Raw genomic sequence first — 70,349 nt, 5'->3', positions numbered from 1 at the left:
TTCTTTGCAAGGACACTCAAAAGCCTGCCATCCATGGATTCAGTCAGTGTTTTGATCTGGTCACCATCAACATTGCGTGCAGCAGCAACCACAGCCTCCCAGACACTGTTCAGAGAGGTGTACTGTTTTCCCTCCTTGTAAATCTCACATTTGATGATGGACCACAGGTTCTCAATGGGGTTCAGATCAGGTGAACAAGGAGGCCATGTCATTAGATTTCCTTCTTTTATACCCTTTCTTGCCAGCCACGCTGTGGAGTACTTGGACGCGTGTGATGGAGCATTGTCCTGCATGAAAATCATGTTTTTCTTGAAGGATGCAGACTTCTTCCTGTACCACTGCTTGAAGAAGGTGTCTTCCAGAAACTGGCAGTAGGACTGGGAGTTGAGCTTGACTCCATCCTCAACCCGAAAAGGCCCCATAAGCTCATCTTTGATGATACCAGCCCAAACCAGTACTCCACCTCCACCTTGCTGGCGTCTGAGTCGGACTGGAGCTCTCTGCCCTTTACCAATCCAGCCACGGGCCCATCCATCTGGCCCATCAAGACTCACTCTCATTTCATCAGTCCATAAAACCTTAGAAAAATCAGTCTTGAGATATTTCTTGGCCCAGTCTTGACGTTTCAGCTTGTGTGTCTTGTTCAGTGGTGGTCGTCTTTCAGCCTTTCTTACCTTGGCCATGTCTCTGAGTATTGCACACCTTGTGCTTTTGGGCACTCCAGTGATGTTGCAGCTCTGAAATATGGCCAAACTGGTGGCAAGTGGCATCTTGGCAGCTGCACGCTTGACTTTTCTCAGTTCATGGGCAGTTATTTTGCGCCTTGGTTTCTCCACACGCTTCTTGCGACCCTGTTGACTATTTTGAATGAAACGCTTGATTGTTCGATGATCACGCTTCAGAAGCTTTGCAATTTTAAGAGTGCTGCATCCCTCTGCAAGATATCTCACTATTTTTGACTTTTCTGAGCCTGTCAAGTCCTTCTTTTGACCCATTTTGCCAAAGGAAAGGAAGTTGCCTAATAATTATGCACACCTGATACAGGGTGTTGATGTCATTAGACCACACCCCTTCTCATTACAGAGATGCACATCACCTAATATGCTTAATTGGTAGTAGGCTTTCGAGCCTATACAGCTTGGAATAAGACAACATGCATAAAGAGGATGATGTGGTCAAAATACTCATTTGCCTAATAATTCTGCACTCCCTGTAGAATAGAATAGAATAGAATAGAATAGAGGAATGAAGAATAGAATAGAATAGAATAGAATAGAATAGAATAGAATAGAATAGAATAGAATAGAATAGAATAAATAGAATAGAATAGAATAGAATAGAATAGAATATAGGAATGGAGAATAGAATAGAATAGAATATAGGAATGAAGAATAGAATAGAATAGAATAGAATAGAATAGAATAGAATAGAATAGAATATAGGAATGAAGAATAGAATAGAATAGAATAGAATAGAATAGAATAGAATAGAGGAATGAAAAATAGAATAGAATAGAATATAGGAATGAAGAATAGAATAGAATAGAATAGAATAGAATAGAATAGAATAGAATAGAATAGAATATAGGAATGGAGAATAGAATAGAATAGAATATAGGAATGAAGAATAGAATAGAATAGAATAGAATAGAATAGAATAGAATAGAATAGAATAGAATAGAATAGAATAGAATAGAATAGAATAGAATAGAATATAGGAATGAAGAATAGAATAGAATAGAATAGAATAGAATAGAATAGAATAGAATAGAATAGAATAGAATAGAATAGAATAGAATAGAATAGAATAGAATAGAGGAATGAAAAATAGAATAGAATAGAATAGAGGAATGAAGAATAGAATAGAATAGAATAGAATAGAATAGAAGAGAAGAGAAGAGAAGAGAAGAGAATAGAATAGAATAGAATAGAAGAATAGAATAGAAGAATGAAGATAGAATAGAATAGAATAGAATAGAATAGAAGAATGAAGAATAGAATAGAATAGAATAGAATAGAATAGAATAGAATAGAATAGAATAGAATAGAATAGAATAGAATAGAATAGAATAGAATAGAAGAATAGAAAATAGAATAATAAATGGAATGGAATGGAGTAGAGTAGAATAGAACAGAATGGAGAAATATAGAATTAGAATAGAATAGAATAGAATAGAATAGAATAGAATAGAATAATGAATGGAATGGAACAGAACGGAACGGAACAGAATAGAATAGAATAGAATAGTTATTGGAATATAGGATAGGATATAGAATAGAATTTAGAATACAATAGAATAGAAAATATGGAATAGAACAGAATAGAATATATTGAAATAAAATAGAATAGATACGGAATGGGATAGAATATAAGAGAAGGGAAGAGAAGAACAAAAGAGAAAAGAATATTCTTTATTGGCCAAGTGTGATTGGACACACAAGGAATTTGTCTCCAAAGCATAAGCTGTCAACAAAGGGCGCTTTCCTAACCAGCCTCTTGGACTTTGTCTCTGCAGGTTGTTCGAAGGAGCCCAAAGGCCTGGGTCTGTTTGCGCTCTGCACTTTAGATGGTAAGTCTTGATTTTCTTGGAATGAGCATGGGCATGGGAAGAGAGAGACGGGGCTGTATCTAAGAAGCTTTTCAGACTGTCACCGCAATCGCAGTCAAGTTGCTCCTATAATCAAAACTGTCCCCCTAAGGACGCTTTTCCAAAGCTGAAAGCAAAAACGGGATTATTGCTGAAGGTTCTCAACCCACCGTGGTCAAATCATGCGCGTACCCGAACGGAGCAGATAAGGGCCATTTTTTTTCTCTTCACTTGCCTAAGCTGAACACGCGCATGAGTTCTTCTGTTTTCTGTCCTTCTCTCCCCCCCCCGCCCCCATTCCCATGTTGTAAGGCCAAACTCCCATTGTAGGTTTTGAGACTCCCAAAGAAGCTAAAATGTCCCGAAGAATGAAAAAGGCTTGAATTCACATTCCTTGATATAACATGCCCTTCCCTCAGACTGTCACTTGGCACTGCCATAGCAACAACCTACAAAGTGTTTAAAAATTGTAAGGTCCTGGGGCCAGCCTTGCTTGGACCCACTCCTCCTCTGGAGGAGCCCTCAAGAGAACATCTGGATTGCTACTAAGCCTTCCTTCTTCCCTTTCTTCAAGGGACCTTGAAGCTCATGGAGGGGGCCGACAAACTGCTGTGGTCGGTGCAAGTTGACCACCAACTTTTTGCTCTTGAAAAACTGGATGTCACGGTAAATATCTACGGAGATTCTCAGTCACTCAGGTCATAGCTATCCCAGAGGTGTGGTTTTTTTCAGGAGGCCACTGGACTTCCTTGTTTTTCTCCGGAGACCTTTCGCTCCTCATCCCAGAAGCTTCTTCAGCTCTGACCGGATGGTGAGGAAGTGGAAAGATTTATACTCCTTGCAGAGAGCTGGTCATTTGCATCCTTTTAGAGAGTCGTTGAGGCCACGTGGAAGTTTGTCTGTGTCCTCAGAGTCACCTGAGTGGTGCAAATGGGTGTGGAGCCTTCTTGGAACCACTGAAGGGACTGTGTGGTAGACTGGAGATGGATGATGTCCTATCCCTCCCTCTCTGTTGAGGGAGGGCTGTTCAGTTTTGACCTAGACAGCCTCGTTGACCCCTCTTTCAAACCAGCGGTCCTCTCTGTCCAAAATGTGGACTTTGCTGTCTTTGAAAGAGTGGGCTTTGTCTTTTAAAGGCAGATGGGCTGCTGAATCTTGTCGCTTCTTGGATGGGAAAGGAAAGAAAAGAGGAAGAAGGAAGAGGAGGAGGTCTTTTCAGATGGCCTCGACGACTCTCTAAGAAAAGGCAAATGACCAGCTTTCTGTGAGGAGTATAAATCCTTCCCTTCCCCACCATCCAGTCCGAGCCGAAGAAGCTTCTTGGATGAGAAGCGAAAGGTCTTCAAAAGAAAAACAAGGAAGTCCAGTGGCCTCTTGGGAAAAAAAGTCACCTTTTGGGATGTCACGGTACGTTTCCGCCTAGCTAACTACACTTGGGGCACACAGATGTATCCAGACGCAGAAGGGAGTCTCAAGAGAGGCATCTCTCGGTGAGAGATGGGAAGAAAGGTTGTGGGCAACCTTTTCCTGAGCTACGCCTCTGCAGTCAGTCCTCGACTTTTTAACAGTTCACTTAGTGACTGTGCAAAGCGGCGACGTCACTGAAAGAAAAGGGGAGCTGTGACGACCGTTGCAGCATCCCCAGGGTCGCACGATCAAAATTCAGCCACTTGGCCGCGGACTCCTATTTATGATGGCTGCGGTGCCCCTGGGATCCCCTTTTTTGCCACTACCTGACCAGCCAAGGCAATGGGGAAGGCAGATTCACTTAACCGCCCTATTAGGCTAACAAGCGCCATGATTCGCTTAACGACTCTGGCGAGAAAAGTCGTAAAAGGGGGCCAAATTCAGCCAACAAATGCCTCACTTAGCAACATAAATTCGGGGCGCGGTTGAGGACTGCCTGCATGCCCCTTGAAGAAAGGATGCCGAAGATGATGACCCTCTGATTATATTCATTTCCCACCTGCACCTGGCCTGGCGCCCACTTTTTGGAAATTATAGTCCTGTCCTGCTCTCCTTTAACAGCTCAGACAATCTTAACTTGCCACTGTTGTAGCCTGTTGTATTCTTTCGCTGCTTTTGTTGCACTCTCCGACTCGGGTGCCGTAGGCAGAGAGAGAGAGAGAGCATGGTTGCCATTCCGACAGCCTTCTTTTAAGAGTTTCCCCACCCTTTTCAGGGTAACGGTTACGAGGAGGTGATTGCTTGCGCGTGGGATGGACAGACGTACATCATTGATCACAACCGGACCGTGGCCAGGTTTCAAGTCGACGAAAACGTGAGCGCCTTCTGCGCAGGTGAGCGATTCCCCGGTCCTTTGCTAACTCCTAGGTCCCCCGACCCCTGGCCTGCAGACCGGTCCCGGGTCCCCATCCCTGTGTCTGTTAAGAAGTGGTCCGCGCAGCTGCAGAGGAGCGAGCGAAACTTCCACCTGAGCTTGCACAGGACGTGAGGTTGCGCACACAGCCATTCCCCCCCCCCACCCGCCCCGGTCCGTGGGAAAACGGTCTTTCCGCAACAGCGGCCCCTGGCACGAAAAAATTGGGGCGCCGTTCTTGTACCTCCCAAGTTGAGTCGCTCAGGCCTAGAACAGACCCCCCCCCTGGGGATACCACCCCCTCAGCAGCGTGGCACAAAACCATGGATGATAGTTGTTCAGCTGGCGCTATAATCCACCTACGGGTAGCACAGGTCCCGCGAGAGTTTGGGGATGATGCCTGACTGAAGTCTAAATTATGTCCACCACGTTCTCATAATTAACTAGTCACACGAGAGAGACAGAGAGAGAGAGATCAGGTTGGCTTGGCGTGAATGATTATTGATAACCCTCATTTGCCCCCCCTCTAATGCTTTAATGCGCGCAAATTGAGTGCCACGTGACCCGTTCCAGAGTTTTGTCTTGAGGTGTCAAACCCACCCTGGTTAAGTTACCTGGGCAGTTATCTTCCCCCTTTGCGATAACCAGCACAACACAAGCTCTTCTCCAAACTTTTGGCTTTATATCTGGTTTTGTGGTGTTTCTGGGAGTTCCCCAAGTCATGAAGGGGCCATAGTTTCCCCCCCAAATGCTGGCTCAGGAATTCTGGGAGTTGAAGTCCACAAGTCATGAAGGGGCCATAGTTTCTTTCCCCCCCCCATGCTGGCTCAGGAATTCTGGGAGTTGAAGTCCACGAGTCATAAAGGAGGCACGGTTCCCCAGCCCTGACCTAGACAGTCGTTCCCTCCATGAGTTAGATGTTCTACTCAAGTCCATTTGTCTTTTTTGGAGAAAAGTTTTAAGAGGTGGAACTGAGGTATTCTCTCCTAGCCCTCAGAACAACATGGGTCTGGGTTCTTGAGGATTACATCCGTTTCCCAGTCTTTCTAGCGATCCCCCCCTTGCATTCGTTGCCTGCTGTCCTGTCACACAGATGGATGCAGAGTGGACCTGTCTTCTGCTGTCCAACAGCTGTAGGTGTCATTTTATTGACTTTGATGTAAGCCTGAAAAAACAAGGCTGCTTTAGGATTAAAGGAGAGGTGCCTTGTATGTATGCCTTTGTGTGCATTGCAAAGCACCGTCCCAGCAGGCAGGAGAAGAAGCAACGGATGGGAACTAACCAAGGAGAGAAGCAACCTGGAGTTAAGGAGAAACTTCCTGACAGTGAGGACAATTAACCAGTGGAACCGCTTGCCACCAGAAGTTGTGAGTGCTCCATCACTGGAGGCTTTTAAGAAGAGGCTATCTGAAATGGCACCAGGGTCTCCTGCCTGAGCAAGGGGCTGGACTAGAAGACCTCCAAGGTCCCTCCCAGCTCTACTCGAGCTGACTTGAGGGTTTGTGTAGCACGAATTCCTAGGCAGATTCACCCTCGAAACAAGCCGTTCCCTAAAAAATTCACACCCTCCCTAGAAATTTCTTTCCCAGTAGCGGTGGGGGGGGGGGAATCTTTCCACTCAGATTCTTCCCTAATGCTCTCTGCACCTTTGTTTCGAGGGGCTTCTCTCGAAGGTTAAATTTCACATTTCGGGATTCGAAATGCCGCTTAGGGCTTTCAGCAGGCCCGACCGCCGAACTTTTGGCCTCCTGATTCTTGGCCCTCCTCCGTCCCGCGCACTTTGCTTTTGTTCTTGACCACTCCTGGTGTCGCTTCTCCAGGCTTCTATTCTTGCAAAGGAGACCATAACAGCCCCTGCCTGGTCTACGTCAGCTTCAACCAGAAGATCTACATCTACTGGGACATCCAGTTAGAGAGGATGGAGTCCACCAACTTGCTGAAGATGCTGCAGAATGATCCAGAAGGCAGAGAGCTGTTACTGCGCCTGGATGTCGGTAGGTCCCTGTGTGGCTTCCGCCAGGGTTTCACTCAGCCAACTATCCAGGTTGTAGGATCATTCCACTAGGATCAGGGCTGCCCAAGGATTACAGCATCAGCCATCACAGCTCTAACTGAAGAGTGTGCATCAACGTCGTCCTTGAATGCTGCTTTCTCAGACCCTTAAGGTCTCTGCGGCGTCAGCTCTTCGTTTCTTCCCCTTAAAGCAGTCTGAAATGGTATAGGGTTTCCTGCCTGAGCAGGGGGTTGGACTAGATGACCTCCAAGGTCCCTTCCAACTTTTATTAACTTTTTGAACCTTCCTGAGGCAGGGTTACTTGTGATGGAGAAAGGGACCTTTTAATTTATTTATTTTTTTAATTTTAATTTTTTTTCTTTAGTTTAGTTTGACTGTCACCATCATTATTTAGACGTTACTGTCCCTGACTGTCAAGACACTAGCCCTCTTCGTTCACTTTCGGTGGATTAATAATGCAGTAGGAAGATTCTGTTATTCTTCAATGAGAAACACTTGTGGGCCTCATGGGATGGTGATCCTCAAGATTTCTGAATTGATCCGAGCATGGATTTCTAGATCCTGGAGAAATCCGTGGGAATCTTGTTCACCTGAGGCCACCAGGAGCCTGCAAATGGCAAACTGTCCCACCCTATTCCACCCATTCCAACTTCCCTCTTTATGGAAAGAGATGCTACGATACTCCAGGTAGCTCTCCACTTACGACCACTGTTAGGCCCAACGTTTCTGTTGCTAAGTGAGAAGAGGAGTAAAGTGAGTCTTGTCCCATTTAACAACCTTTCTTGCCACCGTTCTTAAGTGAATCATTAAGGTAAAGGTTCCCCCGCACATGTGTGCTAGTCGTTTCCAACTCTAGGGGCTGGTGCTCATCTCCGTTTCAAAGCCGAAGAGCCAGTGCTTGTCCGAGGACGTCTCCGTGGTCATGTGGCCGGCATGACTAGACGCCAAAGGCGCATGGAACGCTGTTACCTTCCCACCGTAGTGGTCCCTATTTTTCTACTTGCATTTTTACGTGCTTTCGAACTGCTAGGTTGGCAGAAGCTGGGACGAGTAACAGGCGCTCACTCTGCTACGTGGCACTCGGGATTCGACCCGCCAAACTGCCGACCATCTGATCGACAAGCTCAGCGTCCTAACCCACTGAGCCACCGCGTCCCTTAAGTGAATCATTGCTGTTGTTCAATTAGTAACATGGTCGTTAAGTGAATCCGGCTTCCCTTGTCAGGAGGTCGCAAAAGGGGATCACGTGACACCCCAGGCACTGCATCCGTCCTAAGTACACGCCACTTGCCGAGCCTCTGAATTTTGATCACGTGACCCTGGGGACGCTGCAACAGTCGTCAGTGTGAGAAACGGGTCACAAGTCACTATTTTCAGTGCCCTTGTTAATTTCGAACGGTCACTGTTCTAAGCCGAGGACTACCTACTCTTTTCCTAGGTTTTGTGCCCAGGGCGCCTACGAAGTAACAGTATTTTATCTTCCTCTTTTTCGTAGCTAAAGATGACGTTTCCGCTGTCAAAGACCTGATTCACAAGACCTTGTACTTTCCCAAGAAAGCAGTTCAGTAGTCACAGCCTGGCTTCTCACAGCCCGAGAAGCTCCGTCTGCAGCACTCGTGGTATATGCTTCGCCAGGCTCGTTCGGACCGACTTGTTCTGTCCCAGCCTACGTGAGTCCTTGTTTTGCTCACAAGGAGAAACTCCTGTTCCAATCAAGCAGGCAGGAAACTCGATCCTCAACATGAACGGCGGCCTTTGGCAACCAGCACCTCCCACACCTCCCCTTTTATAATTTAGCCCAGGCGTGGCTTTCCTAATGCCTTCTCCTTTGCCTTTGGAGCCGCCCCATTGCATTCCTCTGTCCTACTCGCTTCTCTTGCCGGCGCTTTCGTGCATCCTGGATATTTCCCAGCTGTGCTTCATCACTGTCCAACTCAGGCTCCCAGCGCAGCCGTGTCTCAGCCTGAGCGCGAGGAGAAGGGCCAGGCTCCGCGTCCAATTGTAAGTCTTGGAGCTCCTCAGAGCCTTCCTCTGACTCTCATGTCACTCCGGGCCCCTCCTCTTCCTCATCTGATTCCTCAGACTCAGCTGCCAGATCCAATGGCTGGCGAGGAATCACAACACGACTCTCATTGGCGCCGATGCCCTGTGTTCCAGTCCTGCCAGGGCACAATCAGGAATGAGCAACTTGCGATAGAGGTTTATGGCAAGCAGCCTCAGTGACTAAAAGGTTCAGAAGTGTATGGCCTGCCGCATCAACGGTGAAGTTCAATTGCCCCTCGAAAAGTGCAGGGTTGAATATGCCAATGTGTCCGTGTAGATGTGTAAATGAATGGCTGGGATTAACCTTGTATTGTTATAACTTACATTTTCTTCTCCTTGGGGTTACTGGCTTTTAAGGAAAGCTTCAATAAAGAGAAAACTTGTGACAAGAGCCTTCTCGTTCAATTCGTAACGTTCCCGTTATTCCAAGATATTGCTTCCCGTACCAGAAGGAACAGCAGTCTTCCAATGTTTGACGGGGCTGCCACAGAGAGGAGGGGGAACAAGCTATTTTCCAAAGCTCCCGAAGGCCGGACAAGGAACAGTAGGTGGAGACTGGTCAAGGAGAGAGTCAACCTAGAAAACGAGAAATTTTCTGACGGTGAGAACAATCAATGCCTTCAGATGTTGTGGGTGCTCCATCGCTGGAAGCGTTCAAGAAGAGCCTGGAACAGAGGCTTGACAGAAATGGTAAGAGGGTCTCCTGCTTGAAGAGGGGGTTGGACTAGATGACCTACAAGGTCCCTTCCAACTCTTGTTATTCTGTAAGAGAGCCAGAGACGCTTGGCACCCAAGGAAAAACCAAGGCGGGAGGCGCTTCAGCAGCTGGATGGGACCTCTGACACCCGGGATCTACTTTGGGGGGAAACCTCTGCAGGCCCCTAAACTGGGTTGATGGAGAAGCAGGACTCTTGGGAGAGAGAAAGCGGTCTGAGGATCTGCACACTTTGGGGCCATCCTCGGCCAGTTGGTCTCTGGGTTCCATTTTCCTAAATCGCAATAGTAGCAACAGCCACTCTGATCAGCTCCTTGCAGTTTTTGATACCTTGTGCCCAGAATACGGAATAACAAGAGTTGGAAGGAGCCTTGGAGGTCATCTAGCCCAACGCTCTACTCAAGCAGGAGACCGTCTACCAAGTCTTGTCTAGTGGCTGTCCAGTCTCTTCTCGAAAACCTCCAGTGACAAAGCACCCACAACCTCTGAAGGCAAAGCCGTTCCACTGGTTGATTGTCCTCACGGTTAGGAAGTTTCTCCTTAATTCCAGGTTGCTTCTCGCCTTGGTCGGTTTCCATCCATTGTTCCTTGCCTGGCCTTCCGGTGCTTTGGGAAATAAGCTGACACACGCACCCCTCTTTTTTGTGGAAGCCCCTCAAATATCGGAAGACTGCTATCAGGTCATCCGACATCCTTCGCGCTGGCAACCCAAAAGAAACAAGACGCTGTGCCAACAAGGGAGAGGAAATTGCAGAAACCGTGACGGTGGGAAAGTAGATCCTTCATGGCTGCTGTGGGATCACCCCAGGAAGAGGGTCCCTTCCCCCCCCCCACTTGACGTCTTGAGCACTTGAGGATAACGTGGATAATGTGGTTTGGGGAACTGGGGCAGCACGTGTGACCTTTCAGGCTATGGGTTTCTCCAGAGGGATTGCACGGCGAGCGTTAACCCGAGAGTCTTGTTCCTCAGAAGGAAGAGCTTTTACTCAAAACGGGAGTTTAGTCGCAACCCCTTCAAGCTCCGCAAAGAAAAGAAAAAAGCAGAGTTGACATTTCGGTACTTGTCGCTGATGCAAGGCAAATGTTACTAAACTACGCTCGATTGCCAATGAAGACTCCGTAAAGCCAGCTGCTCTTTCAAAGAGGCGGAGGGCACCCGGGCAAACCCCACACTCCTGTGTCTCGGGGTCACTTCCAGGGCCTTACACGCTGCAACCCGGCGCAACCTCACCTTAAAAAGAGAAGGGAATCCTTCCTCGTTAGTTTTTTCTCTTGGCTGAATTTGGGGAAAGCCGTTTCCAAAGCCATCTTCCCAGCCCAGTAATCACATACACGCAGCAGAGATTTAATAGTTTTAATCTGCATAATGGGCAAAACAGAGCAGTTGTTGGCGTTAATTGCTTTAAAAAGCCAATCGTGAAACGACTCCATCGGTGTCTGCTTTTCTTTCAGAAGTCATCGCCACTTATGCACACAGCCTTCGCTCCATCCGTCCGTCTTAACATCTCCCTCTTGACTGCCTGGGCCTAACAGCTCGCTGCCCTTTCTGAACGCATGGATGGGTGGCAACATATTCCAAGGCCAACAGCCAGAGCTCGGCCCTTGGGCGATCCGCACACATCACCCTTCAGACTTAGTCGGTGAAGCAACAAGACCAGGCAATGACAATTTGGAAGGGGTCCTTCAAATCTGCGAGCAGAGGGCCCCGATTTCTGCGCGCGGCGTCATGCTCCCGAGATTTGACGCACCTCTTCCCAATTACCTCTGAGGCGTGAATGTCCAATTTTCCAAAGAGCCCAACTGAGCTGGAAGTGTAAATTCCGGTCCTGCTGCCCCACCCATCAGCTCCGATCAGATATCTAAAATATTATCTTTCCTCGACCTGCGTTGGGCTTTTATTCCGAGTTGTTTTTTGTTTTTTTTCACCCTTTTTGACTTCTTGAGCAGTTGGACTTGTGATCTGACTTTCTCCCACCTGGCTGAACAAGAGTGAAACCTCGAACTGTTGGTGTGAGCTGTGGGCAGGGAGTTGTGGAACTGGGCCAATGGCCTAATGAGGGGTGATCTATCTTTGTGTGTCTGCGCTAAATGGAGGTTCCCGTAAGAAGCGCATTTCTGACCTGATGCGGGTTTCTGACGGGTGGCGCAAAAGGATGTCCTGTGACCGGCAGATATTTTCAGGCTTATGGCCTGTGGGTGGCCTCCTTCCAAAAAATGGAACATCGGTGCAGCAAGGCTTTGTGTGTGACCTGCAACTGTCTGGGCCAGATGCTGTTTGTCTGCACTTTGATATTTCCTCTTTATCCCAAAGCTCCTGCTGGTTGAGGCCCCAGGCAAAGAGAGAGAGAGAGAGAGTCAATTGATCAAACTTGCCTCTCGCCAAAGGTGACTCTGGCGTTGCTGATTTTTAAAGATCTCTCTTTACAGGCCGAGGGCTACCACCTTACAGACTGTTTGGGCAGTTTCCTGCTCAAGATGTAGGTGGTCTGTTTCTTCCTCTTATGCAGCCGGCAAAAGAGGAGCCCTTAAAAAAAGAAGGGGTGGCCGTCCCTGTCCAGAACAGATGAGAATCCACATCGACAGACTAGAGAAAGAAAGAGAAGGAAGAAAGAAAAGGAAGAGAAGGAAGGAAGAGAAAGAAAAGGAAGGAAGAGAAGGGAGAAAGAAAAGGAAGGAAGGAAAAGAAAGAAAAAGAAAAGGAAAGAAAGGAAGGAAGAGAAAGGAAAGAAAGAGGAAGAAAGAAAGAGAAAGAAAGAAAGAAGAAAGAAAGAAAGAAAGAAAGAAAGAAAGAAAGAAAGAAAGAAAGAAAGAAAGAAAGAAAGAAAGAAAGAAAGAAAGAAAGAAAGGAGAAGAGAAGGAGGGAGAGAGAGGGAGGGAGAGGCCGCAGCAGAAGGGATCTGTTGTGCGTTTAGGCCCCTCATGCAATAGCTGTGTGCATGTGCAGATAAAACTTTCTTTAAAACTTGAAAAGAAAAAAAAAAGTTAAGGAGGTGAGGGGAGTAAAATGTGAAATTTGATTAGGCCAAGCTGGAACCTGAGAAAGATTGCCAGGGAGGAGAGGAAACTCAAAAGAGGAAAAGATCCTAACGAAACTTTCAAGAATCAACAACCACAAGAGTAAGGATGCATGACCGAATAAATAACACATCAAACGTTAACTTGGCCCTGCTCTGCCACCGTTCCCTACGGAGACACTAAACAGCCCCCTCCCCAGCCGCTGCCCCTTACTGAGTAATCAGATAGAAAAATAAAGGTCTAGTTCACTGGAAATTCTTCAGTTTTAGAAAACTAACGGGTCGACGCTCAGGCCTCAAATTTCTATGTCAACTTCTGTTTTCTCCTCCACGCCGTTCTGCTTGCCCTCTTTCAGGTCCGCCGCCTCTCCTTTGCATCCTGGGTCAGCTCCCAGCTGGAGAAAAAGCGTTAGGAGAAAAACCAAAATAAGTCTCTTTTTTTTCCTCATTTGGAACAGGGGTGTGGGTGTGTTCACTAGGCTTCTTATGTCCTGGGATTGCAAAGCTAACAGTGCCAGGCCAGGAAAAGAGGCAGCTTTGTTAAGGAGGTCCCAACAGGTGTGACGGGGTACACACGACTGCTTCAACGCAGCAGGAGTTCATTCCTGGATCGTCTTGTGCACGAAGGTACAGAAAAGACCGCTCTTTTGCCATCGTACCTCCTGTGCAAAGGTGTGGGGTAATGGATTAACCAGCTTATCGATTAACCAACCGGGTAGGTGACCTCTGGAACTTAGGCCGTCAATTGTTTTAACGGCAGGCTGGTCCTTTTGCAAGGAAAGCAGCGGCCAGGGTAAACAACGAGTGCCTCGAGGCTTGGACACAACACAAAACGAAAAGGAAGGTAGCACAGTCAACGCGGAGGGGGGAACTAGCAGGAACACCCAGCTGGCAAAAAAAAACAGACTTCCGCCATTAGGACCAAGGTAACATCAGACCTTAACCTGGGAGTATAGTCCTGGGACTTAACTACTCCTGCAGTTACTTGAGATACAGGATCCACCCACCATGGACTTTCCTCCTTTCGATGGTGGAAGGCACAAAAGGACAGCTGCCACACACACACACACACACAGACGCACACACGATACCGTGTTTCCCCGAAAGTAAGATCCACCCCAAAACTCAACCCTAGCCTGATTTTTTGGGGGTGGGCCTAATATAAGTCCTACCCCAGAAATAAGGAGGCAGCGTGGCCAGGACAAGTGGCAGTGTGCACGGAGGTTGACAGTATCCAGCAGCAGCCACAGCCCGCCGGCCCCTTGGCGCAATACAGGTAAGTCTGAGGGCTGGGAGAGGAGGCAGGTGAGCTGGATGCGCTAAACCCTTTTCGCCCAGGAGGAGACCAGAAGCTTCGTCTGCTTGCAAATGGGGTGCTCGGAAGCCGAGCGATTCACTCTGTCTCCAAGCACCCCCTTTGCAAGTGCAAAGGTTGCCCTTTGGGTTTTCCCTGTGCCAAATTCTCTTGCCGATTACAATGCGACGTGCGAACTGCTGGCAGTGGGCAGAGTCGACCTGCAATGCCGCTTTCTAACCCCCCGGGGCCACCAAGGCTCCTATCCTCACTCCACCCGGAGCGCTAACCTTAGCTTCCTTGTCCGCCAGCCTCTGGAACATGTTGGCGTACATTTTCTTCTCTCTTTCGTGCTGCTCGCGGACCTTTTGCTGGCAGATCATCAGCTGGGCTTTGGCTGCCTTGTTAGTTGGGTAGAGCTGTAGCACCTTCTGGAAATCCGCCTTGGCTAGCTCAAAGTCGTTGATGGCCAGCCGAGCCTCCCCTCGCCGGAAGAGACCCTTCTCGTTGTTGCTGTCCAGTTCCAGGGCCTGCAAACGATTTTAGGATAGCGGGTTGTTTTGCTTTGCCCCCAGACCCTCGAAGGTCTGACCCACAGCAAAACGGGGTGGGAACGCTTCAGAGTTGCTCCAGGAGACCAACTGCGAGGGAGTTAAGTGGACATCCCTGTTCTGTATCAGCCTGCTACCGGCCCTGCATCAAAAGCAGGGACAACCCCTTTACAAACGGCAAGAGGCTGGAATAAAGCCTGCCAAATTTATTCACATAAAACAGAGCAAGACAAGACACCAACCATAAAACATGAGCTAAGAAACAGGAACTATCCAAGCGGTTGCCTTCAGCAAACCAGCCCTCCCACACATTCCCCTTTTAAACAGTTCAGGGCGTGGCTTCTCTCTGCCTCCTTCCGAGGAGCCCCATTGCCTTCCTCTGTTTACTCCTAATTGACTGCGTCGGGCGTCCTTGAACAGGGCCAGCTGTGGGTCATCTTCATCCACGCTGTCAGGTTCACACAGCTGGGTCTCCGTGGTGACCAAGTGGGAGGGGCCTGGCTGAGGGCTCTCATCAGCAAGATCTTCAACCCCCCCCTCCTCCTCCTCTGAGTCGTCCGACCCAACTGCCGAACCCACAGGCTGACCCTGAATCACAACAATCCCGAAGAGCAACATCGTTTACCTTATTGCAGTTCTCCAAGACCTGGGAATACTCTTTCAGCTTTAAGTGGCACATGGCCAAGTTGAGATGGGCAGCCAGCCTCAAGTTCAAGGACTTTGTCTTCTCCATATCCGACAGGCCGGTTTCGTGTTCCAGCCAAGATACGGTTTTCTTGTACTGTAAGGTGGCGCGTTTGTATTTCCCATCCTGGAAAACCAAGGTCGGTGTCAGCTCGGGGCAAGACCAAAAGCGAAACCTCCAGCCAGAAGGTGTCTATGGGGACATGCGGTCATCCAGGTCATCTTAAGTTGTCCCAAAGGCGCTTTTTCAGGAGGCAACTGGATTTTCTTGTTGTTTTTTTCTTTTGAGGACGTTTCGCTTCTCATCCATCCACCATGACGGGATGGTGGGGAAATGATCTGAAGAAGCGTCTTGGATGAGACGTGAAATGTCTTCAAAGAAGACGAGAAAGTCCAGTTGCCTCCTGAAAAAATGCACCTTTGGGACAGCCGTGACCTGGATGACTGAGAATCTCCATGGACATCTAGCTGTGCACTTTGGGATAAACTGCCTTCGAAGGGTGCGGGGAAAATGAACAGATTTCCAGAAAACATTGCAGACCACCTGCGCTTCAGTTTGAGACGCAGACCACACGGACCCGTCCCCAACCGCCTGCGCTTGTCTCCAACAGTGAAGGGACCCGGGACAGAAAAAACATCCTGCAGCCGAGAAGGCTCCACACCCATTTGCACCACTCAGGTGACCCTGAGGATGCAGGTAAGCCTCCAGGTGGCCTCAACGACTCTCTAAAAGAAGGCAAGTGACTAGTTTTCTGCAAGGAATATAAATCCTTCCCTTCCCCACCATCCAGTCAGAGCCGAAGAAGCTTCTGGGATGAGAAGCGAAACATCTTCAAAGAAAATCAGGAAAGTCCATTTGCCTCTTGAAAAAAAAAGCACCTTTGGGACAACTAAGGACACAGATAAGCCTCCAAGTGGCCTCAACGACTCTTAAAAGGAGGCAAATGACCAGCAGTCTGCAAGGAGTATAAATCCTCCTGTTCCCCCACCACCCAGTCAGAGCTGGAGAAGCTTCTGGGATGAGAAGTGAAACGTCTTCAAAAAAAAAAACAAGTCCAATGACCTCGTGGGGAAAAAAAAACACCTTTGGGATTCCACCCCGGAGGTGCACCACATTCACAAACTCATTGTAAATTCAAACCAGATGCTGACTGAGCAGTTGTTAAAACAAGGGCCACCTGCCTTTTGAGCCGTTGCAAATGGGTTCTAGAACAGTTCCTGAAGTGCTTCTTGTCTTAAACCTTCGGAGTCTTGCACTCCACAGATCACGCACCCCTCCTGTCCTTTCTCCACTGCTTACCTCTGAAGCGTAGGCAAAATAAGGGCTACACTCAACACAAACTTGGCTTCCGCGAGTTGCTTTCAGCCGATGCCGTTTCGTAGCTTGTCTACAGACCAGGGGGAGGGGAGAGGGACCTGCGATGCCTGAGAACCAAGGTCATTCAAGATGGGTTCACGAAGAAGACCCTCTGTCATAATAACTGTCTGAAGCTTAACTGGGGAATGTGAGGTTGGGGGGGGGGGAGAAGAGAGTTTCTATACTTTTAATAGACGGATTTGGCACCAGTTAGCCAGAGCTGGTTTTCTATTCATCTGGGCCAAAATGGTGCACTCAATCAAGTTTTCTGACAGAGAGCAGAAAGACTCAGCGGTGCTTACTCCGTTGGGATCCACCAGTCGGGGACCTTGACACTTACTTTGAAATACTGGGTGCCTTTTTCTTTTGCAATGCCGCTTTGTTCCAGCTTCTCCTGCGTGTTCATCTCCCAGGGCTCCTTCGCCTGAGGAAACACCAAAGAGCCAAATCGGCAACCGTCGTGGCTGGAAGACCGCCCGCGGAAGAAGGGCACAGGGCAAGGCGACATCTCGGCGGAAGGCGAGCTGGACAAGGGCTTTCTTTCAAGAGGCAGCCATAGACCAGGGCTTTTCAACCAGTGGCACGGGTACCACCTGTGGTACATTGGCACCTGGCAGGTGGTACGCGGCCACCCTAGAAAAGTGGTAGCGGGGGAAGGGAAGGAGCTGAACCGGGGGCAGCACCGCACAAGCCTGAGCGAGAGACGGCTGGAGCTGCAGGGCTGTCAGGGCTCAGCGGAAGCACCAGGATCAGCACCAGGATCCAGCTGGAGCTCAGCGCCGATCCTGGCGCTTCTGAGCCCAGAAGAAGCGCCGATCAGCTGGAATGTTGCAGCATCTCCAGGGTTCTTGTGATTTACATTCAGATGCTTGGCAACTGATTCATATTTATGACGGTCACAGTGTCCCAGGGTCATGTGACGTGACCAAAACCTGCTGCAACCACCCAGCAGAGAGGGGGGGGCAATAAAAACCAAACACCCCCCACCCCACCCCTGCTGCCAATCCTCAACAGAAATGCTCACAATGAAAACCTCAGACAGGAGGAAGAGCGCCGCCAGGCGGGCAGGCAGGTGTCTTGCTCGGCTGTGGCTTGGGTGGGGGAAAGGGGGCACTTTTTTCAGCACCATTGTAACTTTGAACAGTCACTAAGCGAACTGTTGTAAGTCGAGGACTACCTGTACTTCATCACTTTTCTCCTTTTTTTGGGTCAAGTACCCCCTTTTTCATTTTATCCGTGCGCGTTAAGTTTACATTTACATTCTGTATTTTTATCTTTAACATTTTAAGCCCGCTTCACTATCCAAAGTCACCTAGGGGAGATGGGCAGTCGTACAAATTAAATGAATAATTAAGGACAGTTTGATCACACACCGAGCAGAAGTGATGGGAAAAGAGGAAATCCTACTGCGTGGACACCATTGGATTTCTCCCAAACTTAAAAACTCGATGGGACCAAGGAGAACAAAACAAACGTCTTTCGACAGCAAAGTTGCTGTGTGAAAAAACCTGCATGGTGTATTAAACCTCAATGTGTAAACTGTACACTTTGCAGTTGAATAAAACAAATGAGGTTCGGTAAAAAAAAATGTAGTAAAATTACAAAAAAAAAAAAAGCACCAGCCTGTTGCTTGAGGCCAATTGTCTCCCCATCCCCTCTGCACCTGCAGAAGTGCAGCCTTAGGTACCTTTTCGAAGCTTTTGAGTTTGATTTCGTATTGCAAGTCGGCATCCGGAGGGATCTGAAACTTTGGCTTCCCGACACTTCCAAAGCCGTAGCTGTTGAGAGAGACGCGCGAGATGTTTTAGGAGCAAAGTAGTTCTCCCTTGATAGCGTCTGGCGTGCAGGACCCACCACCCCATCATTTCGTTCCCCAGAGTGGAGCTTGGCCGCCAAAGATTCACTCAGCCAAGACCAGTTCAGGGCAAAAAGGCTTACCTGGGCTTCAGGTAAACCACAGCCTCTTCCAGCTTTTCCATTTTCTGTAGTGTTTTGTCCAAGCCAGGAGGAAGGTCGTAGTTTTCTGCCTCGCCTACTTCAAAGCGCAACTCTCGTTTGTCAAATACTCGATCTCCGTGCCGGCCTTCAATCTCAACTGGCATGAAAAGGAGCGCCTATTTAGATCCGATTACTGACGTTCGTTCTGTGGAGCAGGGCTCGCCCAACCCCCACGGGCTACGGCAGGCACTTGCGCAAATGGAGCTGCATGCGAACGAGCGCACTCGCCTTCTCACATGGAACCATTTGCTCCCCGCCCCACCCCCGGGTCCGTAAAGCAGGGAAGAACTAAAGAACACCTAGAACTAAGGAGAAATTTCCTGACAGAACAATTAACCCGTGGAACAACTGGCCTCCAGCAGTTGTGGGTATTCCAACACTGTAACTTTTTAAGAAGAGACTGGACAGCCATTTGTCTGAAATGGTCTAAGGTTTCCTGCCTGAGCAGGGGGTTGGACTAGATGACCTCCAAGGTCCCTTCCAACTCTATTATTCTATTCTACTATTCTATTCTGTTCCATTCCATTCTTATCTCTATTCTATTCTATCCTCTATTCTATTCTACTTTCTATACCTATTCTTATTCTATTCCATTCTAATTCCATTCTTATTTTTATTGTAGTTTCTATTCCATTCTAATTATATTCTTATTCTATTCTCTATCTTTTCCATTTCAATTCTATCATTATTTCTATTCTACTCGGTTCTATTCTAGTTTCTATTCTAATTATATTCTTCTTATTCTATTGTATTCTATATTCTATTCCATTCCATTCTAATTCTATTCTCTATTCTCAACATCCCTCCATCCTGTGCGCTCCCAGAGAGGGCCTCCTCAGGGTGCCACCGGTCAGAGAATGTCGGCTGGTGACCCCCAGGGGGAGAGCATTCTCGGTGGGTGCGCCAATCCTTTGGAACCGCTTACCAGCTGAAATCCGGATGGCCCCCGACCTTCGCTCCTTCCGGCGTGATCTAAAAACTTATCTATTCCAACAAGCCGGCCTGGCCTGATGGATTTGGGTTTTAAAATTTTCTCACTTTATTGCTTTATTGTATTCTTACTTTATTGCTCTGTACACCGCCCTGAGTCCTCCGGGAGAAGGGCGGTATATAAAACAAATAAATAAATAAATAAATATTCTCTATTCTAATTATATTCCTTATTCTATTCTCTATTCTATTCTATTCTATTCCATTCTATATTCTATTCTATTCTATACCATTCCATTTCTATTCTCTATTCTATTCTAATTTCTATTCTACTCTAATTCTATTCTTCTTATTCTATTCTATGTTCTATCCTATCCTATTCGTAAGGTTGGGGACCACCGCTGCAGTGAGCCACACTCAAAAGGTGCAAGGAGTCACATCAACATTTCCCAGCATGCTGCGAGTGCAGGAAGGAGGCATGGTCCATTGCCTCCTGGGACAGCCCCAAAGACAGATGTGCCCAGAAGAGTGAAAGAACAAACGGCTGAGACATCATCTCAGGTGACGAGCATAATTGAGCGCGTGTGACAGTAAAAGGGAACATCTGCACAACAGGCTCTTCCTTGGGTAAATCTGGCTGAAAGGGTAAAGGTCAAGGACTGCCTGTATTTCAACACAACACTCTACAGATGTAAGCATATGCTGGATTAATCATCTGGATTTCAGGGCCCTGAAATCCGGATTAATAATCCAGCACACGTTTAAATCAGGGGTGAGGAAGTACGGCCCCTTCAGGCCTTGTGGACTGGCTCAGGCATCCTGGGAGTTGAAGTCCACAGGCCACCAAAGGAGCAGAGTTCTCCACCCCTGCTTTAAGTCATCCCAGCTCTTCCGATACTCACTCTCGACCAAGGCTCCCTCGTTGGGTTTGGAATAGCCTTCTCCCTTCTTTCGGATCCGCCGAATTATTCCCCCGTCTTCCTCATCGGTCAAGTCTTTTCCCCTGAACTCAAACAGTTCTATCTAGAGGAAGAATTCAGAGGAAGCAAGGTTTCCACTGAGGAGGGATCAGATCACAGGCTTAAACCAGAAAGACACACGACAGCGAGCCGGAGCACAATCGAAACGACCAAAGGGGGATGGGGGGAAAGAAGTTTGACTTAAGGAATAGATTCCCTATCACAGAACTGCTTGCTTCTTCGGTTTGTACCCCACCTTTGGACTCAGGAACTACACAGGTGGCCCTCGACGTACGAGCGCAGCTGAGCCCAACATTTCTGTTGTTAAGCGAGACAATTAGTTAAGCCAATCTCGCCCCATTTTACGACCTTTCCTGTACAGTTGTTAAGTGAATCACTGTATATGTCAAAGTTAACGTGTTCCTCCCCCCAAAAAATAAAACTGGGTCTTATATTAATTTTGCTCCAAAAGACGCAATAGCGCTTGTTTTCCAGTTAGGTCTTATTTTCGGGGGAAATACGCTACTAAATGCATCCCTCTGGCTGATCTTAACTGGGGGCGGGGCTTAATATTACAACCGTCCGGGGGGGAAATCATGCTCATTGGGGCTTATTTTCCAGTGGGGTCTTATTTCCGGGGGGAAAACGATAATAACACGGTGGCGAAATTGATGCGACTTCCCCCTTGACATGGCTGGTCAGAAGGCCGCAAAAGGTGTTCAGGTGACCCCAGGACACTGCAACTGTCACAAGCACATGCCAGTTGCCAAGCATCTGAATTCTGATCAGGTGGCCATAGGGATGCTGCCATGGGGATAAGGATGAAAAACGGCCATAAGTCCACTTTTTTCCAGTGCCCTTGCAACTCTGAACGGTCTCTAAACTCACTGCTGTAAGCTGAGGACTACCTGTATAACGTTAGGTGGGGGTTCCCTGCAAGGAGAGGGCAAGGCTGAGAACAAGGCACATTGGGCCAGGTTGCTAGGGAGAAGAAATACATGTTGTGATTCCGTGCCAGCCTGTGATCCTGGCAGCTAAGTCTGGGGAATCAGAAGAGGAGGAGGAGGAGGAGGAGGAGGAGGAGGAGACTGGGGAGCCATCAGAGTCGGAGGAAGGCTCTGATGAGCCCCAGGACTTACAATTTGATGAAGAGCCTGGCCCTTACACTCATGCTCAGGCTGAGACCCAGCTGTGCTGGGAAGCTGAGTCAGACTCGGAGGATGCACAGCTGGAGGACTTTATAGACGCTCGTAAACGCAGACAGGCCACACGAGTAGGACAGAGGGAGGCAATGGGGCAGTTCCAAGGGAGGAGGAGAAAGGCATTGAGAAGCCACGCCTTGGGGCTGCTTAATAAAAAGGGAAGGTGTGGGCAGAGCTGGTTGCTGAAGGTGAGCGTTTGCAAAGGATTCCAGTTTCAAGGGATCATGTTTTGTTTGCTTTGCCTGTGAACTATTTCCTGTTTGACTCATGCTCCGTTTTGCCTTTGGGACAATTATCAGGTCTGTCACTCTTTACTTTACTTTTATTAAATTTGTATACCGCCCTTCTCCCGAAGGACTCAGGGCGGTGAACAGGGCATATATAAATAGCAAATACAAAAATTAAAAAGGAATTAAACAAGTGCCCAATTAAAAATACAATAACAATAAAAAACCCATTAAAAAAACCCTAACGTCCCCCATCAGGCCAGACCAGCTAGTTCAAACAAGTGGGTCTTCAGGCCGCGCCGGAAGGAGCGAAGGTCCGATGCCATCCGGAGCTCAACCGGCAGTTGGTTCCATAGAGCCGGTGCGCCCACAGAGAAGGCCCTCCCCCTGGGGGCCACCAGTCGACATTCCCTGACCGGAGGCACCCTGAGGAGGCCCTCTCTGTGGGAACGCACAGGGCGGAGGGAGGTTGACGCCGGCAGTAGGTGGTCCTCGAGGTACCCCGGACCCATGCCATGTAAGGACTTGAAGATCATAACCAAAACCTTGAATCTCACCCGGAAGACAACTGGTAACCAATGTAGCTCGCGGAGCAAAGGTGTAACATGGGAGTACCGGGAAACTCCCAAGACAACTCTCGCGGCCGCATTCTGTACCAAATAAAAAGGGCTAGTTTTCCAGCCTACTTGTTAAAAGAAGGGTTTGTCCTCGTGAAGTAACATAAGTAGGCTGGGACAGAACAATACGTCCACAGTGGCTGCAAGGGAATAGAGAACAGATTGGGGGCAGGGGAGGCCGAGAGATAGTAGCCCATCAAGCTTACCTCAAAAAATAAGGTGGCATTAGCAGGTATCTTGGGGGGGCTGCCAGCAGAGCCATAGGCATATTCTGGTTTGCAGACAATCTGACAGACTTCTCCGATCTTCATCGTTCCCACAACGATGTCCCATGCTTTGATCACCTCACCTGACCACAAAAAAATAAAGACGACAAAGTTACTCAAACTGAACTTCTAAAGAAAAAGGAGACGCATCTCCCGCAAGGATTGCTCAAAAGCAGGGCGACTATCAGCAACAAGAGAAGACTCCCGCCCTTCAGGAATTGTCAGAAAAATATAACATTTCCCTACAGAGTTCTCTTCTGGGCAATTCAATGAGAAACTAGGACAAAGCCGTTTCTGCCAGCTCGGGTAAAAAGGCGTTGTTGTCCCTTGCGTTCTGTCTGCGAGGAGGCAAAACTGCAGGAGCCCCAAACATCGGCTTCCGTTCGGCGAAGGGCTGAGACAAAACGTCCTTTTTGCATTACGAATCTTTCGTCCACGATAAGGAAATTATTACTGGCCTGATTTGCACCCTCTCTTTATTCATCCCAGTATAGGTAGTCCTTAACTTCTGCGTTCCCACACAGAGGGCCTCCTCAGGGTGCCTCCGGTCAGAGAATGTCGTCTGGTGGCCCCCAGGGGGAGGTCCTTCTCTGTGGGCGCCCCGGATTTATGGAATCGGTTGCCGGTCGAGCTCCGGATGGCGCCCGACCTTCGCTCCTTCCGACGCGATCTGAAGACTCACTTATTCGAACAAGCCCGCCTGGCCTGATGGGGGATGGGTTGGGATTTTACTGTTGTTTTTAATATATCTATTTATTGTTTTAGCTTGGGCATTGTGTTTAATTCTTTTTTAACTTTTGTATCTTTGTATTTTTATATGTTTGCCCTGTTCACCGCCCTGAGTCCTTCGGGAGAAGGGCGGTATATAAATAAAATTATTATTATTATTATTATTATTATTATTATTATTATTATTATTATTATTATTATTATTATTACTACAAATGAGGCCAACGTTTCTGTTGCTAAGTGAGATGCTTGTCAAGTGAATATTGCCCTGTTTTATGACTTTTCTCGGCAGAGTTTTTAAGCGAATCGCTGCAGCTGTTACATTAGTGACGTGGTTATTAAGCGAATCTGGCTTCCCCATTTGACTCTGCTCGTCACAAAAAGGTAATCACGTGATCCCAGAACAGGGCAACCGTCATAAATGAGTCAGCTGCCAAGCTCCTGAATTTGGATAACCTGACCGTGGGGATGCTGCGGTGATTGGAAGTGCGGGAAATGGTCCTAAGTCACTTTTTTCATTGACACTGTAAGTCTGAACGGTTACTAAATGAACTGTTGCAAGTTAAGGACTACCTGTACTATTCAAAAGACCCATCGGGATTTTAATTTGGGCAAGCTAGAGCTTGCCGTCTGATTTCTCATCTCACCATCCAGATACGTTTTTCTTTCCACGCTTTTAAGAAGCTGAAGATCACCCTACGTTTCCCACAGCGTTTTGAGAATGAATGTTTTACTGGCTTGCGGGTTTTTATCACATTCAATTGGCCCCATCAAATAATAGCCGGAATTCGGTCCCAAAAAATAAAAGTATCGATCGTATAAAATCGTATTTGTGCAAGTCAGTCCACGGTACAGTGGAACAGACGGCAGCCACTGAATTCCCCGTGGAAGTCTGGACAGGAAAACTAGCGTTATCATTTATTGTGACGTAGGAGGCGGCTGCGTGTTGGCTGTCTTGGCCGCACCGAGCTATTTCTGAAACAATAAAGGCAGGATAGAAATAAATGGCGAGTTGAGAAGAAAGATGGAAACCACTTCCGAGGAGCCGGGGGAGACACCACCTTTTCCAAAATCAAAGGAGAATTTGTCCTTCCGGTCCCGGCTGGAGTCAAACTTGGTGCCATCCAGAAGCCATCCAGTGTAGTGGACGGTCACTTTGTCCCCTATCATGGGGCATTCAGTGCCCGTCCCTTCTTTCTTGACCACCTGCCAGGGAGAGAGAGAAAGGAAACAGAGCCCATTTGAGTGCCCGTCCGAAAGCCACGCTCCACCAAGCCAAGCCAGACAGGACCTCCCTTTATGGTGCCAGGAGAGAGCCTGGCGCTCCGGCTTAGCGACCTGGGGTTGCAAAGCGAGAGCTGGCTGGTCCTGAGCAGGTGGAACGCAGAGGACCGCTTTCCGTCTGACCAGGAAGACAGAAAAGGGGGGGAGAGGGGGTGGCTGAGAGGCCTGACACCCCCCCTACCCTTAACAGCCCCGCATCCCCTAACAAGGCCCTTAAACCCCCACCCCACCCCAATAGCCCTCCCACCTCCAATAGCCCCCCACCCCAACAGAACCCAAACCCCCAACAACCGTCTCACCCCCCTAACAGCCCCCACCCCAATAACCCCTCATCCCCTTAACAGCCCCCAATAGCCCTTCCAAACCAATAGCCCCCCACCCCCTTAAAAGTCCCCCACCCCAATAACCCCATCCTCTTAGCCCCCCGCAATAGCCCTTCCAAGCCCTCAATAGCCCTCCCACCTCCTCTAATAGCCCCCCACCCCCTTAACAGCCCCCTCACCCCAATAAACCCTCATCCTAACAGCCCCCCACAATAGCCCTCCCACCTCCTCTAATAGCCCCCCACCCCCTTAACAGCCCCCCCACCCCAATAACCCCTCATCCCCTTAACAGCCCCCCCCGCAATAGCCCTTCCAAACCCTCAATAGCCCTCCCACCTCCTCTAATAGCCCCCCCACACCCTTAACAGCCCCCCACCCCAACAGCCCCCCCACATTGCCGACCCCCCCCCGCCCGCCCGAATTCGGTCCCGGCAGCCGCGGCCCTTCGGACCGGCCGTTCCCAGAGCTGCAGCGGCCGGGCGCCGGTGCGAGGCCTCGGCGGAGGCTGGCGCGGGAGGCGGGGAGAGGCGGGCGCTCAGGCCGCGCTCGAGCGGGGCGCCTCCGCCCACCTTGAGGACGCCGCCGTCGCTCTTGGCCGTGATGTCCAGGCCCTCGGCCACCGCCGTGGCCGCCGTGGCCGCCGCCTCCGCCGCGCTCATCTCCTCAGCCCCGCGCTCCTCCGCCGTCATGGCGCCGCCGCTCTGAGGCTCGCTCGCTCCTCGCTCGCCCGCGCGGGACCAACAGGCGGCGCGGCAGGGGGGAGGGGAGGGGAAAAAACACACAGGCCGAAGCTGCGCGCGCAGCAGGGAGAGTGGAGAAAGCGGAGAGAGAGCGGCCCGAGAAGCGGGGCGGGCTCCCGAGAGAGAGAGAGAGAGAGAGAGAGAGAGCGAGCGCGCGAGGCCGAAGCTGCGCGCGCAAGCAGGGAGTGGAGAGAGAGAGCGGCCTGAGAAGCAGGGCGGGCTCCCGAGCGGAGGAGGGGGAGGGGGAGAGGGAAAAAAAAAAAAAGGCCGAAGCTGCGCGCGCAGCAGGGAGAGTGGAGAAAGAGGAGAGAGAGCGGCCCGAGAAGCGGGGTGGGCGAGAGAGAGAGAAAGAGAGAGAGAGAGCGAGGCCAAAGCTGCGCGCGCAATCAGGGAGTGAGGAGAGAGCGGCCCGAGAAGCGGGGCGGGCTCCCGAGCGGAGCAGGGGGAGGGGGAGAGGGAAAAAAAAAAGGCCGAAGCTGCGCGCGCAGCAGGGAGAGTGGAGAAAGAGGAGAGACAGCGGCCCGAGAAGCGGGGCGGGCTCCCGAGAGAGAGAGAGAGAGAGAGAGAGAGAGAGGCCGAAGCTGCGCGCGCAAGCAGGGAGTGGGGAGAGAGCGGCCCGAGGAGCGGGGCGGGCTCCCGAGCGCAGGAGGGGGAGAGGGGAAAAAAAAAAAACAGGCCGAAGCTGCGCGCGCAAGCAGGGAGTGGGGAGAGAGCGGCCCGAGGAGCGGGGCGGGCTCCCGAGCGCAGGAGGGGGAGAGGGGAAAAAAAAAAAACAGGCCGAAGCTGCGCGCGCAAGCAGGGAGTGGGGAGAGAGCGGCCCGAGGAGCGGGGCGGGCTCCCGAGCGCGGGAGGGGGAGAGGGAAAAAAAAACAGGCCGAAGCTGCGCGCGCAGGCAGGGAGAGTTGGAAAAGAGGAGAGCGGCCCCAGAAGCGAGGCAGGAGGCGCGCGCGCGCGCGTGTGTGTGTGTGTGTGTGTGAGAGAGAAAGAGAGGGAAAGAAGCCCGGGAAGCGAGCCGGGATCCCGAACGGCCCCTGATGGATGGCCTGGCGACGACGCCCTGCCTTGTATTGGCGGAACGCAGCGAAAGGGCCGCGCTTGGATCCCTTGAGAAGGCGCGACGCGACGCTGGGAAGGGGCTGAGGGCGGTAGCCGCCTCTACGTTGTCTGAAGCGAAAGGGATCGCGAGAGAGCGGGTAGCCCCGTGCGTTTCCCCACAGCCTGTTGTTTTTTTTTAACTCTTGTGATCCCTTTCTCTCCAATCTCACTGTCCTATGGACAGACCCATTGTGACTGAGGGGTTGGGGAGCTGCCAGGGTGGTCCATACAAGCATCGGAAGTAATGTAGGCAATGGTTGTAAACCTACATCTTCATCGCCGTCATAAGACAGAATAAGGGGTGACCTGACAGCAGCCTTCTAATATTTGAGGGGCTGCCCCAAAGAAGAGGGAGTCAAGCTGTTCTCCAAAGCACAAGAAACAACCGATGGAAACTAACCAAGGAGAGAAGCAACCTGGAACTAAAAAAAAAAAACTTATGAGCCATGGTGATGCAGTGGTTAAAATGCAGTATTGCAGGCTAATTCTGCTGACTGCCGGGAGCTCGATCCTGACTGACTCAAAGTTGACTCAGCATTCCATCTTGAGGCTGTTAAAATGAGGACCCAGATTTTCAGGGACAAGAGGCTGACTCTAAACCATTTAGGCACTGTGAAGCTTTATGAAGTTGTATATAAATCTAAGGGACAAAGAGAAATTTTCTGACAGGATAATTAATTGGCAGACTTGCCTCCAGAAATTGTGGGTGCTGGTCTGTGGTCCCCAGCCAGTTTGCTCAGTTTTTGTTTAATTCCTATCACCTCTGAGTATTCTCAAGGATGCACAAGATACCAAATGGCAATTGTTTTGATTATGCACTAAAATAAAAACAAGAGTCAAATTACTTCTTGTTCTTTTACTTCACCAGTGTTTAAAAAAAATTAGTCACAACTACTAAATCTGACATATTGTAATAAATAACCACTACCTATAAGGAGGGGAAAAAAACTTTTCATACAAAAACGTTAAAAAACCCAAGAAACATTGGAAACGTTTACAAGTACCAAAATTGGTTTGTAAAGATGACTGTCTATGGGAATCCTCTACGGTCACCAAGTGAATTAATAATGGCTTTTCCTAAAGTCGGACGAGAGTTTGACTCGACTGAGAAGATCACAGCCTATTGGCCCCCCTCTATTCTTCATGGGGTCTGTTATGAATAAAAATGTACACCAACAAAAATTCTACTGCATATTTGTAAGACGTCCATAGGTGTCTTCCTTTAATGGAACATCACGCCTTGAGCTCGTGCCTAATCCAAAATGGCAGGTGGCCTTGCTCTAAAGTAGACGCGCAAACCACAGCTTGCTTCGTCAGCAACATGCATTGCCTAATCTAGCACAACTAAGGAAGGAAAAGGGGTGGGGAGGGGCAAAGGGGCACCTCTATTGCAAGCAAAGCTACGAGCAGCACTGCTGCTCACCGAGCACTGGGAGGATCATGCTTTTAAGATGGCAAACACAACCAAGGTGATTCATTCCAAGCAAACACATCACACCATGACACTTATTTCTGAAGACAAACCATTTTTTTCTCGCATAGCAATGAATGGAATATGGGCTAAGGAACATGGATGTAGAGGAGGACTAAGAGCGTTCATTCTTCATTTCTGACTTCCGTCTACGCTCAACCGAGACTAGTGATGTTGGAGCGGCCTCCTGGTGGTGCTACAATACGGTGTCCAGTCCGGCGAGGATTGTGGTCATCTACTTGAGCTCCTGCAGGAGAGCATTTCAGAAAGCATTAAGTTTAGGCCTTGGCAATGCATGAGAATCCTTTCTGAGCAAAGAGCAACCCAAACTTAACCCTCTCTTAGTGAGGTACTGGGACTGCTGACAGGAACACCTGCATGGCTTAGAGCCAGGCTTCTCAAAAGTGGGGAGAGATGATCCACCAATTTATTTAAACTGATCAGGTCCTTGACACAGCCGTACTGGACTCGTCACAAGTCCCATCAGACCCTCACTTGACACACCCGTACTGGACTCGTCACAAGTCCCATCAGAGCCTCACTTGATACACCCGTACTGGACTCATCACAAGTCCCATCAAAGACCCTCACTTGACACACCCACACTGGACTCGTCACAAGTCCCATCAAAGACCCTCAATTGACACACCTGTACTGGACTTGTCACAGTCCCATCAGACCCTCACTTCACCCGTACTGGACTCGTCACAAGTCCCATCAGAGCCTCACTTGACACACCCGTACTGGACTCATCACAAGTCCCATCAAAGACCCTCACTTGACACACCCACACTGGACTCGTCACAAGTCCCATCAAAGACCCTCACTTGACACACCTGTACTGGACTTGTCACAGTCCCATCAGACCCTCACTTGACACACCCGTACTGGACTCGTCACAAGTACCATCAAAGGCCCTCACTTGACACACCCGTACTGGACTCGTCACAAGTACCATCAAAGACCCTCACTTGACACACCCACACTGGACTCGTCACAAGTCCCATCAAAGACCCTCACTTGACATACCTGCTCCCTGGTGCCCAAAGGTTGGGGACCTCTGGTCTAAATGACTGCGGCCTGGCCTCCATTAGCTCCCCTTCCTGCCAAGCTGCCCCTCCCCAAAGAGGGCCAAGCCAAGTGCCCTCTGTCCTAGAACATCTCTGGAAACACAACCCCATCCCCCCCCTTCAAAGAAGGCTTTCTTGCTCCAAGCAGGGCAGAAACCCCTTCCTAAATGTCTCAGGTGGGGGCAAACCTTTCCCGCAAGCATTCTGTTTTTCCACAGATTTCGAAATCACCTGATAAACTGAAATTAGACTGATGGAGGTTTCTGATTGGTGGAGGCTGGTTTTTGGCAGGCGACGTTTTAGTTGAGGGAGCTGGGGTGGCATATTTTGCAGGAGTTGCTGAAACTTCATAGACCGGCCCGTCGTACATCCCTCGAGAAACACCCTGTAATTCTGCTATCTGCAGAGCACAGAAAGAAAACACATGTATTCATAGGATGGGACGGGACAGGACGGGATAGAATAGAATAGAATGGAATGGAATAGAATAGAATAACAGAGTTGGGAGGGACCTTGGAGGTCATCTAGTCCAACCTCCTGCTTAGGCAGGAAACCCTATGCCATTTCAGACAAATCGTTGTCCAATCTCTTCTTAAAAACTTCCAGTGTTGGAGCATTCACAATTTCTGGAGGCAGGTTGTTCCACTGGTTAATTGTCCTCACTGTCAGGAAGTTTCTCCTTAGTTCCAGGTTGCTTCTCTCCTTGATGAGTTTCCATCTGTTGCTTCTTCTCCTGCCCTCAGGCGCTTTGGAGAATAGCTTGACTCCCTCTTCTTTGGTGCAGCCCCTGAGATACTGGAACACTGCTACCATGTCACACACACACACACACACACGTCCTTCTCTTCATTAAACTAGACATACACAATTCCTACAACCGTTCTTCATATGTTTTTGACAACTGACTCACATTTATGACAGTTGCAGTGTCCTGGGGTCATGAGGTCCCCTTTTGCGACCTTCTGACAAGCAAAGTCCCTGGGGAAAGTCAGATTCACTTAACAACCGTATTACTAACTTAACCACTCCAGTGATTCACTTAACAAACGGGGCAAGAAAAGTCGTATAATGGGGCAAAACTCACTTAACAAATTTCCCACTTAACAACGTAAACTTTTGGGCTGAATTGTGATGGTAAATTACAGACTGCCTGTAGTTAATGAAAGCAAGTTGTGTACGAAACTGTAATATTGGAAGATTACCAAGGAAGTCAATGAACATACCTTATTCCTTGTTTTGATCCGCTGATAAAGATATTCGGGAAAGGAGTTTCGTGGGAGGAAAGAGCCCATTCCTTTCCTCGCGGACAGATTCCCGTCCTCAAACACAATCTTCCCTCGGCTAATAACTATGTGGGGAGCTCCACGGCATTCCATGCCTTCAAAAATGTTATATTCAACAGCCTAAAGAATGGCAACAACCTATTGTTATTAATGAATGTATAAGCCTGCTTTTTATTGCATTAATGCAGTTCCAGAAATAGGCTGAGTTTTAATAGCCACTGAGTCAAACTGCCAAATGTTTTGATTCCTCTGGCTATTTCCATTGAAGGCTTCTAGACGCTGACTTGATTTATATGTTTCTCTTTATTTGGTTGGCTGTCTGTATTCTTTAAAAGGGCTCATTTCCCGTCATTAAGTAATCCTACCTGCTTTCATTTTGACTGGTTATTTTAATCTACAAAAAACTATCTCTTGTCTATTCTCCATCTGCTTATCTCAGTGAGAATGGCAGACAACATCTAATAAAATACAATAAAATGCTGCCACTGGCACTAAGGATGGCAATTGTTTGGTTTTAACAGCTAGATACTGAATATTCTATATATATATGTATGTATGTGTGTATGTGAGGGACGCAGTGGCTCAGTGGGTTGGGACGCTGAGCTTGTCGATCAGAAGGTCGGCAGTTTGGCGGGTTGAATCCCAAGTGCCGCGTAACAGAGTAAGCGCCTGTTACTCGTCCCAGCTTCTGCCAACCTAGCAGTTCGAAAGCACGTAAAAATGCAAGTAGAAAAATAGGGACCACCACAGTGGGAAGGTAACAGCGTTCCGTGCGCCTTTGGCGTCTAGTCATGCCGGCCACATGACCACGGAGACGTCCTCGGACAAACGCTGGCTCTTCGGCTTTGAAACGGAGATGAGCACCGGCCCCTAGAGTTGGAAATGACTAGCACACATGTGCGGGGGAACCTTTACCTATGTGTGTATGTATGTATGTATGTATATATATATATATATATATATATATATATATATATATATATATATATATATATATATATATATATATATATATATATATATATGTAGGGCTTTTTTTGTCATACATCGCTCAAAGCGGAGTTCCGGCACCTTTTTTTGGATGGAACTTTGTGGGGTAGGCAAGGCAGGTTGTATGAGGTGTGTGAGTTCCGGCACCTTTTTCTTTTACAAAAAAAGTAGTGTATGTATGTATGTATATTTTGCAAGTTTCTTCCACCATAGATTCAAATCTGGTTCTGACATGATATAAAAAGCCGTCACACCTAACTTTTTCAATCGCTTTTTAATCAGCTTGCTTAATTAAATCTCACTCTTATATTCTTGCAAAGAATTAAGGTGGCACTTATTATTTTTCAGGTTTATTTCAGTTTACGTTCAATATAGACTTCAATGTTTCATATTCTTCACAGCATAGAAAACAGATTTGATAGTTAATCTTGTGGAGGTGTGTATTGTTCCTTGGTAATCCTGTAACAAGGATGTGTCAACAAAATCACAGGTCTTTGACCGGAAGGAACAAAACAATCCTTTGTAAGTGAAACAATAAATCTTTCTTAATATTCCACTTCCTTAATTCTTCTTGAAAATTTGACTGGGGAAAACAAATTTAAGATTTCATCAAGAGTCAAAATTTTAAGAGCTGCAGCTTTTAAAAAGCACCCAATTTCCCATCGTCATTCATTGAGATGTTAAGTATGAATGATACATATGTGCTACAAATAATAATAATAATAAAAATAATAATAATAAGTTGGAAGGGACCTTGGAGGTCATCTAGTCCAACCCCCTGCTAAGGCAGGAAACCCTATACCATTTCAGACAAATGGCCATCCAGTCTCTTCTTAAAAACTTCCAGTGTTGGAGCATTCACCACTTCTGGAGGCAGGTTGTTCCACTGGTTAATTGTTCTAACTGTCAGGAAATTTCTCCTTAGTTCTAGGTTGTTTCTCTCCTTGACTAGTTTCCATCCGTTGCTTCTTGTCCTGCTTTCAGGTGCTTTGGAGAATAGCTTGACTCCCTCTTCTTTGGGGCAGCCCCTGAGATACTGGAACACTGCTATCATGTCACCCCTCACCCTTCTCTTCGTTAAACTAGACATACCCAATTCCAGCAACCGTTCCCTATATGTTTTAGCCTCCAGTCCCCCAATCATCTTTGTTGCTCTTCTCTGTACCCTTTCTAGAGTCTCGACATCTTTTTTACATCGTGGTGACCAAAACTAGATGCAGTATTCCAGGTGTGGCCTTACCAAGGCATTGTAAAGTGGTATTGCGCCTTACCGATTTGTGACTTTTTGCTGTGATTGTCTTCTCCTTGTCGGGATCCCAAATAACAAGATCAGCGTCAGAACCGACCTCAATCCTGCCCTTTCGTGGATACAGGTTGAAGATTTTGGCAGCGTTAGTGCTAGTAATGGCAACAAACTGGTTCTCATCCATTTTACCTGTAGACTAATCAGAATTTAAAGACAGTGCTGTAGTAACAGACATAGATGTATTTTTTTTTTCACAGATCAGAGGGTGTAATTAATAAGGGGAAAATATGAGACCGTGACGTTTGAAAACGTACGTGATTCCTCAGTAGATCTTAGATTAGAATAACAGAGTTGGAAGGGATCTCGTAGGTCATCTAGTCCAACCCCTGGCCAAGCAAGAGTCCCTACACCATTTCTGACAGATGGCAACCCAGTCTCTTCTTGACATCATATTCAACAAAACCTAATATTTGGGGCTTAAGGGAGCCCACTGCATTTGTACGGAAGGAAAGGAATGATATTGTTGGAGACACACTTAGAATAGGTGTTTCCTTGCACAATATCCTCAATATCCTATTATGCTTTGGGGGGCAAAGTATATAGGTAATCCTTGACTTACAACAGTTCATTTAGTGACCGGTCAAAGTTACAAAACGGGACTGAAAAATGTGACTCATGACCGTTTTTCACACTTTACAACCATTGCAGCATCCCCCTGGTCACGTGATCAAAATTCAGACGCTTGGTAACTAGCTCACATTTATGACGGCCACAGTGTCCCCGGGATCATGTGATCCCCCTTTTGTGACCTCCTGACAAGCAAAGTCAACGGGGAAGCCAGATTCACTTAACAACCGGGCTACTAATGTTAACAACTGCAGTGATTCGCTGAACAACGGTGGCAAGAGAGGTCGTAAAATGGGGCAAAATTCACTTAACAAATTCTCACGTAACGACAGAACTTTTGGGCTCAATTGTGGTCATAAGTTGAGGACTACCTGTAATTGCATACATTAATTGGAGGAGGAGGAGGAAGAGGAGGAGGAGGAGGAGGAGGAGGAACTGCCTACCCTTTCTCTCTCTCTCTCTCTCTCCCTTTGTGTGTGTGTTTCTCTATTGGAACACCTACTAGGCACACCCTCCAAATTCCTGCAGACGTTCCTCCACTTAGCAGATCACTTATCAATACCCAAAACACAAAGCCAAGCCACTAAACTTCACCTTGTAAAAAATTGGGAAAAAGAATTGCTGGTCCGTTGCGTGTCAGGTCTGCCATCACACCGCTTCAGCCTTACTTTGCTTTTATGGCAGTCTGCCATAAAATATGGGGGAGAGGGTGAGAGGGAAAGGAGGACACAGAGAAGGGGGGATGACGGGAACCAGAAGTGCAAACCAGTGACAACGGTTGAACGATCCAAGGACACAGGCCCGGGAACAGAATGCCAACGCCCACCGAAGAGGCGCCAAACTTTAGAACCCTAACCAAAACAACTCATGTGAATTTTATTGGACACTAGCAAGAGGGATCGGGAGAAGGGAAAAATACCGGCTTTATGCGGGAATTTTCACATCTGTTTTTTTCCTACGCTGTAACCGCTTGGCTTCAGTAAAAGTATACCTTTCCATGCAAATGGAGTCAAGGGTTTTTCTTTCCTAAATGCCCGAGCTGGGACAGGATATTGTGCATCTGTCTTTCGCTCCCCCCACCTTGTTCCCCCCCCTTTTATCTTTTCCTACATATTCCACTCACCACACATTTATTCCAGACCACCGTCATTCTTTCTTCAATTCCATTAACCCCTTCTGGGATGAGAGTGAAGTTTTCCTTGCCAACAGCCTTTTGGGCTGTGCTGTATGTACAGTGGCTGCTGCTGGTCACTTGCAGGTCCCCGCTGAAAGAAAAGAGATACACATAAAATTGGTGTGTGGACATTCAGGATCCATGGAGGGACCATGTTCAGTATTCAATATTCAACATTCAATATTCAATACTCAACATTCAATATTCAATATTCAACATTCAACACTCAACACTCAACATTCAACATTTAATATTCAACATTCAACTTTCAACATTCAACACTCAACACTCAACACTCAATATTCAACATTCAACATTCAACTTTCAACACTCAACACTCAACACTCAACACTCAACATTCAATATTCAATATTCAATATTCAATATTGAACATTCAACTTTCAACATTCAACACTCAACCCTCAACATTCAATATTCAACATTCAACATTCAACTTTCAACGTTCAACATTCAATATTCATTTCTCACAACTGAAGCCGCAACATTATCGTGATCTACACAGGCGGTTCTCATCTTACGATCGCGGTTGAGCCCCAGAATTTATGCCATTAAGTGAGAAATGAGTCTTGACCCATTTTACGACTTTTCTGGCCACAATTGTTAAGTGGATCACTGCAGCTGATAAGTTAGTGACACAATTGTTAAGCTTATCAGGAGATCGCAAAAGAGGATCACGTGACCCCGGGACTCTGCAGCCATCATAAATATGAGACAGTTGTCAAACATCCGAATGTAAGTCACACAATCCCGGGAGACTGAGATCGTTGTAAATATGAGCCAATTGGCAAGCATCTGAGTTTTGATCATGTGACGATCCTGCAACGGTCGTAAGGGTGAAAAATGGTCATCAGGCACTTTTTTCAGTGCTGTTGTAACTTTGAACAGTCGCTAAATGAACTGCTGTAAGTCGAGGCCTTTGACCATCATTACTGCTTTCTTTTAACTGCTTCTGTTGTTTATATTTCATTTCAGTGAGCACTTCACTTCCCAGAATGTTCTTTGAGATCTTTTTTTAGAAGCAAATTTATAAAATCATAGAATTCAGGTGCCAAAAGAGCCAACACAGTTCTAGGTTGCATTAACAGAGGGATAGAATCCAGATCATTAATACTTAATACTGCTTTACAAGGCCTTGGTAAGGCCACACTTAGAATACTGCATCCAGTTTTGGTCACCACGATGTAAAAAAGATGTTGAGACTCTAGAAAGAGTGCAGAGAAGAGCAGCAAAGAGGATCAGGGGACTGGAGGCCAAAACATATAGGGAACGGTTGCTGGAATTGGGTATGTCTGGTTTAATGAAGAGAAGGATGAGGGGGAGACAGGATAGCAGTGTTCCAGTATCTCAGGGGCTGCCCCAAAGAAGAGGGAGTCAAGCTATTCTCCATAGCACCTGAAGGCAGGAGAAGAAGCAACGGATGGAAACCAGTCAAGGAGAGAAGCAACCTAGAACTAAGGAGAAACTTCCTGACAGTCAGAACAATTAATCAGTGGAACAACCTGCCTCCAGAAGCGGTGAATGCTCCAACACTGGAAGTTTTTAAGAAGAGACTGGATGGCCATTTGTCTGAAATGGCAGAGGGTTTCCTGCCTGAGCAGGGGGGTTGGACTAGATGACCTCCAGGGTCCCTTCCAACTTTGTTATCATTATTATTATTATTATTATAGAAGGGCCATTTAAGGCATGGAGTCCAATTCTTCCATTCAGTTAAGAATCTGAATGGAATCAGTTGAGACCGAAGCTCCGGAGCCACTCAAGAGCCACCACTGACTTACTTCTTACGTACTTACTTAAAACAGTTTCCAAATATCCAGCACATCTAAAAATAAACAAGGAGGAGCGGTACATAGAAAAAAAAAACGATCAAAAGCTCCATCCTTATTAGTTAAAATTAGCTGCTAAAATATAGAATTATAGAGCCCCTGGCAAATCTGGAGAAGGTGGAGATTTAGAACCAGCCGCTGACTCTTTCTTACCAGGCTAAAAGCGAGGTCAAATGGTCAGGGGTGCTAGGATCCAGACTCAGAGGTGGCGAGGTCACGAATGCAGCCGCCTTAGCCCAATTCTTGTTCCAATAATGGGTCCCGTCGGTCCCCAGACTGGCCGTGATTGGTTCCCCCAATACCAGAGCACCTGGAGCGGAGAAAAAACAGTCCTGGTTATGTCCCTGCCTTTCTTTCCCATCTAATCCGGTATACAAAACACTGTCTGTAATCCCATTGGTTTTCATGCTTAGTAATTAAATCCACAATACAGGTTTTCTAATTTTGCGAATATTGGTAGCTCGGGTGCAGGATGCATTCTCTGAGCTTGTGGGTTGGTTTCCAAAGATTTCGTTGCCAGGCTGGGTGACGTCTTCTGCTAGGAGTTTAGGGGATGACACTGTCGGTGTTCTTCTGCTCGTAAGAGCGTCGTGTGATCAGCAGGTCTGGTGATGAGGAGGTCACCTCAGCTTTGGGTCATGTGAGGGATCTAGTGATGGGTCAGGTGATGAGTCAGGTGGGGTCATGTCAGGTGAGGGTCTTGTAATGGCTCTTGTGAGGGGTCAGATGTGGGTCGTGTCAAGTGAGGGTCTTTTGATGGGTCTTGTGAGGGGTCAGCTGTGGGTCATGTCAAGTGAGAGTCTTTTGATGGGTCTTGTGAGGGGTCAGGTGTGGTTCGTGTCAGGTGAGGGTTTTGTGATGGCTCTTGTGAGGGTCAGGTGTGGGTCGTGTCAAGTAAGAGTCTTGTGATGGGTCTTGTGATGGGTCAGGTGTGGGTCATGTCAGGTGAGGGTCTTGTGATGGGTCTTGTGAGGGGTCAGGTGTGGGTCATGTCAGGTGAGGGTCTTTTGATGGCTCTTGTGATGGGGAGGTGAGGGTCATGGGGAGAAGTACTGGTTCGGGGGATTGCGCGGGATATTTGAGGTTCGGTGCCATCTCTGGCTGGCTATGCGGTTGATTTGGATTCTGAGAGGTTCGTAGGCTGGTTGTAGGCCGATGTGTCTGTTGATGGAGCTGCTTGTGGAGTGCCAGGCTTCGATAAAGTTTTCTAATTCCTGTCACGCTATTTTACACCCAGGCCATGTGTGTGAAAGAGAAATATACGCATTCGTGAAGAAAACCTGAAACCCCATACCTTTCTTCCTAGCCAGCGAGATGACATCAGCGGCACTCTTACTCATAACTTTAGTGATATAGACCGGACAGTTGATCCGAGTAGCTATAGTGATAGCCCGGAATATGGCTTCTGCTTCCAGCTGAAGGACAAAAACAAAGGACCTCCAAGTATCATTACCACCAAGAGCGTTCACGTTCATTATTTTTGTTTATTTATTAAATTTCTATGGCTGCCCATCTCAGTCAAAGACTTAACAGAGTCTTTCTCTCCAGATCTATTAACAAGCCCTTTTTGCTACTGCCAAGGCTTTTGTTTTCAATGTCTGACCCTCACATTTTAACGACCTTCTCTGTAGTTTTTTTGTAGAATAACTGCTTCTGGGATGAGAAGCGAAACGTCTCCAAAGAAAAACCAGGAAGTCCAGTGGCCTCCTGAAAAAGCACCTTTGGGACAACCCTGACCTGGATGATGGAGAATCTCCATAGACTTCAAATCTAAACTTCTTTTTACGTCTCGAGGGATTCTGGAAGAAATGCCGGAACACTCACCTCCTCAGGGCGGCTCAAAGCATGCCCTTCTGGCCCGGTGATTCCCATCTCCAGCACCCGCTTTTGCTCCTGAAACAGAAGAGGCCACGGTCATTCCTGGGGAGGGTGGGGGCCCAGGTCCCCAAATCACAGGAAGCAGGTGGGGGCTTCCTGGAGAAATCAGGAGGTGTCGTTTTCATTTATTAATGAATGTTTCTCACCTGAGCTATCAAATCCCCATTTTCTGCGTGCACCATGATAACCGCTCCGAGACTTTTCAGAAATGTAAATGCTTCGTAGAGCTGTGTGCAATTGAAAAAGATAAGAAGAAGGAGAAGGAGAAGGAGAGAGAAGAGGAGGAGAGAGAGGAGGAAAGAGAAGAAGAGGAGGAGGAGGAGGAGGAGGAGGAGGAGGAGGAGGAGGAGGAAGAAGAAGAAGAAGAAGAAGAAGAAGAAGAGGAGGAGGAGGAGGGGGAGGGGGAGAGGAGGAAGAGGAGGAAGAGGAGGAGGAGGAGGAGGAAGAGGAGGAAGAGGAAGAGGAAGAGGAAGGGAGAGGAGGAGGAGAAAGAAGAGCAGGAGGAAGAGGAGGAGGAGGAAGGGAGAGGAGGAGGAGGAGGAGGAGGAGGAGGAGGAGAGGAGAAGAAGAAGAAGAAGAAGAAGAAGAAGAAGAAGAAGAAGAAGAAGAAGAAGAAGAAGAAGAATTTTTACATGATTTCTGTTCTCTTAGTTTAAGATAACATCAGATCCAAAAAAGTAAAACTTCATGATGTATATTCATTATCTCCTCACTGGCAAAATGGATCGTTCTAGGGAGATTTTTTTTTTAACCCTCTGTTACCATCTCCCTTCCTGATCAATAGAAGCTTCAAATAAAAAAATGTTTGGCACTAATCAGTCACACAAACCATTGAGAAAGGGATTTTTTCTAGGGATCCAGTCTAGAAGAGTCAGTTCTAGATCCTTCATTCTGCACATTTCTAACCCTCCCCCCCAACTGACTCCACCCCCTCGATGACCTGTTGATGGACACTTTTAAAGACACATGTTGTGTGGCCCAGACTGGATGAACTCTCACGATGTCCAGATATCAAGGTTATCAAGACACAATGTACAACATAGTGTTGTTTTCATCTTTAAAGTCCTGCATGGCACGGGACCAGATTATCTGCAGGATCGCCTCTGTCAGACCTCCAAACCCTCTGAAGTCAGCCATGTGTCTTCGTTATTTTCAGCTGCCACAGAAATAGGAGGAGGGAGATGAATTCTTATAGTTTAGTCAAAACAATTACTTTCCTGTGGGAACCAAGGTCAAGCAGCCTTAATGTTTGGCAGGCTGGAAACACCGTTTAGCAAGCCCGCCAAAGGTGTTAATTGGGGATTGTGATTTATGACACACTAAGGGGTGGGAGTTCAACTCTTACTTTGTAACCTTTTGTGGGGGTTACTTTCAGTCTTGGTTTCACTTTTGTTCGTGCTGATGTCATCTAGCCATTAAAAGTGTTCTTTGAGGAAAGCAATGGCCTCAGATTTCTTATTTCTCCTGGTCTCATTTATCGGAACCATGACAGCCTCACCCTGAGTAGATAGGGTGGGTTCGATACAGCCTCCAAGCATCCTTAATGGTAGGACCAAATTTTGATTATGATGACGCAGTGGTTAGAATGCAGTATTGCAGGCTGACTCTGCCCACAGCCAGGAAGTTCGATCCTGACCGGCTCAAGGTTAACTCAGCCTTCCATCTTTCCAAGGTTGGTAAAATGAGGACCCAGATTGTTGGGGGCAAGAGGCTGACTCTGCAAACTGCTTAGAGAGGGCTGTAAAGCACTACAAAGCGGTATATAAGTCTAAGTGCTATTGCTATTGCTAATATATCACCAGAGGAGAATAATCTCCTTGGGAAAGATTTCCTGGCTCAGTTGAAAGACAATCATTCCAAAAATAACAGTCCAAGCATTTGATAATGTCTATATTCTCAGTTAAAATTGTCCTAATCCTGCAACAGGATCATAAAGAGAGCAGAATCCTAATTTGGAATAAAATGGGGGTCCAACTCAACTCACGAACCAAAAGAGAAGAGGCAACTGAACAAAAAATAAAACATGGTTGGCAAATGCCATCCACTCCATCCTAGATAAAAATCAGGCCGATATGAGATTTCAAATCTCATAAGAAAAAAAATACATACTTGGGAATCGGTCATTTGATAGAGATCTTTGTAGCCCATGTAGACTTGGAAAGAATTGATACCTATTGAGATAAAAAATGAATTAATTAATTCACACAATATAAAGGGATTAGGATTACATGATACCATAAACACAGATTTCAACCAATAAAACACGGAGAAACTGTTTTATTTGGGACTGATAAACTATCAATTCACTTCCTACGTAACAGGGATAAGCTTTTTTTTTTTAGGTAGCATAGGTTCAAATGCCGAAGTGGCTAGTGAGCGCCTTCACAAAATGGCTATCTAGAGTGTGTTAATTCAAGTGTTAACACAATGAAATATAATGAACAAAACAAAACACACACCAAAAAAACCCAGAATGAACACAATTGTATGTCTCTATACTTTTTCAAACAATGTGAATAATCATCTTCTGTCAGACTTGCGTGTTGCACTACAACCTTCGCACTCTTTTGAGATGTATCCTTTGACTCTGACAACACAGGTAGCCCTTGACTTACGACCACAATGGAGTCCAAAACTTTTGTTGCCAAGTGAGACTTTTGCTAAGTAAATTTCGCTCCCTTTTACGAACGTTCTTCTCACAATTGTTCAACACATCGCTCCAGTTGTTAAAGTGAATCTGATTTTCCCATTGACTTTGCTTATCAGAAGGTGGCAAACGGGGATCACATGCCCTCCCCGGGACACTGCAATGGTCGTAAATGTGAGTCAGTTGCTAATAGTCGCCACGTGACTGGAATGTCAGTGTCCTTGTTCTTCTGTTTGTAAGGGCTTCAGGTGTGGGTGTGTCAAGTGAGGGTGTTTGATGGGTCTTGTGACCCTCATTTGACACACCCACACCTGAGGCCCTTACAAACAGAAGAACATGGATACTGACTTCCCCTAAACTTCGCTGAAGATGTTACCCAGCCTGGTAACAAAACGTTCGGAAACCAACCCAGAAGCTCGGAGAACGAATCTCCACCCTCATCCTACTCTCGAGCTACAGATATTCGCCACTATGGCAAACAAACCTTTGTTGTGCACCAGATTTTCAAGATCTTCCCGGATCCCATCATACCAGTCGGTGATGTCCACGTGCAGAGAATAATCACAACAGGATTTGCTCTCTGCTGCCTCTTTCCACTTTCCAAACGCTGTTAATAAACTGGAGCCAGGCTCCGGAAGGACATGGTCAACTGCAAAAGACAGAGAGCACCCGCTCAAATTGCCGATTTTTGCACATTTTGAATTAACTTCAGCCGGGTGAACCGTTTGGTTTCCAGAGGCTTGAAAAATTACTCCTCAACATTTGAAGATCTTGTGGTGTGACCACCTTGTTGCCAAATTCACGATTTTGGAAATTTAGAGTACTCAGAGATAAGGATCGGGGTGATTTGCGGTAAATAAAAAACTGTGTAGACTTCCGGTCCTGTGTAGCAGCGCAACAGTCGAGGGGTTCAGGACTTTTCCTTGAAGAGGTTTCACTTCTTGTCCAAGAAGCTTCTTCAGTTCTTGAGTAAAGAAGCTTCTTGGATGAGATGCAAAATGTTTTCAAAGAAAAAAAAAACCAGAAAGTCCAGTTGCCTTTTGGAAAAGGCAAACTTTTGAGATGACGGTGACCTGGATGATGGAGAATCTCCACAGAAATTCCTGTGGAGAGGTTGAACCTCACCTGTTGTGGGTCTGGCTCCGATACTTACTGACGGTGGTGGTGCCCCCAGCCAATGCAGCCTTCGTTCCTTGATAAAAGTCGTCAGCCGCTGCTAAGCCCTGAACGGATTTCTGCAGACAAGTGTTGCTGTCAATACCGCCTGGAAGAATCATAAAGCCGCTCGCCTCGATGGTTTTTGAACCTCCAGGGACAATCAGATTCTCTCCAATTTGTCTAAGCGGGAATAATACAGAGCTGCTTACTGTTTTGTCGAGGGAGGGCCCGAAACATCTCAAATATACATTTCACCTTTAAAGGATCGCCTGCAATGTCGCCATGCTAGGCTCAGTCCTAATGTCATGCCTCCATCGGAGCCTGAATCTGCGGAGGAAAAAGAGCTGGAACGGGACCCTATGGAGGTGGAGGGAGAGGTGTCTGTGGCTTCAGGGGACTGTGGGGAAGAGCAGGCTGAGGCAGGCCAGGGCCCTTCTGGTTTGGAACAGGGGAGACAGAGTTCAGGCAAGGAGCAAGGCTCACCCCCACCTGATCCTAGAGCACAGAGAGTGGAGAGGAGGAGGGAACAATGCAGGCAGGCTCACTTACTCGGGAGGAGAGCATCCCACCCCACCCCACAAGACACAACTGGGAATTGAGATAGGAGGAGCCGCTGTGGGGTGGGGACTTTGTCAGGAACAAACGTGGAATCTTGGGACAGTTGCATATTGTTGCTCTTGTTGGAAAACCTGGACACCTTGACTACCGGACCGGCTGACCACGTGGATTTCCTGATTTACGATCTCAGATTGCATTTCAGAGTCACTCCTTGCAGACTGCTCAGGCAAGCTGAGATTGAAACGGACTCATTAAGTTTATGTGTTGTTTTGTTTTGTTATCGGTCTGGCCTTGAGGACATTTGTACACTTCTCCGGCTGTATTGAAACTGCCTTCAGCCAGAAGCAGCTGAAAGGAACGCGTGTGTGTGTGCTTTGGTTGAAGGCTTGCCAGCAAGTGTGGGAGTTTTGGGGGGGAATTTGCAGCTACAGAAGGGCTGTTCACATTGCCAGCTGACTGCATTGCCTCTGTGCGGGGCCCTGGGTCATCGCACCTAAAAAAAATATATCTCCAAGTGCCTGGATTCCCGAAAGAGCTTACTGAAGCACCGAAGCCCTCAGCCTCAAGAACCCAGTTAAGCACTGCTTACAGGAAATAAAATAACTACAGCTAGTCCTCAAGATACAACAGTTCATTTGGTGACCATTCGAAGTTACAACGGCACTGAAAGAAGGGACTTCTGACCGCTTTTTCACACTTACGACCGTTGCCCCCAAAGTCTCTGCTGCTAAGGGAGACATTTGTTTGGTCAGTTTTGCCCCCATTTTTACAGCCTTTCTTGCCACCGTTGCTAAGGGAATCACTGCAGGTGTTAAGTTAGGAACGCGGTTGTTAAGTGAGTCTGGCTTCCCCATTGACTTTGCTTGTCAGGAGGTTGCAAAAGGGGATCACGTGACCCCGGGACACTGTCATAAACATGAGTCAGTTCTTGAGCATCTGAATGTTGATCACATGACCCTGGGGCTGCTATGACCAGTCATAAGTGTGAAAAACGGGCATAAGTCAGTTTTTTTCAGTGCCGTTGTAACTGTTGTAAATTGAGGAGTACTTTATAATCGTTTAACGTTATCGCTTTCTGATTTTTGGTCTCCCCATGTGTCATCTTTTTCATTCAAACCCATAAGCCAGAGCAAGAAAGCCAGAAGCTGCATCTTTTTGTATCACAGGATGTGTAAAACAAATTTCAGGGTTTCGGCACTAACTTTATAAGTCCGTCTTCCACGTACACGTCGGCGTAGAAGGAGTGGTCATCGTTGATAATCCGTCCGTTCTTAATGAATAAACCATCACCCTGAGTGGGCAAACAAAATAAAAAAACAGAAACGGTGAGGGCAACATTCAAATAATTAAATAACACGGTCCTACAACAGAATTTCAGTATCTCAAAGAAGCGATGACTTCCTGCCTATCCTTGAAGTCCTTTGAGAAGTCTTCTCCCGGGACAGACCTACATTCCTGGGTTTACAGAATTGTGAAGCAGAAGTTCTCCTTCTGAACAAACCATATACCTAGGGTATTAGATATGGCTCCCGAGGTGAAACCCTTCAGTTTGTTTCTGAATTGGAGGAAGACGCAGGAGCTGTAATAACTTCAGAGCGTGACACTCTAGGACAAGGATGTCCAACTTTGGCAACTTGTGGCCTTCAATTCCCAAGCAGTCTGGGGAATTCTGGGAGTTGAAGTCCATAGATCTTAAAGTTCCTAAGGTTGGACACCCTTACTGTAGTATAGGGTTGGAGAACGATGGCCCTTTTTATGACTTGGGGACTTCAATTCACAAAATTCCCGAGCCAGCAAGGAAACTTGGCCCTTTTATGACTTGTGCACTACAACTCCCAGAATTCCTGAGCCAGCAGGGAAACTTGGCCCTTTTATGACCTGTGGACTACAACTCCCAGAATTCCTTAGCCAGCAAAGAAACCTGGCCCTTTTATGACTTGTGCACTACAACTCCCAGAATTCCCGAGCCAGCATGGGAACTTGGCCCTCTTATGACTTGTGGACTACAACTCCCAGAATTCCTGAGTCAGAATTCCTGGGAGCTGAAGTCCACAAGTCATAAAAGGGCTGTGGTTCCCCACCTCCATTCTGAAATTCTAGAAAAATCTAAACTGGGCTCTGGGCTGATTCAAACTAGGCTATGAATCAGAGAAGACTAGGGACTAGCGGCTTCATCAGGCAAAAAGGACAAAGGCTTGCATGAAAGTTCAGCCCTGACTAAACAACCCACAGTAATAACAACCTGTTTATTCCCTCTTCCAATGCTCTGCCTCTGGTTCTTTGTGTAAAAGGAATTCCTGACAGTTCTGATTATCTTCTGTCATCTGTCAGTCTTGCGATAAATTCTGGCCAAGTACCCTTGGGCCGCAGACTCCGAAGCGGAGAATGGCCCTAGTTTGAAGGGGCCTCAGGGAAATCATGCGGTTCTTTTGTGTGCAGCCAGGCAGGAGCTGAGTTTGACCCAAATAACGCTTTCCGGATCCAACTGAAGTAGGCCTTCCATTAGCCATCAGGGTTTGCGTGCCTCCAAGTCATTGCTGACCGCCTGGATGAGTCCCTGCAATTTTTCTAAGTGAGATTTTGCAAGTGGTTTGCCATTGCTGCTTCTTCCTGGGCTGGGAGAAAGTGACTGGCCCAAGATTACCCAGTTTGCCTTGATGACTAAGGCAGGACTAGAAACTTGAGTCGCTCGGTTTTTGGCCTGATGCTTTAACCGCTACCCCAAACTCCGACATACATACATACATACATACGTTATATATTTATTGCATCTGCATAGCTGTTGTCTCAAAATGGCTTGAGATGATATGAAAGGCAAACAGACAACAATCACAACAACAAAGCCAGTAATAAAAAGATCATTTAAACATAATAAAACTTGACAATCTATTAGGCCACGGGTGGGGAACTATGGCCCCTTTACGATCTGTGAACTACAGCGCCAAAGAATTTGCCATAGCATTCACATATAGATTGAATAATTTGATTTGATTATGTGCCGTCAATTCAGCCCCAGCTCTTGGAGGACCATTTAGATAGATTTTCTCCATGAGGATCTGAACTTAGCGTAGCTCTTCAGGCCTTCCAAAGGCGCATTGATTGCCACAGGTCTGATGAAACTCTCCTTAAACTTTGTAACCAAACTCAATCAAAAGAAGTATTTTGAAGGATTGGGGACCAAGATGGATTCTCAGGGGACTCCAACGCCTAATAACAGCTCACAATTTAAACTGGTTGTTCAGTCGTTCAGGAGCTTCCAAGTCTGTAATTTTGCTTCCAGCTCATTTTGCCAGATGTTCTACTTGTCGCTGCTGCTTTGAGATCCTGGTTGTGTCATCAGGATGTCATCTTGCTATCTTGTCTCCTAGCTTAATCTTGCCATCTTGTCTTCTGGCTTAACTGATTCCTCTCTTCCTTGACATGTAAAATAGACATAATTCACCAATCTCTGTCCTCAGTCTTCCAAAGACGTTTCTGTCTGTAACTTCTGACTGTCTTTCCCATCCCTTCCTATGTCTGCTCAGATCGCTCTTGTTAAATCCTTCTTTTTCTTGGCTTCCCAAAAGTTAGCCTCTTATCTAGAAGGCAATTAGTTATACAATCCACTGCCTATTTCTGTTTGTTGACCTTTTTTATACTCCTATTATAAATGGTGGCTAATAAGCTGATAGTCCAGAATTCTGTTTGGCACCACTAAAGTAGAGAAATCAAACCGTAGCTCCCTCCAAACATTTCACAGAATTATAGAGGCAAGATAGTCTCACTGAACCCCTGGTCCACTTCTAGAATCCAGTTCTACAGCCTCTTTGACAGATGGCCAAATAGCTTCTCTTTAAACAGACCCGGAGCAGGAGAGTCCACTGTGTACACCCCAATAATGAACAGCTGTGGCCATTAAGGAAACTCCAACCCTAATTTACTTCCTTGTAATGCAAATCCAAGGGACGTGGTGGCTGAGTGGCTTAGGACGCTGAGCCTGTCGATCAGAAGGCGGGTCAAATCCCAAGTGCCACATAACAGAGTGAGCGCCTGTTACTCATCCCAGCTTCTGCCAACCTAGCAGTTCGAAAGCACGTAAAAATGCAAGTAGAAAAATAGGGACCGCTACGGTGGGAAGGTAACAGCGTTCCGTGCGCCTTTGGCGTCTAGTCATGTCAGCCACATGACCACGGAGACGTCCTCGGACAAGCGCTGGCTCTTCGGCTTTGAAACGGAGATGAGCACCGCCCCCTAGAGTCAGAAACAACTAGCACGCATGTGCGGGGGAACCTTTACCTTTACCTTTTAATGCAAATCCAACGTTTCCTGTTCCGTCTTCCAGAAGAGCTCTGAATAACATGCTCCATCCTCTACACCAGGGGTGCCCATCATTGACCACTTTAAAACTTGTGGACTTCAACCCCCAGAATTCCAAGGTTGGACATCCCTGCTCGATACAACCCTACCGAAAGACAATTCTCACGCCTGCCCAGGCTTCACCTGCTGAACCCTATCCAGCACCTCCTATTATTCCTCTTAGATATTGTTCATACACACAGTCAGCCAGATGTTCAGACTGGATTTGGCATTTTTGTCTGCCGACCAATTCCTTCCCAAGAACCTGGGATGGGCAGATGTTGAATGGTGTTAAGGGGTACCATCACAGGATGTCAGCTGTTCCAAGCAAAGTTGCCTTTTAAAATTGACTGATGGCGGATTTGTCAACACAGAGGGTATTCAAGTGGGCCTCCAGTTGTTATTATTATTAATAATAATAATCACAATCATCACCATCATCATCATCATTAAAGATTTAATCTTCAATTCGATTCACAGTCTGAGACTGGTAAAAACTTAGCAGTTCAACTCCTAGCCAAGGACCTAAGAGAGCTGTTAAGCGTCTGAGTATATAGGCAGTTCCAAGTAAGTTGGTTTTTTGCTAAGTCAGAATATTCAGGTCTAGTAAGTTCGAAATTTCCAGGTATCTAGGCCAGAGGCCCACAACCTTTTGGGCACAAGGGACCGGTTCCGTGGAGAAAGGTTTTTCCACGGACAGGAGGGGGAGTGGTTTTGTGTGCTGCCTGTTGGTATAACCATTAATCTCTACCTCCATAGTCGCTCAATTTCAATTTGCAGATCACGATATTTCATCATTATTATTTTTTTCTAGCTATTTCTCTTCCATTCGTGCATCACCTGGTATTGCCATATCAATGAACTAGACTTTTTTTTTCCTTTCCAGAGTCATGATGTCAGGCATGTTATAGGGCAGGGGTCTTCAAACTTGGCCCTTTGATGACTTGTGGACTTCGACTCCCAGGCACGCTGGCTGAGGAATTCTGGGAGAAGAAGTCCACAAGTCATCAAAGGGCCAAGTTTGAGACCCCTGTTATAAGGGCCAGATGTTGGTCCATTTGGATTCCAAATTACTGTTGTTGTTGTTGTTATCATTATCATTAATAATAATAATGACATTTATGTGCTGCTCATCTCGCCATTTCGTGTGACTCTGGATTTCTGGGGATGATCTAAACCTTGCATTATTGATGAGAAAATAAGTCCTGGCTTGCTCCGATCTCGGTCTGTGAACGCAAGGCTAAGACTGTGGCTGCTTTTTTCCAGATAGTGGCTGATGATCCCATAGTTGTTGAAACCAGCCATCTCTCTCTCTCTCTCTCTCTCTCTCTCTCTCTCTCTCTCTCTCTCTCTCTCCCTCTCTCTGTCTCTCTCTCCCCCTCCCTCCTTCCCTCTCTCTCTCTCTCTCTCTCACACACACACACACACACACACACACGCACTGTCTCTCTCCCCCTCTCTCTCTCTCTCACACACACACACACACACTGTCTCTCTCACACACACACACACACTGTCTCTCTCTCTCACACACACACACACACACTGTCTCTCTCACACACACACACACACACTGTCTCTCTCTCACACACACACACACACACTGTCTCTCTCTCTCTGTCTCTGTCTCTCTCACACACACACACACTGTCTCTCTCTCACACACACACACAGTCTCTCTCTCTCTCACACACACACTGTCTCTCTCTCTCTGTCTCTGTCTCTCTCACACACACACACACTGTCTCTCTCTCCCACACACACACACACTGTCTCTCTCTCTCACACACACACACACTGTCTCTCTCTCTCTCACACACACACACTGTCTCTCTCTCCCCGTCTCTCTCTCACTCTGTCTCTCTCTCTCTCTCTCTCACACACACACACACACACACACACTGTCTCTCTCTCTCTCACACACACACTGTCTCTCTCTCTCTCTCTGTCTCTCTCACTCACTCTCTCTCTCTCTCTCTCACACACACACACACACTGTCTCTCTCTCTCACACACACACTGTCTCTCTCTCTCTCTGTCTCTCTCACTCACTCTCTCTCTCTCACACACACACACACTGTCTCTCTCTCTCTCACACACACACTGTCTCTCTCTCTCTCTCTGTCTCTCTCACTCTATCTCTCTCTCTCACACACACACACACACTGTCTCTCTCTCTCTCTCTCTCTCTCTCTGTCTCTGTCTCTCTCTCTCTCTCTCTCTGTCTCTCTCTCTCTGTCTCTCTCTCTGTCTCTCTCTCTCTCTCTCTCACACACACACACACACACAGCGCCGGGTTTTGCCCCTCACTCCCTCTTGTCAAGACCCCTCTTCAACCTCCACCCAGTCTTCTATCCAAGCTCTTCGCTCAGCAAAAAAAAATCTTGGCGCTCTGCAAAAAAAAAAAAGGCGAAATCCTCTTTCTCCCCCCCCCCGCCCCGCCAGCCCTCGGATGAAACGCCGCGTAAGAAACACGCTTCGAAAGCGGGGGGGGGGAGGAGAGCAATAAAAAATAAATAATAAAAAAAGAAAATTAAAACAAGGGGCCCTTTTCTCGGGCAAGCTTTTCAGGAAGGCGGAGGGGGGGGGGAAGCCAAGGGATCCGGTGCCGTTCTTTCTTGCCCAAAGCGCGGAGATCTCGAGGGTCCCACTTTGGGAGGGGGGGGTGGGAAGGCGAGGAGCGCGGACGGAACCTGCCTTCCCTTCCTTCTGCCCGGAGCGGCCGGGCTTCCCTCCGGTCCTCAACCCGCCCCCCCGCCCCCCACAAAGACACACACACACAGACCTCCATCCGCGCCCGGTTCCCTTCCCTCGGCAGGCAGGCAGACAAAGCCGACCCCCGCCCGCCCCCGCCGGAGCCCCTCCCGCCTCCCAGCCGCCCCCCAGCCCCGCTCACCTGCCGGGGGAGACCCTCGGGGTCCGGGGCGCGAGCCATTGCCGCGGGGGGGAGGGGGTCTGGACTACGGGGAGTGGGGGTGGGGGGGCGGGCGGCGGGCGCCCCTTCCCAACGACGGCGCGAGGGGCTGGGCGAGGGGCGGCGCCGCCCCCCCCCCGCCCTGCGCAGCCCAGGAAGCGGAAAAGGCCGCCCCCCACCCTTTCCAGGAGCACACCGGCCGGTCTGCGGCGCCCCCACCCCCGCAACCTCCCCACGTCGGGCTCCCGCGCCTTTCTTCTAAGCCTCCAACCCCCCCCCCCGCCTTGCACCTGCCGCGGAGCTGCCTCTTGCAGAGAGAAGCCCCCTCCCTCTCCCCGCACCCCCCCCAGCCCACACCGGCGCTTTCCCCCACCGGTCTGCACCCCCCCACACACACACACACCTGCCGCGGCGCTGCCTCTTGCAGAGGGAAGCCCCCTCCCTCTCCCCCCACGCCCCCAGCCCACACCGGCGCTTTCCCCCCCCCTACACACACACACCTGCCGCGGGGCTGCCTCTTTCCCCCCTCCCCGTCCTTCTCGGGCTTGCCCAGTGACGCTCTCCCCCCCCCCGCGACACACACACACACACACACACACACACAGACACACTACCGCCCGGGCCTCGCGAGGGAGCCGACGGGCCGCCCCCGCCGGGACCCCGAAAGGCAGCGAGCCTCTCTCCCCCTGGTTCTTAGCTTCCCGCAAAGGGCTCGGCAGACACGGTATGAGCTGGAGAGGGGGGGGGAAGTGCGAAGCGTTAGCTGCCCCCCCCACTATTCCTTGATCTCTCTTCGGGCGGAGATTTTGCCTCCAGCGGCAAAAGCCCGCGGAGAATCTGACACTCACCCGCCCCCCCCCCCCGCCCCGGCTTCCCCACGAACAAGAACGGGCCCCCTCTAACTGCTAACTGCTTCCCCCCCCCTTTTTTTTCTTCTTCTGCCCAGAAGGAATAAAGGCAGGGAGATTCTCTCTCTCTCTCTCTCTCTCTCTCTCTCTCTCCCTCCCTCCCTCCCTCCCTCCCTCTCTCTCTCTCTCTCTCTCTCTCTCCCTCCCTCCCTCCCTCTCTCTCTCTCTCTCTCTCTCTCTCTCTCTCTCCCTCCCTCTCTCTCTCTCTCTCTCTCTCTCTCTCTCCCTCCCTCTCTCTCCCTCCCTCTCTCTCTCTCTCTCTCTCTCTCTCACACACACACACACACACACTCAGCCTGGGGTGTCTTTGAACCCCCACCACCCGCACTCCAGGAGCCCCACCCCGCGGCCTTTCCTGCAGTTGAGGGTCGTGGTGGCCTTGGCCCTTCTGCACTGTGTAGAGCAGGGGTCTTCAAACTTGGCCCTTTGATGACTTGTGGACTTCAACTCCCAGAATTCCTCAGCCAGGCATGCCTGGCTGAGGAATTCTGGGAGTTGAAGTCCACAAGTCATCAAAGGGCCAAGTTTGAAGACCCCTGGTGTAGAGAGTTGCACACTTGGGGGAGGCCGCCTTAATCTGAACCGCCCGAAGAATGAAAAGCTGAAAATGAGTTCGTTGCCTTTCAAGGCAGAGCCTTCCTAATCTCAGCGGTTGCCAATCGAACTCATTCCTAAAATGAAAAGAGTCATCGCGGTCAAATGGGAGAACGAAAAAAGAAAAAGAAAGAAAGAAAGAAAGAAAACCCAGCTCACGTTCACAATATCCTTAAGAGGACTGTACAATCTTGTCTCAAGACAACAGGATGCCCTTTTGCAATGAGATTTATGAAACCAAGGAGGTCAGCAAATTGCAAAAAAACTGCTAAGAGTTCTTGGGCAATTTGCTTCAGGTGACTTGCACTTGGAAAACTTGCAGTCGTGACTGAGAAGGTGAAGCAGTTTTTTTAAAACAGTTTTTAAAGCAGACATGTCAAACACAAGGCCCCGGGGCCGGATCCAGCCCATGAAGTGGTTTCATGCAGCCCGCGAAGCCATCCTGGAAACAGTGAGGGAACGGCCCCCACTGCCTTTGCCCTGACCCAGAGACCCTCCTCCTGCCAGAGACCCTCAGATCTGTCCCACTCCGGCCCAGGCCCCCATAGGCACCCTTGATGCGAAAGATGTAGAGCTGGCCACGCCCACCCAGTAGGCCATACGCACTCTAGCCACGCCCACCCAGTAGGCCACGCCCACCAAGGCCATACCCACCCGGCCCCCTGAGAGCAACCACAGTGCTGATGCGGCCCTCATTGAAATTGAGTTTGACACCCCTGTTTTAAAGCGTTTGTACTTTCAGTCAGAGAGTAACACAATCGTACTTGAACGGGTGTGTCATCAATGAAGGAGAATATTTGTAGCAAGGGGTTGAACTGTTGGGTTGGGGGTTTCCTTGCAGACGTTTTATTACCCAATTAGGTAACATCATCAGTGCTAGAAGGGAGTGGGATTTGTGGAGAGGAGGAGGAGGAGGAGGGCAACTGTGGTGTTGAGAGTGGTTTTCTTGCAGATATTTCATTAGCCAAACTTAAGTAACATCATCCATGCTAAGAGGGAGTGGAATCTGCAGAAAGGAGGAGGAGGAGGAGGAGGAGGAGGAGGAGGAAGAGGAGGAGGGCTACTGTGTGGTCCTTGGTGCTCTCTGAGGTTACTGGTTTTCTTGCAGACGTTTCATTAGGGAGCATCATCAATGCTAGCAGTATCTTAAACTAGGTCTGCCGATCATGTGTGCTATATGAAAAAAAGCTTAGATCCGTGGTGGCAAACCTATGGCACACGTGCCATAGGTGGCACACAGAGCCCTCTCTGTGGGCACGCGTGCCGTCACCCCAGTCCTAGGCCTTCAGCTGGGTTTTATAAAACCTTTTCCCTTTAGGCCTCCGCCGCCATGTGCAAAAAAGAGAAAAGGTTCAATCAATTTTAACTTCTCGCGGGGGAAAAAAAAAAGATCTCACAAAGTTGGAATTGATTGATTGAACTTTTCAGTCCCACCCAGTTTGCCACTGCAGCCACGCCCACCCAATGGGCCACGCCCACCCAGCACCTGGGTTGCAGTTTGGGCACTGGTCTCTAAAAGGTTTGCTGTTACTGGCCTAGATCATCACCAGAGACAGACAATCTGGGGCTGTGTGGTTCAACACCGGGGTTAGAACCAGGAGACTTCTCGTCCCGCCTTAGGCACAAAACCAACGGGGTGAGGTTGGGCCAGTCACTCTCTCCCAGCCCTAAGAAGGAAGCAATGGCGAACCACTCCTGAAAAACCTGGCCAAGAAAATAGCAAGAACCGGTCCAGGCAGATGTCCCGGGGTCCACGCCGATTCTAAGATCCGGACAGAGGGATCATCCCCAGAGCATCCTCAGTGAAGCTCAGCCAATGCTCTTTCCTGGCTAACGGGATTCCTCATTCAGGCTGAGCCTTAACCACCATCTATCAGTGCAGCGGTTGGATTCACACAGCACAAGGAGCCGCGCTCTTCATGTTGAGTGTTAGAGGTGTGGTCTCTAACTCTCTCTCTCCTTAGGCTCTCCCAGTGGAGCCAGCCTGCTCAGATTTTCTGAAAGAAATACCCAAGCTACTAGCCCTTAGTCATTGAAATTTGGAACCGCAAGCCCCAATCTTAGGAGGCGGGAGTGTGTGTGTGTGTGTGTGTGTGTGTGTGTGTGTTTGCCTGGGGTTTCCACGTTCTCCACTTCCGGATTCTCCTTTTTATTTATTTATTTATTTATTGATTGATTGATTGATTGATTGATTGATTGATTGATTTGATTTGATTTGTATACCGCCCTTCTCCCTAAGGACTCAGGGCGGTGAACACCAACCAAAAGAGGCATTCGCCCCAGAAGGAAAAAAAACCAGCTAACGCGACCACGGGTCACGCGTGGACGAGAGTAGAACACCGGGGCAGAAGAACCGAAGCTCCCTCCCCCGTCCCCCTTCCCCCCCCCGAACGCAGAGTTTCTGCCCAACAGCCCCGCAAAGACCGGGCCAGATTTGATCCCATCACCTGGCCATCTGGCCAGCTCCGAAGCTCCCCCATCCCCGGGATTACACCGGCTGCGTTTGAGACGGACACGGGGGACGGGGGGGGGGGAGGAGAGGGGGGGGAAGCTTCTCCGGTGCAGCGGCGGGGGGGGGGCGGCGGGGGGGAAAATGGATTGATTTGATTTGATTTGATTAAATTTATATGCCGCCCTTCTCCCTGAGGACTCAGGGCGGCTCACAACAATAAAAATTAAAAAAAACACATAAGAGTAAAAAATTTAAAAGAAAATTAAACAATAAATGCAAAATTTAATGGAAGGGGAAGCGGCCCGGAGCTCAGGGCTATGAGGGTCTGCCCAGGCCCTCCCACCGGGGGCCGCACCCCAGGCCCAGAGACATCCCTCCCACTCCCCTCCCCGTGCCCCCCCCCACCGCTTTACCTTGCCTTCCTCCGGGCCGGTCCAGGGCTGGTCGGCCAGCGGTGGCCGGAGCTCCAGGCAGAGGACCGGCCGGCGGTCGTTGGCGTCCCCGGCCGGCGAGCTGAAACCGGAGCCGGACACCACGCTGCAGTCGCTGCCGGCTTCGCCGGCGCGGTCCAGCAACTCGGCCCGGCTGCCGCTGCGCGGGCTGCGCGCTCCCTTCTGGCCCACGCTGTAGGCCTGGAAGTCGATGGTCTTGTTCTCGAAGGCGCCCTCCACCGCCGCGAACATCCCGCCGTACTTCTGCCGCGGCGTCTGGGCCGCCGTGCCGGGCCGAGCCAGGTAGACCGGCAGCTCGTCCTCCGCCTCTTCGGCGTTCCGCCCGCCCGGCCGCTGCCGCCCGGCCATCGTCGCCCTCTGCCCGCTCCGGGGACGGGGACCATGCAAATCCGCCCGCGGGTGGGGGGAGCTGAGGAGCGCAGCCGCGGCGGGGGCTGGCTGGGGGGCTGGGAGGCTGGCTGGCTGGCTGGCCAGCTGCCTGGGGAACTGACTGGCTGAGTGAGGGGCTGGGAGGCGGCTGGCTGAGGCCTGGCTGGTTGGCTGGCTGAGGGGGTGAGGGGCTGGCTGTGGTCTGGGGAGGGGGCTGGCTGGGGGGATGAGGGGCTGGGGGGGCTGGCTGAGGCCTGGGGGAGCTGGCTGGCTGGGGGGTGAGGGGCTGGGGGGCTGGCTGTGGTCTGGAGGAGGCTGGCTGGGGGATGAGGGGCTGGGGGGGCTGGCTGAGGCCGGGGGAGCTGGCTGGCTGGGGGGGGTGAGAGGCTGGGGGGCTGGCTGTGGTCTGGAGGAGGCTGGCTGGGGGATGAGGGGCTGGGGGGGCTGGCTGAGGCCGGGGGAGCTGGCTGGCTGGAGGGTGAGGAGCTGGGGGGGGCTGGCTGAGGCCGGGGGAGCTGGCTGGCTGGGGGGGTGAGAGGCTGGGGGGCTGGCTGTGGTCTGGAGGAGGCTGGCTGGAGGGTGAGGGGCTGGGGGGCTGGCTGGGGGATGAGGGGCTGGCTGGCTGTGGTCTGGGGGGCGGGCTGGCTGGGGAGATGGGGGGCTGGCTGGCTGGCTGGCTACGGGGCCTTTCCGGCCGCCGCCGTCGGATGGAGACGCGCTCTGGGCCGAGTCGGGAACCAGCTAGGCCGAAAGAACGGAAGCCTCTCCGGGCAGCCGTGCGCTCGGAAGCCGGCTTGGCGGCAGGCGGTCGGAGGCCGTCCCTTTGGCGGGCCAAGCGGAAGAGGCGAGTCCCGGCTTTGGAGCTCCGGGCGCGGGCGAGCGGGAGGCCCCTCCGGCTGAAGCGACCGCCGGGCAGCCCATCCGAGCTTGCGCCGCGAGGGAAGGCTGCTGGTGGTGGGCGAGGGGGCGGCGGAGGCCGGGGAAGAGCAGGGCCGGAGGCGCCCCCCGCCCCCAACTTTCACTCCTGGAGCGGGGGGGGGCGGCTGGGAGGGGGCCGGGCGAGGAAGGGGGCCGATGGGAGGGGCGGCCTGGGAAGACCGTCCGCCCGCCCAGAGCCTCGCGCGGGACAGTCGGCGCTCCGGCCTCGCCCGCGGTGGAGGGGCTTGGCCCGTCCGGGTGGTCCTGCCCGATCTCCTCCCGGCAGGCAGCCGCCCCTGCTCAGCTCTGGAAGCTCCTTGCCGAGGAAAAGCCGCGCGCCTCCCCCCGCCCGGCCTTTGGCGCTGCCCGCGGGCCGAGGGGAGGTTCGGTCGCGGCCGCCGCTCGGCCGGGCTTCTCGCTGGGGGAGGCGGCGGCCTGCTTGCGGGCACCCCGACCCGCGCTGCGGTGCCCGTGGAGAGAGCGAGCGGGCGAGGCGGTGCTGCTTCCGCGGTGGGCGCGCTGGCTTCCCGGCCACGCCGGCTGCTTTCTTCCTCCTGCTGCCGCCGCCGCCGCCGAAGGCGGGGAAAAGAGACGCGTGGCTTCTATTGTTTAATCCAGCAGCCCCAGAGCCCTTTGGAGCTGAGTTCAAATCCTGAGGTGCCCAACGCGGAGGAAGCGCCCCCAAACGCTGGGAAGCCCCGGACGAGGCCAAAACGGAGCCGCCTCGGTTATAGCGCGCGGCTCCTGGCGAAGGGAGCTGTCCTTCAGCACCACGGGCCGGCCGGAGCCTCCCAAGGCGGAGGCGAAGGAAGCGCTTGAGCTCACCTCGGGACGAGACCCTGCCGTGGGAGGGAGGGAGGGAGGGGGGCTTAGGGGGAAAGGGTGTGTGTGGGGGGGTGAGAGTCCGCCTCTGCACTTGTTCGGACCACGTACAGGCAGCCCTAGAGCTGGACTCGAACCCAGAACGAGAGGAACGTCCTCCACCACCACCACCCTGGGAGAGAAATTATCGCTGTGTTGTTTCTTATGATTTATGATGAATGTATTTTTTATGATAACTATGATCACGATTTTTTCACTTATAGCTTGTGTGTACTCGGAGAGCTTATGAACCGTGTACACTTGACCAATAAATTATTCTGCTCTGCTCTACATTTATTCTATTCTATTCTATTTATTCCGTTCCATATTTTCTATTCTATTCTATTCTATTCTATTCTATTCTATTCTATTCTATTCTATTCTATTCTATTTCATATTTTCTATTTTCTATTCTATTATTCTATTCTATTCTATTCTATTCTATTCTATTCTATTCTATTCTATTCTATTCTATTCTATTCTAATTTATTCCATTCCATATTTTCTATTCTATTCTATTCTATTCTATTCTATTCTATTCCATTCCATATTTTCTATTTTCTATTTTCTATTTTCTATTCTATTCTATTCTATTCTATTTATTCCATTCCATATTTTCTATTCTATTCTATTCTATTCTATTCTATTCTATTCTATTCTATTCTATTCTATTCTATTCTATTCTATTCTATTCTATTCTATTCTATTCTATTCTATTCTATTCTATTCTATTCTATTCTATTCTATTCTATTCTATTCTATTCTATTCCATTCCATTCCATATTTTCTATTTTCTATTTTCTATTTTCTATTTTCTATTTTCTATTCTATTCTATTCTATTCTATTCTATTCTATTCTATTCTATTCTATTCTATTCTATTCTATTCTATTCCATTCCATTCCATTCCATTCCATTCCATTCCATTCCTGACCCCGAATCAAACACCCCAAAAATCAACGCTGATGCCTTTGTAGAAAGCCAATGGCAGATGTGTCTCTGTCGGATGCCCAGAGAAGGATTATCTTTGGGTTCATATCCCTTAAAATCCCATGGAGAAGGACCTTAACCTCCACAGGAATGGCTAATAGTGCATTACCTATCTTGAGGCTCAAGCATGGTGGAATGGGGTCCAAATATTTTATTTTTAACTGACAAGGAATCTATATTGTTGCTGTGACGGGCCCAGGTAGGAGTGCATAAAGTTTGGGCTGCAGGCATATCCCATCTATTACCCAAACATTTATTAGGACGCAGCAAAAACATCTTTGGATGATTTCAATGAACCCAACAGAAGGGAAATAAAAAGGATATTGACAAAAGGTTTTTTTTCTGCAAAGGTGGCCAACAGCTGCAGTGCCACATTATCAAGCCTCATGTTGACAAAGAAACTTTCCCACAATTGTCAGACCTGCCAGAAGAGCAGGTGTGTTTTCGGATCAAAGGGGAGAGCCCTAAGCCCTTCGTCCTTCTGTCAATGGGAGAAGCCCTTTGTCGTCCCGTCTGGGAGCCTTTCAATTGCACACTAAGTGCTGCCCATTGGTTTCAATGGGAGCTTGTCCATTATGAACATCTGGAGGGGGGGGGGAAAGACATCCCTGACACAAAGCCTTCCAGATGAGGCCTGCACCTCTCCAGTCAGCTCTGCTGTCTCCCAACTTTCTACTTAGCTGTTGAGCCAATCTTTTGTCTTGGGCACGTACCTGAGTTCTTGTGTCCGGCCTGCAAAAATGCCATTATTATTCTGTAGAGATGGAGGTCAAGGATATGAAGGGACTGTGTGCAGAAAACTGCCTGCCTTAGTATCTTGTTTACCGCGTGTCTATGAGCTCACTCCAATTAGCACCGCCAAGGACTTCCAGGGAACCATCTATATATGAGAGACTCTGCCCTGGCTGGGATGTTCTCTAAGACTGACTAGGAAGTACACCAATAAACGATGCTTTTGCTGTGCGCTCTTTCCTGTTTGTTCAAACTGTATAAATACAATAAACTCTGCGTAGGCAGACAGACATTTTGGGACACCCTGCGATGACTGGTCTCTGAATCCCACATAATTCTTATTATTTCTTGGCAAAACTATCATAAAACGTCATTACTTAACTGCAGGATACTGCACGTGGTCACGATTGCGGGCTGGTTGCGAAGTGACCGACATGCGGTCACCTGTGGCCAGACAGAACTTCAGCACCTGGTCATAAGTACCTCTGGGGACGTCTGTCGTTAACTTTGAATGGTTGCTAAGTGGATTGTCATAAGCTGCGGACTACCTGTGAAAATAATGGATAGGGAACTGGCTTTAAAAGGGAAAAAAATAAAATAACGCTCGATTTATTTACAGCAAAAACTTTCTTCTGGTGTTTTGTCTCCCAGATTCTCCCTCTTCCCCACCCTTTTTAAAAAATCCTATTGTAATAATGCCAGATTTATTTACACAAAAATGCTTCCTCTGCTGGCTGAGTTCCTAATTGTCCTTTCTGCCCACCCACCCTACCTCACCCCCCACCCCCCGCAGTCCATAGAAAACTGGCCTATTTTTGAAGGTTGCTTCTCCAATATCCTAGCAATACAAAATGTTCGATGCAAACCTTCCTCCTCCCGTTCATCTTGGTTTGGAAGCAGTCCATAAAATCAAGATTTTGAAATGCCTGAAGTCTAGCTGGTTGAACAGGAAGTCCACTAGCTTATGCATTACAACAGACATGTCAAACACAAGGCCCGGGGGCCGGATCCGGCCCGCAAAGTGGTTTCATGCAGCATGCAGCCTGCGAAGCCATCCTGGCAACAGTGAGGGAACGGCCCCCACTGCCTTGGCCCTGGCCCAGAGACCCTCCTTCTGCCAGAGACCCTCAGATCTGTCCCACTCCTGCCCGGGCCCCCATAGGCACCCTTGATGCCAACGATGTAGAGCTGGCCACGCCCACCCAGTAGGCCATACGCACTCTAGCCACGCCCACCCAGTAGGCCACGCCCACCCTGGCCATACCCACCCAGCCCCCTGAGGGTAACCGCAATGCTGATGCGGCCCTCAATGAAATTGAGTTTGACACTCCTGCATTACGTTTATTGTGGGGTCCTTGTTCGCCCACAGCTCAACCCTGAGCTAGAAATATTCTCTTCTATTGGTACAACGTTCATTTTACAGCATTTTATATTCAGAAGAACCGTTTTCTCCCTCCCACCCCCACCCCCACTGCCACCAAATCTGAAGAGCATCTTTTATATCGTACTAATCTCCTAATCTGTATTTTATCCCCTGCCAATCTGCCAACGGATATGAACCTATAGGGCATACAAAATGTATTTGTCGGTCGTACATTGTAAGTTCATTCATCAATTGAAGACAAATTTTAACTATTTTCTTTTCTTTCTTTCTTTCTTTCTTTCTTTCTTTCTTTCTTTCTTTCTTTCTTTCTTTCTTTCTTTCTTTCTTTCATTTTTTTGAGCACTCCTTGCAAAAAAAACCCTCCTCTACTCTAAGCATGAAGAAAAATATGTTTTTATTCTAAATAGTTTCAGATGATATTATAAACACAAAGAATGGCTTGAATTTAAAGGTGGCTAGGTAACTTTCAACAGTCTCCTTCAACCTCAGTCTGTCAGTCTTGAGAAATATACTGTTCTTGGGTGTTTGGATACTAACAAAAGTGACCTTTTTATTTCCAGAACATGGTCTTGCAACAATGTTTACAGATAAAAGTACCAGCTGCAACACAAACAGCCAAGGGTAATTTTTTCCCCACACACTATTTCCGAAAATCACCATTCTTTCCTGCATAACAACACTCTTTTGTCTATGAATTAAAATATTCAAGTGAACAAGAATTTGTGTTACCAAAATGGGTCATATCTGATCGGTAATATTTACCTTTTAATACCAGATTGGGCGAAAGATTCATCTTCAACATCCATAAGTTGATTAGGGGGGAAGGGCGGGGGGTTTCCTACATTTTCTGAAAAATGGGAGAGTACCTTAACTTCAACACCAAGAGCGTTAATGGGCCTCAAATTACAAGTGACACAACAACAAAAATAATATTTAGAATTTATTGGATTCCAGGTACATTTGTATAGAAAAAGATGGTCAAAACCAGCATTTTGTTGGAGATGTAGTTAAAAATAATGCTTATATAAAGTATACAGTATGTTTCTACATTGCCCTCTACAACAGGGATCCTCAACCCTGCTGGGCCACAGATCAGCACCGGGCTGCAGCCTGTCAGGAACCGGGGCTGTGCAAGTGAGTACATGCACGGTATCCAGGCAGCGCATGTTCCTATGCCCCCTGCCCCTGTCCGCAGAAAGACCACCCTCCTGTTGTGATTCTGTGCCAGCCTGTGATCCCGGCAGCTGAGTCCGAGGAATCAGAGGAGGAGGAGGAGGAGGGGCCTGGGGACCCATCAGAGAGTCGGAGGAAGGCTCTGATGAGTTACCGGACTAACAAAGTGAGGAAGAATCTGGCCCCTCTGCTCGTGGTCAAGCTGAAAGCCAGTTGGGCTGAGAGGCGGAGTCAGACTCAGAGGAAGCACAGCTGGGAGACCTCAGAGACAATAGGAAATGTAGACAGGTCACACGAGTAGATCACAGGGAGGCAATGGGGCGACTCCAGGGGAGAAGGAGAAAGCAGTGAGAAGCCACGCCTCGGGGGCTGCGTAACAAAAAGGGAATGTGTGGGCAGGGCTGGTTGCTGGAGGCAACCGTTTGCAAAGAACTTCTGTGTCAAGAGATGCTGGTCTGTTTATTTTACCAGTGAGTTATTTCTTGTTTTGGCTCGTGCTCTGTTCTGTTTGTGGACAAGGTCTGTACCTTCAATAAAAGGGGTTTATTTATCCCGTCTACTGCTAAATTAGGGGTTGCCTTGTAAAGTAACAAGGACGTAGTAGACTGGGACAGAACACCTCCATAGAACTGGTCTCTTGGTGCCCAAATGTTTGGGAGCTGCTGCCATACAGCTAATCCTCAATTTATTATGTCCATAATGGAACCTATCCACTGTGGACATAAGTCATGACAGTGGTAAAGCAGGATCGATTTTTATAAGCTTTTTGGCAGCAGTTGTTAAGGGAATGCCGTGGTTCCAAAGCAGCCATCTCAGTTCTGGATGGGCTTCAGACATGGAAGTCAGAGCAGATGTCAGGAAGGGCTGCCTTGATGCCATTTTTTTTAAAAAAAAACTAGGACACAACACACAGACTGAGGATCAGAAAGCTAGGTAGAGTTCCAAAAACCACTTCGGATCCATGTTCAGCTAATCTTTTAAGTCCAGTCCTAAGATTTGGCGTTCCAGCATCTCCCATTTTCTTTATCGTTTATGCATTTTGTTCCTCTACTGGTTTTCTTCTCTTTCTAGTCTACAAATTCAAGTTAGATATATATATATATATATATATAAAATACCACTCAAGTGTCAACAGGGTAAAAGAAGCATATTTAATGCATAAAGACTTGGGCATAATGAAAAGCTCAAGAAAAGGAAGAGGGATGAACAATGGACCCCCAACACTGGGAATGATGTTTTATTTTTTTATTTTTTTATTTATTTTTATTTTAATCCCATTTATATCCCGCCCTTCTCCGAAGACTCAGGGCGGCTTACAATCTAAGAAGCACAAATCAATGTGCTTAGCAGTAGCCTTCATTCTATGTATATGCCTGCTTATTAGGGCTTTCACACACACACCCCAAGCGGCATTATTACCAAGTCAGCTTATTGCCCCCAACAATCTGGGTCCTCCTTTTACCTACCTCGGAAGGATGGAAGGCTGAGTCAACCTTGAGCCTGGTGGGACTCGAACCTGCACTAATTGCAGGCAACTGGTGTTACTTAAGGAGGCATTAGCCCACTGCTCCACCAAGGCTCTTAAGCAATGATATTATTTGAGATGAAACTGAAGAGAAGAAATGCTGGAATAAATATTTTAGAGACTTTAATGGGAAAGATACTATTGTGGCTGCAGTGATCCAGCTCTTGGTCTATTGAAAAATGGAACAAAAAGACCAGTCTTTTTCAAAGAAGAGGCAAATTTAAAAGAAGCTGCAAATGAAGGTTATGGAAGGCCCAGGTTTAATGTTGTCCCCAATCAATCACAGACTATATTCCCAGAGAAAAGGGAAGTCCTAATAAAAGGAAGCAGAGGATCTTTGCTTCAAGGAAAATAGCCATTTCTGTTGAATGAAATGCATATTCCAGCCATTCCTCCCCTGTATTATGCTCAGCTAGGTCAATAGTTTTAAAAATTTCCTGAGTTGTTGAACTGTCTACACTTTAGTTTGTACGTTTAAGACTTTGCTCCTAATTTTTATTTTAAAAACTGTAGAATTGAAGTTTTCTATAGAATATTCTGAAGATCTGTAATATTCTGAGGGATGAAAGTTTGTATCAGACCAGCGCCATCTTGCGGTGTGCTCGGAGCATTAAAATTATTTCTGCATTTTCCTTCTTAAGTAAATAGCATTCATCTCCTCCAATACTGAACACTTGTAATTTTAAATATTGTGTAAAATTGTTCAATATTTTGGACTGATGCGGGGAGGAAAATTCTACTACATGACATGAGGGTAGCAATGAAAACAGATCCATTTGGAGATTCAAGAATAAAAGAAAATCACAACTATTTGTTGAGCATCCACTTAGAAAAATGTTTGCGTGTTTCAGACACATGGTTTAAGTATTAATCCATTTGTTTATACAACCAGCGGAGGAATTAATCAAAAATCTAGGCTGAGACAATTGTTACAATTAATTAACTTATAAGCGTAATTCTGAAATAAATAAATAAAGGCCCCTAAAACTCTGCATATAATACAGTTCATTTAGTGATCATTCAAAGTTACAACGGCACTGAAAAAGTGACTTATGACGGTTTTTCGCACTTGCGACCTTTGTGACATCCCCATAATCATGTGATCAAAATTCAGAGGCTTGGCAACTGATTCATACTTATGACCATTGCCGTTCCTTTCAAGGTCATACAATCCCCTCTTGCGACCTTCTGCCAAGCAAAGTCAATGGGGGAAGCCAGATTCACTTAACAACCGTGTTGTTAACTTATTAACTGTGGTGATTCACTTCACAACTGTGGCAAGAAAGGTCACAAAAGGGGGCAAAACTCACTTAACAAATGTCTCGGTTAACGGCAGAAATTTTGGGCTGAGTTGTGCTCGTAAGTCCAGGACTACCTGTAATGTACTGGCACTTACCTCTGCAAGATTTTTCCAGGCGATGCTGGAATTTTCTCCATTTTATCTGTGGCTGAGTAAGCTTCTGAGCCAAGAAATTTTTTATCAGATCCAAAATATATCCCCACAACATGCATCTGAAATACGAACAAATTCGCGTGTTAGAAAGATCTGAACAGGTAGCGATTCTTCTCACTCCAAAGCCACTTCCATTCAAAGCAAGAGGGAGGTCAAGCCACCTAGAGTCGCCTCAAACGAAGAGATGGTCTACATATAAATTTTATAAATTTAATAAATAAATTCAATAATGAATAAAAATAGAGGCTCTTCCCAGTGGGATCACCCATAAAGTCCTGTTGGTTCTTCCAAGATGTAAGCAGAGAGTAACATAGATGACAACATAGTAATGCGGGATCTGTCATCAAGAGAGGAAGATGGGTGGGTGTTTTGAGTCTACAACAGACTGATAATATCTGAAAACACCCAAAACAAACACCTCCCTAATTCACTGAACTATAAGACAGAGGAGGGCGTACAGCACAATCAAGCTTTCAAGATTCTGTTATGATTGAGTGATTGTGTACTATCAAGTTGTTTTCAACTCCTAGCTACCATACAGACATTTTCTCCATGGCAATCTGTCCCTTTTTTTTTTAGGTCTTCACCTGTGCACTCATTGCCACTGTACCTGAATCCGTCTGTCTTTCTGCTGGAGGTTTCGGCGATCTGTCTTTGTACCTTCAGATTTTCTTTTCACCGTAGGGCAACGTCAGGAAAGCAGATGTCCCGGAAGCTTTAATCTGGCCATTTCATGTTGTTGTTAGCTGCGAAGTCATGTCCGACTCATCGCGACCCTATGGACTCCAGGCCTTCCTGTCCTCTACCATCTTCTGGAGTCCATTGAGGCTCACACCTACCGCTTCAGTGACTCCATCCAGCCACCTCGTTCTCTGTCGTCCCCTTCTTCTCTTGCCCTCAATCTTTCCCAGCATGAGGCTCTTCTCCAGTGAGTCCTTCCTTCTCATTAGGTGACCAAAGTATTCGAGTTTTAGCTTCAGGATCTGGCCTTCGAAAGAGCAGTCAGGGTTGATCTCCTCTAGGACCGACCGGTTTGATCACCTGGCAGTCCAAGGGACTCGCAGGAGTCTTCTCCAGCACCGTAGTTCAAAGGCCTCAATTTTTTGGCGCTCCAAGTTAGTGACAGTTAGCCTTTTTTATGGTCCAGCTTTCACGGCCATACATTGCAACTGGGAAGACCATAGCCTTGACTATATGCACTTTTGTTGACAGGGTGATGTCTCTGCTTTTTAGTCTGCTGTCTAGGTTTGCCATGGCTTTCCTCCCGAGGAGCAAGCGTCTTTTAATTTCTTGGCTGCAGTCCCCGTCTGCAGTGATCTTGGAGCCCAGGAAAATAAAATCTGTCACTAACTCCATTTCTTCCCCATCTATTTGCCAGGAATTGAGAGGGCCGGATGCCATGATCTTGGTTTTCTTAATGTTAAGTTTCAACCCAAGTTTTGCACTCTCCTTCTTCACCCGCAACAAGAGGCTCTTTAGTTCTTCTTCGCTTTCTGCCATTTCATAAGCCTCATTAATGTAAGAGTGACTGCTGGCACTTTAAACATCAGCCACTTTAAAAGCACCGCACTCTGCTGCTTTTACTTTAAGAGAGCAAGTAGCTGTTTCCCTAAACCTTGTGATTTAAAAAAATGCCAAAAAAAAAAACGGTGGGAAAAAAATCTCAGGTACATTACAATTTGAGGATGCATCTCAAGGTCATATTACAAAGATTATTAAGGCATAAATCAGAAGACGACAATTTCTGTTTAGATTTTCAAGCTTTTTCCATTGTTTTTCTCCTATTTCACAACTAAGAATTGGTATCAATATTGATAATATGACCGCATGTATTTTCTGCTGCAGGCCTTTCACGTCTAAGAAAGACTAAAGATGGCTCTCCTAGGTGTCAGGACCCACCCCAAAGCACATCTTAGGAAGACAAAAACTCTTGGAGTCAGTTCTAATCCAAAAGGAATCTTTACTAGGACATGCTTGGTTGAGGGAATACAAGACAGGACTTAGTATTGTTTTACAAATTGAAATTTTATAAAGGGTACCCGGTTCAACCTTTCCCTCAACCCCATTTGATCAGCCCCCCATCATTTTACTTCGTGTAATCCCTTTCCTGGGGAAAAAAGGAACTTTGAATCTTTATGGTTATTGCCTTCTTCCTTTACAGATTCAAATGGAGACACAGGCCAGATGCCTCCTTCCCTAACTCTCCCTTTTGATCCCCCAGTTCAAAAGGTTCCCTTGGTCTTTGAAATAACCTAAGGCAGGCTGAATCCACATATGCTCCTCCTTCCTCGGGAGATGGCAGAATCCATATGGGGGGGATAATGTTTTAAACATACATTTATGAATGTGATATAAATGGATTCTGACACTAGGAGCTGTTATTGGACTTGACTAATGCAAAAGGGCCCAGAATCGCCCACTGCTTCGAATTAATAAGCCAGAGAGAGATAAAACAAGAGCAAAACTAGCATTCAAAGAATAGGAACAGCCAAGAACTAAGAATTGCTTACCTTCGTGCTTGTAAGTCATTTCTTGGCATCCAGAAAAATAAAAGCATACCAGAGCACACAGAAAGACGAAGAAAGAAAAATACAAGGTGAGAAATATAAATTCCATATCGACGGAGCAGATGCTGATCACGCCCTGTTTATAATCACTGTAATTTTTTCTCCTAAAACAACAAACCCCGCGAGGACATCAGATGCAACTAATTCCATTAGGTTACTTGAGAGTTAGACATGTTGCCCGTGGTTTGTGCCACTTTAACTCAAACCTCATAAGGTTTAAAAGTTCTGCAAAGTGTTCTTAAACCGAAGGACATAAAAAGCATGTAAGGTACTTTTTGCCATGCCACATAAGAAAAACCTGGTGCTTCTTCGCAGCTCCTTCAAGCCCACAGGGCATGGCTTCTGAGCGAAGGAAGAATAGAAAGTTTCTTCGAAGCGTCCCATGAGGACTAGCGGGCTGCCTAATGAAAGACAACATAGCAACAGTTACTTAGTGCTTTTGCAGAGGAAGCCATCATAGCTTCATCTAATCTCTCCCCTGGCACGGGGGAGAGACCCATGGTTTGGTTTAGGAAGTGTGAGCTACAAGCTGCTACAAATAAAAAGCACTAGAAAGGGTGATAGTAAATCTCAAAATCTCAGTTGTGTCCAAAAAAGGATGTGGAGAGTCTCTCAGCAAGCGACAGTAGCTTGCAACCTTTCCTGCTGGCTTCCCCATTGATTTTCTGGGGAAGCTGGCAGAGAAGATTGCAAATAGCGATCACGTGACACAGGGCGCTTGACGACCAGATGTAAGTGTGAACAAGTCGCCAAGCACCCAGATTGTGATCTTGTGAATGCAAGGATGATGGTGTCACTTTTTGTGACAGCCATACGTGCTTTGTGGGCTGTAAAACACACTTCCTGAAGCGTTTGCATTCCTTTAAAGCAGTGATGGCGAATCTTTTAGAGACCGAGTGCCCAAACTGCAACCCAAAACCCATTTATGTATTGTTGGGTGCTGGGTGGGCATGGCCAATTGGGTGAGTGTGGCCAATTGGTTGGGTATGGCCAATTGGGTGGGCGTGGCTCATTAGGTGAGCGTGGCTCATTAGGTGGGCGTGGCTGCGGTGGTAACGGCAGACTGGGTGGGACTAAAAAGTTCAATCAATCAATTCCAACTTTCCCAGATCTTTTTTTTCCCGTGAGAACTTGAAATTGATTGATTGATAGAACCTTTTTTTTTTTGCACATGGCGGCAGAGGCCTAAAGCGAAAAGGTTTTATAAAACCCATCTGAAGGCCTAGGACTGGGGCGATGGCGCGCGTGCCCACGGAGAGGGCTCTGCGTGCCACCTGTGGCACCCGTGCCATAGGTTCGCCACCACGGCTTTAAAGAGTCAGCTTTACCCAGGTAAATCTCCAAAATGGTTTCAACAATTCTCTAAAAGGAATGCAAGTGACCAGCTGTCTGTGAGCAATATAAATCCTTCCACTCCCCACCATCTAGTCAGAGCTGAGGAAGCTTCTCGGCTGAGAAGCGAAATGTCTTCAAAAGAAAGACAAGGAAGTCCAGTTGCCTCCTGAAAAAAAAGCACCTTTGGGACAACCCAGGAGATATTTTTGGTCCCATCCTCCCACCGTGAAACCCCCATCAGTAAACCCGGTTTCCTTGCCTGGGGCTAGAGAAGCTAAAAAGGCCCTGAGGTTTGGGATAGTCCCGACCCAAACAAAAAAATCATGGTGTGTGTTTTGCTCAAGAACGGAGGCAAAAAAATAAAACCCAGATCAGGCTTGGATAAATTCTCTAGCCTGTAAATTCTGCCATACGAGGTCAGAATGGGCCTGGAGGGGATATTAAAGGAGTTTACTGGTTTATTTAGAATACAGGTAGTCCTCGACTGACGACCACAACTGAGCCCCAAATTTCTGTTAAGTGAGACGTTTGTTCCGTGGGGTTTGCCTCACTTTAAGACCTTTCTTGCCACAGTTGCTAAGTGAATCACTGTAGCCGATACGTTAGGAACCTGGTTGTTAAGTGAATCTGGCTTTCCCCCATTGACTTTGCCTGTCAGGTCAAAAGGGGATCACGTGACCCCGGGACGCTGCAACCGTCGTAAGTACATGCCAGTTGCCAAGCATCTGGATTTTGATCACATGACCGTGTGAATGCTGCAACGGGCGTTACTGTGGAAAACGGTCCGAAGTCACTTTTTTTTTCAAACTTTCAACGGTCACTAAGTGAACTGTTGTAAGTCGAGGACTAGCTACACCTTCCTTTTCTAAGTTTGCAAATAACCTCTGGGATACCCGTTTCAGCAGCTTTTGGTTGGGGATACTGTTTCTGGGGAGTGACGAGGGGACTGGTAACCACTATCTGTGCATTAAGCACAGGTCCCACAATAGGCCCAAGGGGCTTTTTGTCCTTTTCTCCCATTAAAATTTCCCCTGGTTCCTTTCCCTGAGGGAACTTTTCCTCTTTTTCTGGGCCTTCGCCATTTTGGTGGGAAGAGGCTTCCCACGCAGGCCCAACTCCTTTGTTGGGGAGGCTTGGTGAGGGGCTTCCCATGTGCTCAGGCCCAACTTTTTGTGATTTTCTCCCCTTAAAGTTTCCCTGGGGTTCCTTTGCCTGAGGTACTTTTATGGGGCCTTCGCCATTTTTAGCCCTGCAGGCTTCGGCCTAGTCTCCCAGCCTACAGGGAGAGGAAAAAAAAGGCGGGAAACAAGGAACCTCCCCCTTCCCCTCTCCCAGCGACCAATCACAGCTCGGATTCCCTCCTGCGGTGGGGGGGGGGCTCCCTTCAGCCGATTGGAGGCTTTGCTGTCACTCACTGTCCAGAAGGCCTTCAGGGCTCCAGCCATTACACTTCTTTTTAACCACGATGAACATGGGCTGCTGTCAAAGGAAAGAACAGGAACCAGAAGGTACATTATATTCCTGTTCCTATTTCAAGAATGGCGCCCGGGAAGGCTGCGGGTTAGAGAGCCAGGGCAGCAGCCTGGTCTCTGCCAGGCCAGCAGCCGCAGAAGGGGACCCATAAAATCCAGATGGGCCCTTTCATGCAAATGGTTGAGTGTTTGGAGGATCCTTTGCAGGGACATGGAGGAAAAAGGGACTTCCCCATTCTGCCGTGTGACTTCCATTTGTGGGGACAGCCATTGTTTAATGTTGGTTTAATGGCAAGCATTAAAGAGTCTCTTCAGAATCAGAATAGAGCTGGACGGGACCTTGGAGGTCTTCTAGTCCAGCCCCCTGCTCAAGCAGGAGATCCTATACCATTTCAATCAATCAATCAATCAATCAATCAATCATCCCATCAGTCAGAATAGAGCTGGACGGGACCTTGGGGGTCTTCTAGTCCAGCCCCCTACTCAAGCAGGAGATCCTATACCATTTCAATCAGTCAATCAACCCATCAGTCAGAATAGAGCTGGACGGGACCTTGGAGGTCTTCTAGTCCAGCCCCCTGCTCAAACAGGAGATCCTATACCATTTCAATCAATCAATCAATCAGAATAGAGCTGGACGGGACCTTGGAGGTCTTCTAGTCCAGCCCCCTGCTCAAACAGGAGATCCTATACCATTTCAATCAATCCATCAATCAGAATAGAGCTGGACGGGACCTTGGAGGTCTTCTAGTCTAGCCCCCTGCTCAAGCAGGAGATCCTATACCATTTCAATCAACCCATCAATCAGAATAGAGCTGGACGGGACCTTGGAGGTCTTCTAGTCCAGCCCCCTACTCAAGCAGGAGACCCTGGACCATTTCAGACAAGTGACTATCCAGTCTCTTGTTAAAAACCTCCAGTGATGGAGGACCCACAACTTCTAGTGGCAAGCTGTTCCACTGGTCGATTGTCCTCACTGTCAGGAAGTTTCTCCTTAATTCCAGGTTGCTTGTCTCCCTGG

At 48.2% G+C, this 70,349-nt stretch overlaps 4 protein-coding genes across 6 annotated transcripts in view; 1 reads left to right on the top strand and 3 right to left on the bottom strand.

Moving 5' to 3' along the window:
- The window catches only part of ITFG2 (integrin alpha FG-GAP repeat containing 2), an 18,682-nt gene extending 9,329 nt beyond the window's left edge, over positions 1–9,353 (top strand). The window contains exons 8-12 of one of the 3 annotated variants that reach the window (XM_081333090.1): positions 2,516–2,569; positions 3,162–3,253; positions 4,770–4,887; positions 6,728–6,901; positions 8,417–9,353. In XM_081333090.1, the coding sequence (XP_081189216.1) occupies positions 2,516–2,569; positions 3,162–3,253; positions 4,770–4,887; positions 6,728–6,901; positions 8,417–8,490 (512 nt within the window). In that variant the 3' untranslated portion in view covers positions 8,491–9,353. Of the gene's footprint in view, positions 1–2,515; positions 2,570–2,699; positions 3,254–3,723; positions 3,995–4,769; positions 4,888–6,727; positions 6,902–8,416 lie in introns of those variants that run through there. The other 2 variants (XR_014027144.1, XM_081333091.1) reach the window with 2 other exon arrangements.
- Positions 9,354–11,018: 1,665 nt separating this feature from the next.
- On the bottom strand, positions 11,019–25,884 carry FKBP4 (FKBP prolyl isomerase 4). Its single transcript, XM_081333089.1, has 10 exons — positions 25,684–25,884; positions 24,569–24,713; positions 22,719–22,861; positions 20,410–20,530; positions 18,518–18,674; positions 18,267–18,357; positions 16,920–17,003; positions 15,164–15,349; positions 14,278–14,517; positions 11,019–13,088 (listed from the first exon to the last, which is right to left on the bottom strand). Exons 1-10 carry the CDS (start codon positions 25,801–25,803, stop codon positions 12,990–12,992), a joined length of 1,386 nt encoding a protein of 461 aa, XP_081189215.1. The 5' UTR covers positions 25,804–25,884; the 3' UTR covers positions 11,019–12,989.
- Positions 25,885–28,575: 2,691 nt separating this feature from the next.
- On the bottom strand, positions 28,576–58,855 carry CRMP1 (collapsin response mediator protein 1; the record flags this gene model as incomplete). The annotated part of the gene is made up of 16 exons (XM_081332559.1): positions 28,576–28,667; positions 29,722–29,890; positions 30,714–30,893; positions 33,035–33,205; positions 34,760–34,901; positions 36,808–36,964; positions 37,949–38,069; positions 38,479–38,547; positions 38,679–38,759; positions 40,642–40,703; positions 41,664–41,828; positions 42,333–42,517; positions 44,098–44,186; positions 54,512–55,660; positions 56,106–56,676; positions 58,797–58,855. The coding sequence occupies 16 exons, from the start codon at positions 58,853–58,855 to the stop codon at positions 28,576–28,578; spliced, it is 3,462 nt and encodes a 1,153-aa protein (XP_081188685.1).
- Positions 58,856–63,981: 5,126 nt separating this feature from the next.
- LOC308670813 (uncharacterized protein) lies at positions 63,982–66,570 on the bottom strand (the record flags this gene model as incomplete). The annotated part of the gene is made up of 2 exons (XM_081332558.1): positions 63,982–64,013; positions 66,465–66,570. 2 exons carry the CDS (start codon positions 66,568–66,570, stop codon positions 63,982–63,984), a joined length of 138 nt encoding a protein of 45 aa, XP_081188684.1.
- Between the last annotated feature and the right edge of the window lie 3,779 nt (positions 66,571–70,349).

The sequence above is a fragment of the Vipera berus genome (genome assembly GCF_964194415.1).
Source record: "Vipera berus genome assembly, chromosome: 7".
Classification (NCBI taxonomy): Eukaryota; Metazoa; Chordata; class Lepidosauria; order Squamata; family Viperidae; genus Vipera; species Vipera berus.
Note: the sequence above shows the minus strand (reverse complement) of the source record. Positions and strands in the feature narration are given on the sequence as shown.

What these genes read in the sequence shown, in the direction of transcription:
- FKBP4 (XM_081333089.1), bottom strand. Translation starts at nt 25,803, where the DNA reads ATGACGGCGGAGGAGCGCGGGGCTGAGGAGATGAGCGCGGCGGAGGCG. An exon ending in CTCCTTTGATTTTGGAAAAG is followed by an intron (nt 22,862 to 24,568) that starts GTGGTGTCTCCC and finishes TTTTGTGGTCAG; the next exon opens with GTGAGGTGATCAAAGCATGG. An exon ending in CGAGGGAGCCTTGGTCGAGA is followed by an intron (nt 18,675 to 20,409) that starts GTGAGTATCGGA and finishes TTTTCATGCCAG; the next exon opens with TTGAGATTGAAGGCCGGCAC.